The sequence below is a fragment of the Dendropsophus ebraccatus genome, chromosome 9 (genome assembly GCF_027789765.1).
Source record: "Dendropsophus ebraccatus isolate aDenEbr1 chromosome 9, aDenEbr1.pat, whole genome shotgun sequence".
Classification (NCBI taxonomy): Eukaryota; Metazoa; Chordata; class Amphibia; order Anura; family Hylidae; genus Dendropsophus; species Dendropsophus ebraccatus.
Genome location: NC_091462.1, coordinates 93,227,597 through 93,299,685, shown reverse-complemented (window position 1 = coordinate 93,299,685; position 72,089 = coordinate 93,227,597). Strand labels below are relative to the sequence as shown.

General features: G+C 42.8%; 2 protein-coding genes and 1 pseudogene across 5 annotated transcripts in view; 1 reads left to right on the top strand and 2 right to left on the bottom strand.

The window, feature by feature from the left end:
* The window catches only part of C9H7orf50 (chromosome 9 C7orf50 homolog), a 225,749-nt gene extending 208,271 nt beyond the window's left edge, over positions 1-17,478 (top strand). For 2 of the 4 annotated variants that reach the window (XM_069983882.1, XM_069983881.1), the window contains exons 5-6: positions 9,595-9,676; positions 16,352-17,476. In XM_069983882.1, the coding sequence (XP_069839983.1) occupies positions 9,595-9,676; positions 16,352-16,534 (265 nt within the window). In that variant the 3' untranslated portion in view covers positions 16,535-17,476. Of the gene's footprint in view, positions 1-9,594; positions 9,677-16,351 lie in introns of all 4 variants that reach the window. The other 2 variants (XM_069983880.1, XM_069983883.1) reach the window with 2 other exon arrangements.
* Positions 17,479-24,493: 7,015 nt separating this feature from the next.
* Positions 24,494-69,670, bottom strand: LOC138801258 (cytochrome P450 2W1-like). The gene is made up of 17 exons (XM_069983870.1): positions 69,450-69,670; positions 66,656-66,818; positions 64,048-64,197; positions 63,402-63,559; positions 62,515-62,688; positions 61,316-61,463; positions 60,851-61,035; positions 53,295-53,436; positions 45,882-46,057; positions 42,389-42,551; positions 35,174-35,323; positions 30,365-30,522; positions 29,661-29,834; positions 26,244-26,385; positions 25,873-26,057; positions 25,208-25,349; positions 24,494-25,076 (listed from the first exon to the last, which is right to left on the bottom strand). Exons 1-17 carry the CDS (start codon positions 69,627-69,629, stop codon positions 24,889-24,891), a joined length of 2,778 nt encoding a protein of 925 aa, XP_069839971.1. The 5' UTR covers positions 69,630-69,670; the 3' UTR covers positions 24,494-24,888.
* Positions 29,487-29,589, bottom strand: LOC138802254 (U2 spliceosomal RNA; annotated as a pseudogene).
* Positions 69,671-72,089: the final 2,419 nt, after the last annotated feature.

The following is a 72,089-nucleotide window of genomic DNA, read 5'->3' as shown; positions in this document are numbered from 1 at the left end:
ATGTTGGGAAGTCCCATAGATAAATGAAGCAGTGGTCAAGCATGCTTGCTGAGTAGACAGTTGACCTCCATTCTCATGATCATCGGGTGTCCCAGTGGTCAGACCCCCTCACGATCAGCTAGTTTTCTAGTTTAAGTAAACGTTTATAATGGTTTTTTCTAATATCAAATGATATCTAAGTGTAGAACTTTAGTTTATAATGTAACTCAATATTTACAGGGGAGTATCAGAAGTATCAACTTATTAGTATCAGGTACCCCCACAGATAACAAGAACTAGGGGGTCCCCTCACTCATTGTTCCTCAAACCAGTTCTTGTACTTCTTTATAGACATTCTTTTCTTTCCCCTGCACCAAATTAGACTAATCCTCAAGGAGGTTGTCATTTTAGGCTGTACACATTCATCCCCTGTGCTTTAGTCTAACTGTAGTGTTGTGACACCTTTAACAAAAGTAATCCTATACATTAAGTCCATTTAATAGAGTAAGATGGTAGGACGGTGGATATGGTCCACCTTACAGAAGAATAGACACTCCCTTTTTATGACAAGTGTGTGGGGTTGTATTTTAGAGGGATTTGTGCCTTGTGTTAAGTGGTGGGAGGAATGTTTTGGCTGCTCTTCAGACATCTTGGCGATAGGTAGAGATTAGCTAACCCTTAAGCATGCTCGGGTTTGTCCAGCATTTACCAGTTGCTGAACAAGTTGGACCCTAGGACTGCATCCAATTTTTCAACCACTGGTACTCAAATACTGCACACTAGAGGTTCGCCAATCTCTCGTGATAGGGTCTTGGCCACCCTGACTAGACCTGTTGTGTGGTGCCTTACAACATCTACTGGCAGAGCTTGTAACAAACTACGTGTAAGCTGTCTTTTCGGGATGGAGAATGGTGGTGAGCAGCAACTGGAGAGTGATAAAAGTGTGCGCCAAGTGGCCATTGCAACCCAAAATAAGATGAAACCCAGGTCCGACTTGTAAGCCCTCAACCTCCAGCTGTTCATAATGTGTAAGGTACCTGTTCAATCGGCAGGTGCCTTTGTGAGGTGTCTGCTGGTGCAACTAAAGCGAAGGCTTGTGGTCTGTCACCTTCTTTCTTTCGGGGGTACCTTTCCTTTATGGTAGTAACAGCTCAGGAGTTGCCTATCATCTCCCCATAATAGCATATATCTATTTTCCCTTCTTGTTTTTTTTTTTTTCCTCCTATAACTGCTTACAGTCTGTCTGGTATAATCTTGTTAGCTTCTGCAATGAGATATTGAGTAATAACGGGGAGGAGACTGGAAGTCCTCATACATTCCTGATCACATTCTTGGCTTTTAGTTGATATCTAGGGAGGCTTGTAATCTTATCCCCGGAGATGACATTTAATCAAACTGTCCTCTAAAATGTCATTATGGATTTTTTTTTTTTCCGAGCAGTTTAACAGAACTGCATTGAGAAGAATGGTCAGGATGTGAAATTAATCTGCAGTTCCTCTCTTATCCGGTGATGAAAAAGGAAAAGAGGGATTTATGTGTTAAACTCCGCAGGTGCCTTTTCTCATCTGCAAAACCGATCAGAATGCCTTCCATGCACGTTCCATCCAGTGTGCTATCACTGGTATAAGCCAGTCCATTTCTGGCTTCTGTGGAGAATGTATCTGAGATCTGACCCTCACAGCGGGGGAGCAAAACTCTGGTCATTTCCGGTTACCTCTCTTCCTCCTGATTGGAGAACATTGAGGCTTTTCTCCAAGGCCGATGACCGAGATTTGGTTTTTGGCCAAGCTCCAGTTTCTAAAGTTAGTTCATAGAGACAAACTGACCACATCAACCCCAGCTGTGTTAATAGAAGACTACAAGGAGCTAGAAGACTACAAGGAGCTAGAATGAGATCATAAAATCTGGACCCAAGAGGCAAAATGTGTAAAGCTGAATGAAAATGTAACATGATGAGCTACTAGAAGGAACGGTGGGAAAGTCACTTTCTTGCGCATAGTAAATTTGCAAATCAGGACATTTGGACCCAAGAGGCAAAATGTGTAAAGTTACGGAAAAAAAATGTAACATGACAAGCTCGGAGGAGGAACGGTGGGGACTTTGCTTGCTGGTGCATAGTAATTTTTCTAGCCTGGGACCTATGTTGTACTGTAGAGGCACTGCGGGTATGTGGCCATGATGAGAAGGGTCACTGCCTCTTATGTCAGATTCTATCCACACTCTAATCACATGCAGGAACATGCTTCTCAATGTACATCTCACCAGTATTATACGACCATGTTCTAGAATAATATTTGACAATAAATATGGCTAACACTCATGCATAAGCTTCATGACAAACAAGATAACGCTGGCTTATTTTACTGCATAACCGTTGTGCAGTAGTCAACAGCAATAACTTTATATTTGCTGCTGCTTCTTTCTGTAGCTGAGCTTCACTGAACACGTATACGTTTTGGGGCACGTGTATCCAACAACTCCGGCAATTTGCTTTATTAGCTTATTTAACACACATTACAAAGTTATAACTTTGTAATGTGTGTTAATAAGCTATCTGGCCCAATTCTCACCACCCACCTCCCACCCCCGACCACCCCATCCGGAAGTGAAATAAAGCATACATACCCAATAACTGTCAACCACGTCCACTTCTCCCGGGTGCCTTCTTGTGTTGATGTCGTCAGAGCTGGGGGCGGACCTGGTCTTTTTCCGCCTCGGCATCTTCTAGATGCTGGAGCGCATCACATGGCTTCCAGCTTGCTCAGTCATGTTTGGCTGAGCTTGCTGGAAGCCATGTGATGGTCCCCATTGCACCGGCAGTCTTTTCTCACTCATTCACTTTACTGGAAACCAGAAGTGAGGAAGTTCCGAAGACGCCAGCCGGAGGTGACTGGAGATTCAAACGGCAATCGTCACTGGAGGGATGGTGAGTATGAACTGTGTGTGTTTCTGTGTTTTTTTATTTTTATTGTCTTTGTATCCCGCTGGAGTTGTCCTTTAATGAAGAAGTAATTTGGTTAGACCGTCCTAATATCTTATATCACACACATTAGGTGATGTCTGGGGAAAGAAGGATCTACATACAGAATTTCAATGCCCGATAAACTAACACCAAAGAAAAAGGGGAGGAGTAGCTGTTGTCTCATAGCTATTGAAGGTGTATGACTACGTATAAGGTGCTTAAGTTGGCCAAACCTGCTGTCCTCTAAAGTGTAGGCGGCCTCCTGACTTTTCCCTGACAGATGGTAGATGGAGCGAAGGGTGGGGGTTTTTGCATTATTGCATTGTTCTAGGAGAGTTAAGCTGAAGCTGTCCCGTCCCCATAGAGGAAACATGAACAACATTTATGGGTAGAGAATGTTCAGCCAACATTTACCGAAAGTGTCTACCGACTAAACTCATGATAATACATGGTGTTTCCTTCACAGAATAAGAAATGCAGATGATACAGCTATGGGCCCTTTAAATTGGGTCTCTGCTCTCTTCATGTATAGGACAACAGCTGATATTGTAGTTTGATAGTCGTATACTAAAATAAGTTTATATAATAAGACACACAAGTATTATAACGCCTCTGCTGTATGGTTTAGTGCCAGTACCTCTGACGTCTTGGCCACATAAGAAGTATAGAAATAGGAAGGACAGATTTAGGATCTTAGTCTTTCTATGTGTAGCGGCTCTATGCTATTTTTATAAGCCGGATTATGTTTTTCTTCTGCAGAGACATACATTTACTTGACAGGGAGACTTTGCCTTCTGCAAAAACGTGTTGAAGATACTAGGGAATGTTGCCTGACAAGTGGATGTTCCAAGTGCATTTCAGGGTCAGGGCAGTCCGAAAACTCTCTGTATACATATTGCTTGTAAAGTACTCGAGGCTTTGATTTATTCTTCACTTATTTTCCATCAGCTTTCAAGCAAGAAAAAAAAAAATTCCCAGTAAGTCTATGAGACGCCTTCTTCCGCCAAGTGGTTAAAAATACTTTTCAATCACTACTTTGAGTGTTTTTCAGGAAGTTGGCTGTCACCCAGATTTGTCCAATATAGTGTCAGGAGGTGTATCACTCACCACGTTACGGACAAAGCTAGGTGACAACGTTTGTGGGAGTTGTAATGGCAATCATCTTGGTTGTCAACAAGCCAGAAATAGTTAAACTAAACTGAATTTATATTTATGGTATTGTACGTAGCAATAACAATATAACATACTAGCCTATAGTCCCATTTTTCATGGGACATCAGAGGGGGTGGGATTATGGAAATATTCAATGGGTTCTGGTCGATTTGGAGACGGAGCATTTTGGTGCTAACCTAATGTCCCATTATGGGATACAAATGTTAATAAATATATTGTATTCCTAAGCAAGAGCAAATTATACCATTTTATACCATGCAGGTAGTTTTAATGTTCTAAAAATATAGTGAGTAAAGAGGTGCACCACTTGTATGTCTGCCGCGAAGCAGCTCTCCCCTTTTTGTGCTATTTCTGAAGTGGCGAGACATGTCTGGTTGCCATAGAGAGACTGCCTAACAACCATTCTTTTTAATTGGGTTATGACAGCTGCAAATACCTAGGCTAGTGTATATCCACCCTAAAATTCATTGCCTATCCACGCTATAAGTGACACATAGCTGATTGGTGGGGCTCCAATGGCTGGAACCACCACTGTTCATGAGAATAGAGGTAAGGGCCCTATTACATGAAACAATTATGAGCCTTACTTGGCCATTCAGGCCAATAATCACTTCATGTAAAAGGACTAGGGATGGTCCGAACCGAGTTCGGTTCGGGTTCGTACGAACCCGAAACCTCGGTAAAGATCCCCGCTGTCTGCCCGCTCCGTGGAGCGGGCGGATCCAGCGGGAGGACCGCCTGGAAAACTGGGATATAGCCATAGGCTGTATCCCAGTTTTCCAGGCGTTCCTCCCGTTGTATCCGCCCGCTCCACGGAGCGGGCAGACAGCGGGAATCTGCTGCCGCGTGTTCGGGCTCATACGAACCCGAACCTTGGCAGGTTCAGACCATCCCTAAATAGGACATATAAAAAGGCCATGATTTGCCAACTTGCACAATGTAGGCTGATTTGTGCAATGACGGTCTGGGTCTGCTATGTGTTGCTCTATGTAATAGGAGCAGTGGCAGCAGACCACCGCTGACTTAAATGATCTGAGGATCGTTTGAGCAGCTCCTTCTACGACTCCTTCCACTGTTCCCCACTCGCTGTCTGTGCATGTAATAGCACAAGCAGCGAGCAGAGAAGTAGGGGGAAGCGAGCACTCAACTGACCAGCGCTGTGGAGTCGGTAAGCCGAAGCTCCGACTCCGACTCCTGAATTTTATCAGGACCGACTCAGACTCCAACTTCTGCTCCTTCATAAAAGGTCGGTCATATACCAGGGGAGTTATTTATCAGACTGGCTCAGCAGCTTCTCCCTAATGTCCTACATGATCCTGGGGCGACTTCTGAGTGAATAAAGGATAACTGTATATAAAGCAGCTTCTCCTGTGTGTGCAGTGGATGCAGCCAGTCTCCAGCCTCCATGTCCTGAACTACTCACAACTAGACTAGATGGAGCAGGTGGTCTTTTCCTGCTGACAGTCTTCTATGTTTCTAACTAAATATTCACCATACTTAAAGAAACACTGCTAACAATGCCAGATACCTGTAATATAGAGGTCAGCCATAGTGATATACAGGGGGTCACACATAGTGATATAGAGAGGGGTCACACAGTGATATAGAAGGTCACTGTGGGGGCACGCAATAGCACGCACGCACACATACACACACACAGCCTGCTGCAGCCATAGCATACACACACACACACAGCCTGCTGCAGCCATAGTGCGCACACACACACACACACACAGCCTGCTGCAGCCATAGCACACACACACAGCCTGTTGCAGCTATAGCATACACACACAGCCTGCTTCAGTCATAGCACATACACACAGTCTGCTGCAGCCATAGCACACACACACACAGTCTGCTGCAGCCATAGCACACACACACACAGCCTGCTGCAGCTATAGCATACACACACAGCCTGCTGCAGTCATAGCACACACACACACAGTCTGCTGCAGCCATAGCACACGCACGCACAGCCTGCTGCAGCTATAGCATACACGCACAGCCTGCTGCAGCTATAGCATACACACACAGCCTGCTGCAGCTATAGCATACACACACAGCCTGCTGCAGTCATAGCACACACACACAGCCTGCTGCAGCCATAGCACACACACACACACAGCCTGCTGCAGCTATAGCATACACACACAGCCTGTTGCAGTCATAGCACACACACAGCTTACTGCATAGCATAGCGCACGCACACACACACACACACACACACACACAGCTGCAGCCATAGAACACTGAAGAAAAACACACAATCTTCTCCCAGAGAGAAAACACTACACTGAGGACAGAGGTTACAGCTACACTACTTATGTCTTCTCCTTCTCCTCCTCTATATTACACAGGATATCTTCATATTACACTGCTGCTCATATACAGTCATCCAGCATCCAGGAAGAGAACAGCACAGATCTCCCCCCACACAATGGAATCTTCCAGCTCAGAAACAAACTGCCAAATAGTGACCGACAACTTTTCCATAACCACCCTTATCTAATAGGGCCAGTGTCCTATTACTGACATATTCCCCAACCACCCTTATGTAATAGGGCCAGTGTCCTATTAGAATGTTGCTCATAATATATATTCATGAGTAAAACTTGTAAAATTCATATCAAAATTCAATTGTACATTTTTTAAAGGTTTTTTTAAAGCTTGAGTCGACTCCGACTCCAGCCAAAGCTATCTCCAACTCCGACTCCAGCCAAAACTAGCTCCGACTCCACGACTCCGTCTCCACAGCCCTGCAACTGTCAGGTCGGTGCTTGCTTCCCCCTTATTATCATGCCATGTAATACAACCTTTAGTTGTCCCCCATATGAATGGAGGGACAGTTTACATGCTTGGCCGATGCTGTATTCAAAATGGGACTAAAGAGCATTGTCAAATGCTGAACTCAGCCATGTTTAGAATTTTCAAAGTGAATTAGCCATGGCCGAGCGTGTGTACTTCCACTCGATTCACTCTGGGGACAGCTGATCTCCATTGTTGTGATTGGTAGGGGTCCCAGCAGTTGGACTCCTACCGATAAGCTAGGTATCCTGTGTTCTGTAGATAGAGGATAACTTGTAATCTTAGAAAAATAAGTATAATCAAATGTTCTCTTGTTTCTTCCATATCCATCCTACTTTTGACGTAATACATTTAGGTGGCTTAAAGTGGTATTTTTGTGCATTGTGCTCAGAACACTGTTTAAGACCCTTAAGGTGAATTCTCCCTCCCCTACCATCCATACTAAATCTGCATTGTCCTGTGTATACATTCCTCGCTATCCCGGGCATATGGAAGCGTTACATGGAGCACCTGAAGCACATGACATCTCGCACGCTCCATTTCCAGTTTATGGAGAAGTAACTGTTTGCAATAGACAGAGTCTGGAACTCATAAAGGAGACACATGTTCTGCTCTCAGTCAGGCTCTTTGGATAGAGCCGGGCTTTGTATAGCCACTTTTCCAGACAATTTGACACAGTTTAAAAGCTTTCCTTGGCAAAGTGCTTGAAAAAAGGGAAACAGAGGAAGGCTTACTTTCAAACGCCATTGATGTTCACAGACCTGTCTCCATTACTGACCCGAAGCTCCAGCAGATTTACCATTGTGTATCCGTTCAGGAATAAAAGGTTCCAGGATGTGGAATTGAAAAGAGGGTGAAAGCTGATGGTTCATGTGCTTATAGACGTATCAGAAGGCTGTATCCAATCCAGAAGACACAGCAAAACATGGGCAATGGTTCAGCCATGCTCAGCCTTTCTCAAGGAAGGTTGTTCCCACTGAATAAGGCATAAGGTCCAAATACTGGTGCCTCGTGACATGGATTACCATGCTTTAAAGGGGCTTTTCAGTTTAGGAAACTAATTTTTACACACCCTGTAAGGATGCTAATCTCTTTCCCAGAGGGCATATCGGCTGCAAGAACATGTCTTAAAGCCACATTACATTGTGGAGGAAGCTTCCTCCCTGTTTCCCGCTCACTGCCTATTCTATTACACGCACAGACAGCAAGCGGGAGTGGCTGCAGGAGGCTACGGAATGTGCTGCCCGAAGGATCCTTAGATCGGCCTGGCCATTGAAGTCAGTGGTGGGCTGCTGTTGGTGCTCCTATTACATAGAACGGCTAGGAGCACATTGTCCTTGTCATGATCGGACCTTTTCAACATGTTAAAGACCACGATCAGCTGACATTGTGCCTGTTGGCTAACCACAGTTTTTTAACATGCGCTATTGCATCAAACGAGGATCGGCCAAACACTGCAGGATCTATCCTTTCCTGCATTAGGGTGTCCAGATCTTGCAGCAAAATCAGCCAAACCTGCCGCCAACGGTTGAGTCAACTCTCGTGTATGGCGACCTCCTGACTTTCCACCAATAGACAATGTTGGTAGAGGGGAAGGCACAGGCTTGATTGATTTTCAATGCCCGATAAGCTGGCTGGGGCCTACCCATCCCCATAGACAACACATATATACAGGGAGGTTAGAGGCAATAACTGTTAGCAGAGAGTTATTGAAAATTTATGACCTCCTCTATGCACGCAACCCACTGATATGAAAGGACATATCTCCTCTGTGGAGGCACTATAAGGGAAACTGAATACTTAAAGTGAATCTGTCATCTGCAATTAATTAGGTCAAGGAGACATATGGTACCTTTCACCTATCCATCTTTGCTTCCACAACATAGAAAAATGCTTTTATTATCTGGTGCAAATAGTCAAAGAGGCTTTCCCAAGCTCCTGAAAAGCTTCAAGCTGAATATCTCCTCACTTCCCCTCTCATCCCTTTCTGGGACCCATCAGCACTTTAGGAGCTTGAAAAATCCTCTTGACACTTTGCCCAGGAGAATAAAAGCATGTTTCTATGTTCTGGAAGCACAGCTGGATATATGAAAGGTACCATGTGTCTCCTTGATCTAACAGCATCTAAACAGTGTCAGCAGTTTGGAATGTGAATTACAGCTGTCAGATTCACTTTACCGCCAGGTTTCTCTACAGATTGAATTACTGAGGATCCTAGCAGGGGAACACTGAAGGCCATGTTACACGTCCTGAGCTTTGCTGTAAATCCCTATTACACGGCTCAATGATGCAGCCTGGGCTGGATTGTTCATGCAGCCCTTTGTTTGTCTGCAGTGGGAAGCACGTTGACCACCACTTTCTGGCACCTAAATACACTCTTCTAAAGATTGGCATGTGAGTTCTCTCCCAACATCTTTCACCAATAAAAAAAATGGATCGGGATGGAGTTTTTCCTTCCAGAAGTGTCTGATATCCCTCCTTACTAGATGCTCCTATAACTTTGTAGGTTCTGTCCATGTTTTCATTGCACAACACCACCTCCCATGTATTACAATACCATGTATCACTCCATAACTCTATTTTATATGGATATTTAATGGTTCCCACCTATTTATTCTTACTTTTCTTATTAATATATAGTGTATTATTATAATCCTGTTTTGCTTTCATTTCAGCTGGTCCAACAAGAGCCCAGAATGGAAGTTCCAGAAGGCAAGGCAAACCTGGCTCCTCATGAACATGTATGACGCAGAGAAGGTATGTCATGGCTTTTTTATCCTGCATTTGGGAATTACTGTGCTGTTATTTTACAGCTATGATAATATTTTTGTCAGTGAATCTCAGTCAAAGGTTCTTAGACCTTTTTGTATCAGAAGAGATAAGCCGCAGCGAGAGCTCCCTGGCTGCGGCTTACCCCTTTCCATAGAGAGCACGGGAACTATCGGCCGTGCCGAACGTTTTTGCTTATGAGGAGTTGGGGGGCTGGTTAGGAGAGATGACTGATGGCTGAATGATCATTTGGGCCTCAGTTATTAAAGGTGTATACCATTGACCATACCATTTGACCAACTTTCTCCAGCTCTCGGCCACATTATGTAGATATTTGTATTAATACAAGATGGCGAATCCCTTTATGTTGTAAGATCAGGGGACAAGCTGGAGTTCTAGTCTGATAAGAGAAGTTTAGTATGACACATGGGTCTTTCATCTACCATATATCCTATTACCTTCCATCACTCGGTGGATTCTATTTGCTCAGCTGCTTTGCCAGCCTCTGACCACAGTTTACACAGGGCGTACAGTAGCCACCTCCATACTGTATGTACAAGCTCTAAGCATATAACCTGTACACAGAGATGTGAGAGGTCATATAACTGTGTACATGGCTGGTTTTTTTTTTATCTTTCTTTATTGTAGATGACAGATCTTGCCTCAAGAAGCTTTGTTATGGCAGTGCATAGTCATACTTATAGGATATGTGTCATAAGGACAGACTCCATTAGATGCCTTCTAGTGGTTTTATAATAATTACAGCTTTAGGCTGGGTTCACACACTGTATACTTCAGGCTGTATTTGGTCCTCAAGTCAGGTCCTCATAGCAACCAAAACCAGGAGTGGATTGAAAACACAGAAAGGCTCTGTTCACACAATGTTGAAATTGAGTGGATGGCCGTCATATAACAGTAAATAACGGCCATTATTTCAATATAACAGCCGTTGTTTTAAAATAACAGCAAAAATTTGCCATTAAATGACGGCCATCCACTCAATTACAACATTATGTGAACATAGCCTTTCTGTGTTTTCAATCCACTCCTGGTTTTGGTTGCTATACAGCCTCACAAATACAGCCTCAAATATACATAGTGTGAACCCAGCCTTAATGTGGCTAAGCCACAAATCCCACCCACCCACCTTCATTCTACTGATCTTTAGGGGTCTCAGTGGTTGGATTTTCCCCAATCACAATGATGACTTATTATGAGCATCTCTCACTCTGGCAAATCCATCCTGCCCTGCATTACACAGACAGATGATTGCAAGGGGATTTCTAATGGGGGACACAAATCAGTTTATTGTATGGTGGTGGTCTTCTTATTGACAAGTTATGCCTTACCATAGTATCTAGTGGACAGTGTAACTAAGGGTCCTTTTACACACACACAGATATCTAACCAATTTATCTGACAGATTTTTGAAGCCAAAGCCAGGAACAGACTATAAACAGAGAACAGGTCGTAAAGGAAAGACTGAGATCTATCCTCTTTTCAAATCCATTCTTGGCTTTCACTTAAAAAATCTGTCAGATAAATTGGTCAGATATCTGTATGTGTAAAAGAATCCTATCACACCAAGAAATTATCAGTCGTATTTGGTTGATTATCGGCCTTTATGGCCGATAATCGCTTGGTGTAATAGCTAATGTTAAGAGGCAACAATCAGCCGACATGCACAATGTCGGCTGATCCTTGTCTTTCAACTTGTTGAAAAATTTGGGAACAATAAGGACGGTCTGCTGACCCTCGCTCCGTGTAACAGACCGCCGTTATGTACTATGGGCTCCCCGGACAATCTAAAGATCGTCTGGAGAGCCCTTCCCACAACCACCCGCGGCCCCCTCCCCACACTTACTTGCTTGCTGTTGGTGTGTGTTGTAGCGCCAACAGTGATCGGAGAACGAGGAGCAAGCAAGCACTGATGTGACAGTCCGGCGCTTGCCTCCTCCTCCTTATCGGTACGTGTATTGCCAGGTCCTACCTCTTCTGCTCTCCGGCGCTCCATTTCCTCTCCTGCCTGTCTGTTCTGATAACTTCCACAGTGATCAATAGCTGTTCCATGTTACAAATGCCGCAGCAAAATTAGACAGCTATTTGAAATTGCATACTGATGCGGTTTTGCCTGTACGCAGTGCCCACAGCGCCCACGACATGCTCCCACCCCCTCACGTCTATGGAAGTTTTAAGCACAGATGGGCAAAGAGAGAAAGTGGAGCGCTGGAGAGCAGAAGAGGTAACCCCTTTAAGCCTTATCCTGGGGATACTGTGGATAAAAGTTGTTGAAATGGTAAAAAAAAAAAAAAAAAAAATGGTAAAATCCCTTTAAAGGACCCTTCTAACAAATTATAGTTGTCTATGGTAGAGAATCCCTTTAATGAAGACAAGGTAGCACTGTGGGCAAATGGCTGTACTGTAAGGGTTCTTTTGTCCTAGAACCTAAGTAAGAAAGAAATCTTATGGTTTCTATGGGTATTGGGTTCTTCCCAGACAGTCAGTCCAGAAGGCCGTGCCAATCGCTTATACTGTGCTCCGTGTTTTCATACACAGAATTTGCATTTAGGATTCTTAATTTGGTCATCTAATAATTGAAGTGATCTGTCCCCTTTAAGGCCTTATGCTCATAGTCATAATATGGCACTTGCAGAAGTCTATGGAAGTCCATATGAGTCCCATTGTATAGGAGTTTTATTTCTATTGGATTCTGTATAAATCTGACAAACTCATCAGATGCCATATTACAGATGTATTCTTCCCTAGAAGCATTGCTCCAAACTATGTCACAGTATGACACACATATGACGGCACACAGAGTGCCGCTGGATTCGGAGCTGCCGGGGACTCTATGTTCTCCAGTGCAGCCTCATGAGACCATTAGAATTTACATTAATGACATTTATTGAACCTAGTGCTGAAACCTTAGAAACTTTGTAATTTACTCATAAATATTCTGTTCACAGTTTGAGATCATAGGGACCCCGCTGGCTTACACTTACAACAGCCTGTATGTAGCTGCAGTATATAGCGTTCATTCCTAATTCTAAACCCCCCCCCCCCCCCCCCCCCCAATGACTATAGAGTCATGATGCCTTGTGGGATGAGGTTGGTTTCCCTAGAAGTCATTTTGAGTTCACCATGACTAATATAGTATGAATCACAAAAAGGAGGTTATTGCTGGATGCGGAGAACATGGGAGGCAGAATGTGTTTTGGAAAACGATTCTAGTGAAAGTTTTTAATAACAAGATGATTGGAATCCACGTGAGATGGTCTCATAACATGTGTAATCTGCACCGCCAGTAATGTAAGAGGAGCTCTATACTGCCACCTCCTGCTCAGCTCCGCAACAGCACATGGATCCAGGGAAATAGGACAAAATTTTAACACAGTGTTTGCCAACTTTTTCCACATGGCGGCACCCCTGCCAAATAATGTTGTACAAAAAAACATCATTAATTGACTCATAGGTAGTTGTAGTAATTCCACAGTTTAATGTCATGCTCAGTACAGTGAGTAGGTATGTGGTTTGACTCCTGTATTTACAATCCCCTGCCCCCCATATACTGTACAGTAATAGAGTACCCCCTGCTGTGTTTATATATATATATATATATATAGAGAGAGAGAGAGATAGTAATAATGCCCCATACTGTGCCCCCATATATAGTGATAATGCCTCCTGCTGTTGTGTACCCCCATATAGTAATAATGTCCTCTGCTTTGCCCCATATAGTAATAATGCCCCCTGCTGTGCCCTCCATATATAGTAATCATGCCCCCTTCTGTGCTTCCCTAATCGTAATAATACCCCCTGCTTGGCCCACCTTACCACAGGACAGCTCTGACTCCTGCTGTATCATGGCATAGTGCTGGAGAAAACTGTGGACTGGACAGGCTGGCACTGTGCTGGAGGACAGCTCTATAGATGGCAGGCAGGTCTTTAAAGTTGTTGTCCAACCAATTTTCTTAATTCCTTTTAAAGGGGTTATCGAGCTCTACAAAACATGGCCATTTTCTTGCAGAGACAGCACCACTTTTGTCTCCAGTTTGGGTGCAAGTTTTGTAACTCAGTTCCATTGAAGTGAATGGAGCTTAATTGCAAACGACACCTGAACTGGAGACAAGAGTGGTGCTGTCTCTGAAAGAACGTGGCCATGTTTTTGAAGCGCTAGATAACCCCTTTAAGAGAGGGACCTTTTGTTCAGAATCCTCATCCTCACAGTGATGAATTGCTGCAAAGATCGTCCCTCGAGCTGGAGGACTGAGTCTGCCCTGCATTACTCCATCTTAAGGGTATGTGCACACTGAGGAAAAGGCGAGGAATTCAGCTTGAAATTCAGCTTGAAATTCCTCCCGTAAAAAATGTGCAGAGCAAAGTCCCATTGTGTTCAATGGGTTTTCTGCTCTGTTGTTCACACTGCAGAATTTCCGAGCAGAATTTTCTGCCGCAGATCTGCTAGAGGAATCCTATAGAAGTCAATGGGGGGGCTTAAATTCTGCTTGAATTCTGCCTGAAAACTTTCTGCTTCAATTCCTCGAGAATTGCTCAGTGTGCATATACCCTTAGATTGGAATGAGATCTGTGTAATACTTAGTTTGCCCTGTGGTGGCGCTGCTATCATTCACGGATGGGTTTCCAACTGATTTCTGGAGAAATCTTATAATCTTATTCTAACAAGAAGGGATTGTCTAAAGTGAACGCCCCCTTTATTTTTTCATGATCCTATTGGGATTCCTCTTTTAGTAATAGGAATATCCATGTAATAGAGCAGAACGCCGTAGACTTAGATTTCTGTCAGCAGACTACAGGCCGCCATAAACTGCAGCTTATATAGGACGTTTTTGTATGTGAGTGATGAAGCAGAGCTGTAGTTGTAACTTGCACACGCGCAGTTCTGCACCATTTAACCTGTCGGGATGGCTCTTGCTCCCCCCTGAGCGGACATGTACATGGCTGATCTCATCGTACACTTGACTCCGATTCCCGAATATCTCAGCCGTACAAGTTAATGTCTTGGGACGGCCGTCCAACTGTTTTGCTTTTCATTAGCACAAGCTACCGTAACATCCCACACAATGGAGCAGATGTTTTCTGCTGCTGAATGAAGTCAGAGAGGCAGCGAGCCTTCCCCGCACCTGGCTCTTATAACAGGGGATAGTGGGGGTCCATCATACCTTCTGCCAACAATGGTCAGATACAGCAGAGAAGGGGGTTTCCTCTGGGTAGGAAAGAAGAGGAGGATGGTAGAAACATCAGGGTGCAAAGTAGGGGGGAGTTGGGAACAATAACCGAGGAAATCACCTGGATTAAAATTCTGTTCAGAGATAGAAAGTGAAGGAGGCGGAAGAGAAACAATGGCATCCCCTCGGGCGGAACAGTCACATGGTTATATCTATGTGGGAGACAATCTTCAAGCACATTTTTTTCCTGTGAACAAGTGGTGTTATCGGCCCACATCAAGAGCTTAGTGGGACTATCAAAGTCAACAGTCGCAATAAAAATTAAAGGAGAAATGCGGCCATTTTTAAAATCTGGCAGGGGGAAAATTGATTACAAGTAGGTACTCGTCTTTCCCTGTGCCCACTGTGAGTGGCAGGACTGGCTGCGGGACCCCTGCTGAGAGTCATCTTCCCCCAAGTTGTGATGACGTCAGGAAAAGGCCTGTCCTGGCTGATGGACCGCCCCAGTCACTGGCTGAGCAGTCAGTCGATTAGCCGGGTTGTGATGTGTCAGTGCCGGAGACCCCGTGGCCGGTTCCGCTGCTCACCGCAGGAACGGGGAAAGGTAAATTCCTACTGCCCCCTACGGTGGCAGGATTTTAAAAATGGACTGAGCTGGACTTCTCCTTTAAGAATCAGCTGCATTGTAAAGCATGGCTGAAGGATAACAGCTGTGCATTAAATCTGGACAAGATGTTAGTGTAAATGCAGACGGGTCAAATTTGCTGCAGATAATTTCTTTAAAAAGTTTATTAAACTTTATAATTTAAAAAGAATTGTACTAGAAAACTTTGGTGCACAGAGATACAGATGCCAGTGTTATCATATTATAGTGTGTCGTCTTAGGGAGTTGTATATTATGTTTTTAATGATGTTAGTGACATATTTCATATCCCAGTATTGCACCACTAAAAGAGACGTGTGTATATGTGCGGTAGTGGACTACAATGCTGACAGCTGTATCTTGGCCCCCTCTGCTGGCAGTGAAGGGAAATGCAACAATTTACTCTATTTCCAGAAACTGCCTTAGGGCTAGTTCACACGGAATAAAAGTGGCGGAATTCTGCAACTGAACTCTCCGCTGCGGAATCCTGTCTGCCTCCGTGTCACACAGGCTGTCTATGGGAGGGCTTGCGCCTCTCTGCTCTTGTCAATTCTTTGAGCGGAGAGCTGAGGCACGCGGTCCCTCCCATAGACAGACTGTATGACACGGAGGCAGACGGGATACCGTGGTGGAGAGTTTAGTCACGGAATTCCACCACTTTTATTCCGTGTGAACTGGACCTTAAAAAAGTAAAAAATAAAGTTTAATAATGTGTACAGAAGATACAGCACCAGTGATCTGACACTTAAGTGTTGTAGCTCTGAATACCCCTTTAAGTAAATAAAATCTGTAATGTTTTGATGTAGAATTTAAAATGGTTTTCCCTTGTGATAGGTCCCTGCCGAGCACTTTAAGAAACTCCTGCCTTACTTGGTGGGTCTGAAAGGCAGCGCTCGTGAGACCACCATAAAGAAAGCAGAGGAGTACATGAAGGAGTACGACAACCGAGAGACAGAGGAGGAGTCTGATGAACAAAGGACGGAAAGAATCCGAGAAGTTTTACAGCTTTTGTGTTAGAGGCAGTGACATTTCTGCATAACACATAACTCAGTTTACCAATGGCCGATTCTAAAATACTTTGGTCCTTTTTGACCCCAAAGTAATAACCATCACACAAGCAGTAATAGGCTTATATCAGTGTTTTATCAGCAAAGCAATAAAATGTTCATTAGAACTGTACATAATTTACCCACTAAGCAGGTATCATGGCGGCAGGTCCACCCGACAGTCCACAAGGTTTCCTTCTTCCAGGAAGCAGAAGAAAACCCAAGGATTAGTACATAGGAGTGTATTTCCAGAATGGTGATCAGTGTGTCCTTTATACAAGTTTTGAGAGTTTGTCATGCAGGAAACCCATTGATGGCAGGTAAAGACTACAGTCACTGAACTAAGATGTCCATCGAGGGCAAAAAAATTGTACATTGTCCCAATGCTTCTCAGCGTGTCTGGACAATTGAGCCCTCTCTGTGCCTCTTACTGGTGCATCATACACAGAACTTAAAGGGAACTTGTCACGTTGAAAAATACAATAAAATCTGCAGACAGCCTATTATAGAGCTGGAGGAGCCGAACAGATTGATATATGTATTTGTGGGATAAGAATCAGTAATATTTTGATTTAAACCTCTTTATATTCTGGGCTTAAGAGTCCAGTGGGCGGTCCTACTCTTTGATTGGCAGTTAAGTCTGTATGCAAACCTACACTGGGAAAGCTGTCAGCCAGTGTTAAGATTGCATATGGGTAGGGTTACATTAAAAATAAAAAACTACTATGGCAACTACTCCGTTCCCTTATATCTACTGTCTGGTAAGACTTGCCCTTTAAGTTATATACATTATACGACTTTGTGTATCACTGACACTATGTATTCGATTGTGTATGGATTTTTAATATGTACTCATGTGACTTATGAATATGGAATTTTTCCTTTATAATAAAAATGTGAATAAATTCCTCCTGTGTCTCAGTCAACTGGAGATCAAACCTGAGGGTTAAAGTTCCCATACATTCCAGCAGGGGGCAGTATTAACCACCACTAGGCAGGAGTCCATTTATATGGCCCTGTACACCCAAAATGTGAAAATAATTTGTGCCGCTCTGATAATCTCCAAGAATAATATGTAGCTCTTAACATAATTGTTGTGCCAAAAGAAATAGCTGTTCTTCTATGTGTGGTTTGGCGGCCATCATAGGGCTGTGTAGGAAATGTTCCTGCAGCTGCTTTTGTTGAAACCACAGGTAAAATGTGCCATCTTTTCTGAATGGAGCTTCTTCAAAGGTTTTCACAGTAGCAGGTAATAGAATGACAGGAAACATGTAAGAAGAATACAGTAATGGTGGACGCACCAAATATGAAGACCATCTAAATCAGGGATGGGGATCCGTCGGCCCTCCAGCAAAACCGCAATTCCCATCATGCCTGGACAGCCAAAGCTAAAGGATCTACATCCGTGATCTAGAGGGTCCTGGTTTATACAGAGGTACAAGTTTTTTAATAGATGAAAAAGTTTAAATCACCCCCTTTTCAGGTGAATCCCCATTTTACCCATATATATATATATATATATATATATATATATATATATATATATATATATATATACTAAAAGGGCAGACTAATACTAAAAGGGCAGACTAGATGGACTCAGTGGTCTTTTTCTGCCGACAATCTTCTATGTTTCTATACCGTTAACAGCATGAGCACAAAAACCCACCAAAGTGAAAAATTGCTAATTTTTGGCCATATTACATCCAGAAAAAAAAAAATAAAGAGAGATCACAAAGTTGCATATACACAAGTGAGGTACCACTATAAAGTGTAGATCATGGTGCCAAAAATAACCCCTCAGCCTCATAGATAAAAAAATAAATAAAAGCGTTATAAAGATTAGAATTAGAACAATTCTAAAAACATTTATTAATAAAGTTTAAATTTTTTAAAAGCAGCCAAATAAAATAAAAGTGATATAAATTGTCTATTATTTTATTCATACTGAGGAACATAGATAACATGTCTGATTTTACCACAGACCGAACGGCGGAAAGACCAACCCTCTCATAATATATATTTTTTTTTATTTCACCATGCAAAAAGTAACAAAAATTAGTCTTGCAGCATATTTTATAAAAAAAAAAAAAAAAAAAGAAGATTGTAATTAACAAGTAGAATTGATGTAAATATATTTGGGTTTGTAGGTGAAAAAATGAAAGCAGAGAGCACTATGCATCAACCACGGTTGCCTTTGCTGGTGGTGTTACAGTGTGTGTCTAGTTTCTCCACTAGCAGCACAGCAAGGGGTTCTTTACTGTAAGAACTGTGAGACTACAGAACTATCTGACATGGGAAGTGGTCATAATACTGGTTTCACACATGGCAGTTTTTTAACCAAACACACAAAAACTGCAATAGCTCACCGCTGATGGCAAGACACAGACCAATACAGATGTATAAATTGCAAAAAGCAGCCCCCCAACTGCTCAAAAAAATAAATAAATAACAAGACCCTTGGCATACCATTTGCAAATAGTGTGAACCATGCCACCACGATGAGGTGGCCTCATGCCCGGGATGGACCCTACACTGTACTTTGTCCTCTCCATGGCTAATAATAAGCCAATGCTCTGGGCATGCAGGATCCAACTAATACGGCAAGAATAATCACCACCTGGGTGGGATGGGTGGAGTGCACGACCAAGTAAAGGCAGACACTCCCCCCCATCTAGAACACAGGCAAAAAGACAAATTTGTCTCCTGCATTCCCAGAGCATGCCCATATTAACCCAGGAGAGGCCAGAGTTTAGTGTAGGTCCATCCTGGGCATGAGGCCACCTTATCGTGGTGGGATGGTGCACACTATTTGCAAATGGTAACCAAGAGCCTCATTATTATTATGAAGATTTTTTTTTTTAGCAGTTGAAAGTGGGGGTGCTTTAAGTGATATTGATATCTGTATGGGCTCTGTATCTTGCCATTAGCGGTAAACAGTTGCATTTTTTGTGTGTGTCTGCAATTTCAGCCATATGTGCTCTTGCCTAGTGTGAAAAGTGTTGTAGGAAAGCTGAACAAATTTTTTTTTACCAAAGCCAGGAGCAAATCCAACAGGGAGGAGACATAAAAGTGCCTCCTGTAGTTTACCCATTACTTTGAATCCACTTCTGGTTTTGGTTCAAAAACTGCAATAGCAATTTTCAAAAGAAAAAGCCATGTGTGAGTCCACCATAAAGAACTCAATACAAGAGCTCAGGTTCTGGAGTATAACAGTCATCTGATTCTGGAGAAGGGTCATTGATCCGGGGATTTATTCTAATCCAGATTTGAAATTCTGAAAGGATTTTTTTTCCATACAATTGGCTTCTACCTGGAGATTTTGTCTATTGCAAGATACTGGGCTGAACTGAATGAACTATGTAATATGAAAAAAAAACTCAGGAACTGCTGGGGTGATCACAGCGTCACTTTAAGGAAGTAGAAGGTTGTTGGTATTGAATGCCCCCATGTTTCTGGATGTCGTGTTTGTGTAGTTATTTTCTCAGTAACAGAGCAGTAGACTGTTTTGCAATAACTGTATATGAGGATTTACAAGTGTGGAGTCATAAGCCGTATAATAATCATCTCCATAAAAACAGAACAAAGTAACACTGAGTTCTGGTTTCTAGGTCAGTTTCAGCAGTTCAATGGAAATTATAAGTGATATACACTTCGGAAGATTTACTACTTTAGGCTGGGTTCACACTACGTATATTTCAGTCAGTATTGTGGTCCTCATATTGCAACCAAAACCAGGAGTGGATTGAAAACACAGAAAGGCTCTGTTCACACAATGTTGAAATTGAGTGGATGGCCGCCATTTAATGGCAAATATTTGCTGTTATTTTAGAACAAGGGCTGTTATATTGAAATAATGGCCGTTATTTACTGTTATATGGCGGCCATCCACTCAGTTTCCACATTGTGTGAACAGAGCCTTTCTGTGTTTTTAATCCACTCCTGGTTTTGGTTGCAATATGAGGACCACAATACTGACTGAAATATACGTAGTGTGAACCCAGCCTTAAAGAGGTACTGCAGTGAGGAAACAAAAATCAGATCTAGTGCTTTCAGAATGTTATACAGATTTGTAAATTACTTCTATTTTAAAATCTCCGGTCTTTCAGTACTTATCAGCTGCTGGATGTCCTGCAGGAACTGGTATTTTCTTTCCATTCTGACACAGTGCTTTCTGCTGCCACCTCTGTCCATGTCAGGAACTGTGCAGAGCAAGAGATGTTTTCTATGGGGATTTGCTACTACTTTGGACAGTTCCTGCCATAGACAGAGATGGCAGCAGAGAGCACTGTGTCAGACTCGAAAGAATACCACTTCATGCATGACATACAGCAGCTGATAAGTACAGGAGGACTTGAGATTTCTAAGTAATGTACAAATCTGTATACCTTTTTGACACCAGTAGATCTATTTTAGAACATTTTATTTCCCCTGTGGAGTCTGTGCATGATACGTGTCTGCAGCTTATTGCAGCTATAAAATAAAAAGGAAAGCTGAAATCTAGTTGCTGTGGGTCATTACTCCACTTGTTTTCCAAAAAGTTTTATTCAATTTTTAGTTTTTCCGCAAACACTTGCACATATAAGAACATTGAATGTACAAAGTTGCCCATAATCGGCAATGTATAAACAAACATCAAATAAAACATGGAACAGATCAGAATGGTGTCTGTCATTACTTCTATATAAGGCGAACCATACATGACTTATTTCCAGTCCATAGTCAAGTGGCCACCATAATGGGCAGACTCAACCAATGTCTGCCAACTTCAACTGGACAGAGACCCCGGAGACCAACATCCGGTGGGACCGGGGCCAGAGTAACAAGAGAAGAGAAACAGAAAAGAATAAGGGTGCCTTCACACCTACCGTATCGCAGTAGAAAATCCGCTGCGGATCCGCAGCAGATTTAACTAAATGAATGAACACAGCATTAAATACGCACTGTCAAATCCGCAGCAGGTTTGTAAGTGCGGATTTAGTGCTGTGTTCATTCATTTAGTTAAATCCGCTGCGGATCCGCAGCGGATTTTCTACTGCGATACGGTAGGTGTGAAGGCACCCTAAGAGAGAAAAGACGGAGAATGGGAGTGAGGAAAAGAGACTAGGGGAGAGAGGGGTAAGGAGGTAGTATAAAGCCCTCGCACCGCCCAGGCCCGTACATCAGCAGGGGCGTCCAAGGCCGACAACTCTACATAGAGGATGATACATAAGAAATCCAGGGCTGCCAAACCCTTTGAAATTTTTCTTCCCTATCATGGAGAAGAGCATGCAGCCGATCATTGACCATAATCCAGTTAAGTTTAACTTTCACCAACTCCAGGGGAACAGCCCCTTTTTTCCAGGAGGTGGCAATCGCTATCTTAGCCGCTAGAAACAGGAACGAGGCAAACTGTTGTACAGCCTTGGAGCCCCCCGGAATCTTCACATTCAGCAGGGCATAAGTAAGAGACATGCGCACATTACACTGCGTCAGTGGGAATAATAAATTGAAGATTCTCCTCCAAAACCTTTTAACCTTTGGACAATCCCACCAAATATGGCTCATGGTCCCTGTGCCACCACACTGTCTAAAACAGAGCGGAGAGTAGTTAGGAACCATTTTAGCAATACGAGCCGGGACCAAGTACCAATGGAGCAGGACTTTATAATTGGCCTCCACCAGAGCCACATTAATGGAGACTTTAGCCGTATTGGATGCTATATCTTGCCATTCCCGAGTGGAATAGGAAAGAGCCAAATCCCTTTCCCACTGCACTATGTAACTTAATTTATCTGGAGGTGTGGTGAAATGAGCATACAACAGTGACAGCACATGTTTCCCCAACGGGGAATTAATGCATAAACCTTCAAAAAACGTAGTCACAGTAACATCCGTACATCTATCTTTCCAGGCATTTAGAAAGTGAACAATCTGATTATATCTAAAATATTCAGCTTTAGGCAGTTTGTGAATCGTTACAAAGAAATCTCTAGGGCGAATGCCCAGCCTATAAAAAAAGTTGCCAATCCTGTATAGGCCTTTATCAGACCACCATTTAAAGACAGAGGAGCGTGAGCCTGGGGCAAATTCAGGGTTGGCAAAAAGTGGAGCGGCCGGAGTGTGGTCCGATCCCAAAGCAAAAGAGCGATTAAGCCGATCCCACAGGGCCAGCATAGAAGAGAGGAGTGGGCACAAAATCGGTGGGCGTTTCTTCATAGAAAGCCAAGGTAATAAATCCAGCGGAAAGGCCGGGCAAGCAAATTGTTCTATGGGAACCCAACCGGGACAGGCAGAGGTACGATGTAAAGAAACGATTGGGGCCAGGCGGGCAGCGTAGTAGTATTTAGTTATGTTAGGCAGACCTAGGTCTCCATTAGTCCGGCTAGAGTACAGTGTGCGTTGAGGCACACGACAACGGCGGGGACCCCATATAAAAGCCCAAATCTCCTTTTGCAGACCCCGGAGAAAGGAAAGAGGGACATCAACGGGGACTATACGGAAAAAGTATAGTAATTTGGGGAGCAGGGTCATCTTTACGGCCGCAATGCGGCCTAACCACGAGAGATTAAGAGTGGACCAAAGTTTCAAGTCATCATTCAGTTTCCTCCGTAGAGGGACAAAGTTAGATGAAAAGAGGGAAGGAAGAGAGGGGGTAAGAGCACATTACTCCACTTGGTACTCAGTCTTCTTTTTATTGTGTTCTGAGTAGGTGATAGAGCCTTCTGCACAGCCAGAATGTCACTGTCTACCCTTTTTTTGTCAACCGATCTTAATGCAGGCTAAGACTATGTTCACACTACGTAAAAGTACGGCCGTTGTTGCCACCTATATGTCTCAGTGCTTACAGCGTGCAAACAGTCTCTTCCTGCAGACATATTGCCTTTTACCTGTCCCCTCTTTTTGGTTACTTACTATATGTACTCTATTCACCCGCAGCAGATTAAATGCCACTGCCCCATTCACCATACAACAGGCTCTGTCTATAGAAATCCATGCACATGATGCAGAAATATCCCGATTCACATGTAAGGGATATGTCTTTCAGTGGCAGATAGCTCTGCAACAAATTTGTTAAACAATTCAAGACTAAAAGAAAATTTGGTAGTATAAATGAAATTTTTAAAAAATCAGACTACACATAGTGTCTGTAGTCTGTAACCATGGAGACACATAGGAGATTTTTAAGTAAGACCATTTGCTATGTTAATTCTTTTTTTTTTTTTTTTTTTTAATTTCCAGATGGACCTGTGGGATTTGCAATCATTATTAATAGTAAAATGATCCCATTAAGAAAATAGGGAATTTCAGTTAAGGAGTGAACCAATTGATACAGGCTGATATAGACTGGACATTTAAAGGAGAAGTCCGGCCATTTTTATTTTTGGGCGGCTGGCAGGGGGAAACTTACTACAGAAAGCTAACTCTCCACGGGCCAGCACCACTCCACTATACTGGCTCCGGGACCCCCGCTGGAAGTAGTTTTCCTCAGAGTCCTGATGATCTCACAACAAGTGGGAAAATGCCTTCCTGGCTGATGGATTGCCCGCTCAGCCAATCAGTGACTGCAGCGCTGTCCCCCCAGTCACTGATTGGCTGAGCATGCAGTCAATCAACCGGGTTGTGACGTCAGCTGGGAGAAGATTGCGGAGCCGATCCGATCCTGGAGAAGCTCGGGGAGAGGTGAGTTAAGCTTGTTTTTTATGTTCCCCCCTGCCCCCTTTATTTTATTTTTTTAAGCCCCCTTGCTGGACTTCTCCTTTTAACATATCTATATTTGAAAACTTTGTTCCCTCTTTGTAACACTGTATGAAATGAATAGATAAAGGCAAGTGTACTCGACTTGCTGTAAGAAAACTTTTTGGTATTATTACATTTTCCGTTTCCGTTTTATTAATTGAGTGTATTGCATCACAAAATGAACCCTACAAATAAAGCACATGAAACACAGTTTCTTTTAGTGATGTTTTATTTATTATGTGATTATGTAAACTAAAAATGGAGTTTGCTTATGGCAAAGCATAGCGTCTATGTTGTGTTTATGGCTCCTGTAGGCGGCTATGAGCCCATACCCTATCTCCATGCACCTAATCTCATATAGAGGCATACAGTGCTTATCTTTATTACCTGCTGGCATATCCTCCCCCCTGAGTCATTGCTTCTATCAGGACTATGCAGCCACATTTTCTTCTCTTCTTGTAGTTATAGATCTAAAGAACAAGGGGCATGAACTGTCTGAACCCACGGGGTTATGTGTCATACGGTTTAGCAGGGGTCCTATAATTCGGGCCCCCACCAGATAATATATTCTCTCCAGGGATACAGTGCACTCCTCCTATAGACGGATTATTTCACCACAGCACAGCACTCCAGGTGAAGCTGCGGCCTTAGTGTGAAACATTGGACGGCATCAAGATCTAAGTCACACTCCGTCATACCATGTGGAGGGGTTAATGTGAACTTTTGAAGTAATCCTGTAATAAATATGAACAGTTCCATCTTCACAAGACTCTCCCCCACACAAAGTCTGCGCCCTATAGAGAAACACAAATATGTAAGAGAGGACTCATGATACAGCTGTAGGTATTGGGCAAAACCGTTCATTTTAGAGGGTTACTGTCTCCGGTTTATACTCTGCACATGCCACACTTTGACAGGGAGTTACCTGTGGAGAAGGGCATAAAAGCTTCGTTCTTTACAAATCTCCCATCTTTGTCTAAGAAGTGGTTGGGATTAAACTGAAATGGAGTTTCCCAGTGACGTTTGTCATACAGCACGGATGTAAGCAGCGGGATCACGGTTGTTCCCTAGAAATAGAATAAAAGAATAATCCACTTATTTTATGTTCCTCAGTTTAATTTACTGTATCCTTTATAAAAAGAGAAGCTAGGTCACAGCGCTATCTTGCTTCGTTTTATTGGAGATGATTGTCTTTTATGGTCTGTATATTGTTTTATTATGGTCTGGTTATGGTCCAGTGATCCGGGGTTTTTACGTGTAATTGACGTGTGCAATAGGTGTCTTACCTTGTCTTACAAAATTGACAGCCTGTCCTCCAAATAGGCCATCGATTTTAGATAAGCAATATTTTGACTGCTTGCACCCCCACCCATCAGCTGTTTGAAAGGATCCCAGTAACCTTTTCAAGGTCTGCGTATGCTCCTCCATGCACTCCATGCAGTGGTGCAAGGTACTAGAGCTTTGGACCATTCAGTTTCTTGAGGCTTGCACTGCCAGAGTATGCAGTGCCGTAAAGTTAAGCAGACGTTCCTCATGCTGCATTGCAGTGAGTTTGCAGTGAGCCATTCTTTGTTATAAGTATTGACTCACCTTGGGAATATGGTATCCTCTGAAGTTGGTGTCTGTAGCTGTGGCATGTGCAAGATGTGGGATGACATTGGCAAATCTCTGAATTTCATGTACCACAGCATGGGCATAGGGCATAGCATTTCTGTCCTCATACCTTGGGAGACGTCCAGATCCAAGAACCAAATTGATTTCTTTTTGAACTTTTTCTGTAAGTATATAAAACACAGATTACTGTGGTGGCTTATCTCCCTGAGAACGATAGGGTTGCTAAAACCCAACGTGCCCGACCATTCTCTCCTTTGACATCTGCCACCAGGGAAGAGCTGGGATATCTATTTTTATATTAAATTATAAAGTTGGTTTTGTTGTTTTTTTCAGGAAATAAAACTCACTCTGTACTTCAGGATATTTGGCTAGTAGCAGAATCCCCCAATGTAATGTTGTAGAGGTGGTCTCTGTACCGGCCATAACCAGGTCTAGTACTGTAGCCAGCATGTTATCATCATGAAAAAAAGAATCTTTATTTGTCCGTTCCTGGATCAAAAGAAAGTACAATAAGGTTGAAATTATTGATGGCTATTTTTCGAAAAATTTGTAGCCTCTTTTTCATTGATCAGGCTCATTTTTCTCTCCTCTTATCTTGATGAGGCCGACTATCATCTCACTGAAGGATCAGGTTACAGCGTAAAGTAGAGATCTTAGTGAGAGGGTATGTGAGAACATGAGTTTGCCGAGGACAGTAACAGAGAGATGCACTAGCTCTAGTAGGTGCTGGATTCACAGCTTATACTATTTAGTACTGCTTTTTTATGTCCTATGCTGGTGCTGCTTCTATGAGTATGTTATAGAGGTATAGTGGGCAGGATCCTCTCTTCTGTGTGTGTGCAGACACATCATAGCAGCTAGTCTCCACCTGTGAGCTCCCTAGACTTTTTCCTCAGCAGCAAGTTAGTACTAACTTGCTGCTGAGGAAAAAGTCTAGGGAGACTTTGAAAGGCGTCCAGCTTGATTTACACCTATATGACAAATTTTTGACTAATCTTTTCCTTTTGCCGTACAAGTGGACTTACCGCCAAAAATACCCAGAGGTCCGGCGGCCAACAAAGCACAATACGCATGCGCAGGTTTTTCTCAATTATAAAAGGAGCTTCTACTCATTGCCCTGAGCGCCTGAAGTACTGACAGCAACCAGAAACATCACTCACCGACAGCAGCTTATACCAGGATACTCCATCGGCCTGACACCGCAAGGAGATTCCAAAGTCGCCAGACGGGTGAGCGGTGCATACAGCACCACTAACTTACCACATCCAGTAAGATTTGATTGAACAATCGGGCCGAGCTACATTAAACAACTGTCTTAATTTTCCTCTAAGAAGCCGGCTATTATCCGATTAATGACTTTTTGCTGCACATTGCGAAGTTTACAACATCAAAAGACGCTCTCACCAACGGGCTCTATGTACTTTATATATATCACCTGCGCAGATTTATAACAATCCACTTTTACGGCCAAATTAAATATGCATAATTTTTATATATATTTTTATATATTTTTACATTTTTTATTTTCCAATACCTCGTAAGGCTGATCACCCCAAGGTTTATTGACTCTATAACCATTTATCCTACCCTTTTATGATTTTATACCTTTTTTTCTTGAAGTTTTTTCTGTCTATTTGCAACATACAAACTGCTTTCTCAATTTTTCTATGATGTATTAGTTTATCATGTATTTATTATAGACGATGATTTATATAGTAAATAAAGCTATATGTTTTATACCATTTTACACCTATACAGTCTTCCTTGAGGACCTGTCACCCTTCTTTTCCAATAGTTATTTTTCCCTCCTAGGGTATAGGAGAATCACAGGTTCACCTCATTAGACTTTCTATCAGTTGATCTCACACATAACCTTTCTTATTCCGCTATTATATAAGACTATTGGGAAAGGCTGGCTACTAAATGAGACTATGGGGAGGGCTGGCTACTATATATTAGACTATGGGGAGGGCTGACTACTATATATTAGACTATGGGGGAGGGATGGCTACTATATGAGACTATTGGGGAGGGCTGGCTACTATATAAGACTATGGGGAAGGGCTGGCTACTATATAAGACTATGGAGGAGGGCTGGCTACTATATAAGACTATTGGGGAGGGCTGGCTACTATATGAGACTATGTGGAGGGGCTGGCTACTATAGGAGAGTATGGGGAGGGCTGGCTTCTATATAAGACTATTGGGGAGGCTGGCTACTATGTAAGACTATTGGGGAGGGCTGGCTACTATGTGGAACTATTGGGGAGGGCTGGCTACTATATGAGACTATGGGGAAGGGCTGGCTACTATAGGAGACTATGGGGGAGGGGAGGGCTGGCTACTATATAAGACTATTGGAGAGGGCTGGCTACTACATAAGAGACTATTGGGGAGGGCTGGCTACTATATAAGAGACTATTGGGGAGGACTGGCTACTATATAAGACTATTGGGGAGGGCTGGCTACTATATAAGACTATTGGGGAGGGCTGGCTACTATATAAGACTATCGGCAAGGGCTGGCTACTATATAAGACTATTGGGGAGGGCTGGCTACTATATAAGACTATTAGGGAGGGCTGGCTACTATATAAGACTATTGGGGAGGGCTGGCTACTACATAAGAGACTATTGGGGAGGGCTGGCTACTATATAAGACTATTGGGGAGGGCTGGCTACTATATAAGAGACTATTGGGGAGGACTGGCTACTATATAAGACTATTAGGGAGGGCTGGCTACTATATAAGACTATTGGGGAGGGCTGGCTACTATATAAGACTATTGGGGAGGGCTGGCTACTATATGAGACTATCGGCAAGGGCTGGCTACTATATAAGACTATTGGGGAGGGCTGGCTACTATATAAGACTATTAGGGAGGGCTGGCTACTATATAAGACTATTGGGGAAGGCTGGCTACTATATAAGAGACTATTGGGGAGGGCTGGCTATTATATGGGGCACTGGGAAGCTGGCTACTATTTGGGCACTATTGGGAGGGCTAGCTAATATGTTGGGCAATTTTGGTTGGGTTGGCTACTACATGGGTTGTGGTTTAATTATATCATAGCAATTTATCATGTCATTCATCATAGTGCACAGTGCTTGGAGACGCACAAACACTGACAGTGCCAGGACCGCTGCATTCGCGCTTCAATAATTATCAAGGTTGGCCCGCGACTTTGTCCTATTTTTTAATTTTGGCCCACTGTGTATTTGAGTTTGACACCCATGCTGTAGATGGTATATACTGGGTTACTCTTTGGTAAGCTTCCTGTTAACTCCATGATATGCATGTGTTATGTGGGTATATATAGATGTACTCTCACTTTTTATGAGGGCACTACCCAACAGGTGCTTTTTATATGGTTATTGTCTGCCTGGCATAATTATAGAGATATGCCATGGGGGAGATTTATCAAACATGGTGTAAAGTGAAACTGCCTCAGTTGCCCCTAGCAACCAATCAGATTCCACTTTTCATTCCTCACAGACTCTTTGGAAAATGAAAGGTGGAATCTGATTGGTTGCTAGGGGCAACTGAGCCAGTTTCACTTTACACCATGTTTGATAAATCTCCCCCGTTTTTTTTGTGCACTGAACCTGGTCCCCAGATAGGGAACGTGTCTGATATCAAACTGATAAGAACAGATACTACACTTGATCTTAGCCAAAAGGCCGAGAAGCGATGATAGTGTCTGTTTCGGCAGATCTTTGAGAAGACGCTATAGACCACCTCACAGACTAGATATTGTAATGACCTCTTCTTGCTTGCAAACCAAAGCTTCGATGAATGAGCTCAGGCAGTTGACATCCATTTTCTTCCTTTTGGCCTGCATGTCACGTTTTATCATTTTGTTAATCTGATCAAGCTTCTCCAGTACGATCCTGGGAGTCTTCAGAAATATTGAAAGCATTGGGTACATGTTATAGAACTGAAAAAGAAAGTAATTTCCTGGTTAAGCACAGACTGGCAGAAATATGTTTTATGTAAACCAAAGCAAAAGAAACTGTGTAAATAAGGCTGGGTTCACAGTGCGTTTTTGAAATCCGTCTTTTTCATCCATTTTTTTGGAAATACGGATGCATTTGTGTGCATCCGTTTTGATCCGTTTTTCCATTGACCTCCATTATAAAAAAAAAAACGGATCAAAACGGATCAGTTTTTTTTTGACGGACACAAAAACGTTGCTGACGTTGTTTTTTTTTGTCTGTTAAAAAAAACGGATCCGTTAAACGTATGCTAAAAACGCAGTGTGAACCCAGCCTAACATAACAATGTATAAAGTGGTTGTGGTTTGACGAACATATAGTTGGGTGTCACAGTGTCCGATTTGGTTGGCAGCTTTTGTAATAAGGGTGGAGGTGAGGCCTAGCCAATACATCCTGTTCCAAAGAGCTAGCTCTAGTATTGTTCTTATATGGAAGATGATTTGCATTTAAAATAAAACAAAAAATCACATACCTGTATAGAGAGAGAGCCAAGCAAAATAAAAGTATGATGGATCAGATCCAGCAGCTGCATGTACATAGGATCCTTGTAGTCAAACCTGTTGCCAAACAACATGGCGAGGGTAATATTTGTGGGGCCACAGGTAAATTCTCTCAGTTTAAATGGCTGACCTGCAAGAGACAGTACATGGAATGTTTTCACTTTCATCTTATTTTTAGCCCATTTCAGTCCATTTATGTTTTCACCATGGATCATAGGGGCTGCTTTCCCTGTGCAGCTACCACTAAATCTGCATACAGCTTTATAAAACTTTCAATTAGCTTAAAGGGTTACTCCGGAGAAAAAGACTGTTTTCAAATGTGGCACCAAAAAGTTAAACAGATTCGCAAATTTTAAAATCTCTGTCTTCCAGTACTTATCAGCTGCTGTATGTCCTGCAGGAAGTGGTGTATTCTTTCCAGTCTGTCACTGTGCTCTCTGCTGCCATCTCTGTCTGTGTCAGGAACTGTCCAGAGCAGGAGAGATTTTCTGTGGGCATTTGCTCCTGCTCTGGAAGTTCCTGACATGGACAGAGGTGGCAGCAGGGGGCACTGTGTCAGACTGGTGTTAGGGTAAGACTTATGGTACTTTTACACGGAGCAATAATTCGGCCGATCGCAAGATTAACGATTCCGAATGAACGATGTGTTTTTCATAACGATCAGCACTTAGACGGAACGATATATTGTACGGAAAAATTGTTTTGCGATCGTTTAAGCCTATCTCACACATAGCTTAAATTTGTGAGACTGTTTACATCCTGCGAATTTTTTGCAAACGACCAACGATGATTTGAGAACTTTCTCACTCGTTGCTTGATCGTTCGCTGTGTTTACACGGAACGATTATCGCTCAAATGCGATCGTTATTGTGCAAATTCGAACGATAATCGTTCCGTCTAAAACCACCATTATAATAAAGTCTCCAGATATACCTGGGTGCTGTCTAATTGGTAGGGCAGCTGCAGCCTGCTGTGAGTTTCCAACAAAAACATGAGACCAAGCCAGTATTCAAGCTGATTAGGAAGAGGAAGACACCTCCTACATAAGAAGTCATGGTGTTATGGTCCTTTTACACCTAACAATAATTCGCCCGATCGCACGATTAACGATTTTGAATGAACTATGTTTTTTTTATAACGATCAGCGTTTACACGGAATGATACATCGTACGGAAAAATCGTTATGCGATCGTTTTGCGATTGTTTAAGCTTATCTCACACATAGGTGAAATCGTTGAAAGACTGTTTACACTGAACGATCTGCGAATTTTTTTGCGAACGACCAACGATAATTTGAGAACATGTTGAAAGATCAAAATGAACCATTTCTCGCTCGTCGTTTGATCGTTCGCTGCGTTTGCACGTTCGAATTCGATCGTTATCGTGCAAAAACGAACAATAAATCGTTCCGTGTAAAAGGACCATTAGTCTCCAACTGCCCTAGCTGTTATCAATTGGCGAAGGTGCATAGCCTTTCCCCTGCAGCTGCTCGCAAAGCGTTACACAAAGCAAGTATAAATTTTAAGAATATAACACAAATAAAATAGACTCTCAACTCCACGCTGGAAAGAATACACCACTTCCTGCAGGACATACAGCAGCTAATAAGTACTGGAAGGCTTGAGATTTTTTTTTTTTTTTTTAAAGAGATGTAAATCTGTATAACACTCTGGTGCCAGTTGAGATTAAAAAAAATGTTTCCCTTACGTCCCATTGGCATCACAACATATGGGATAAATTCGCCCCTGCGAGCCCCTGGGACGAAGGAATATTTAATGAAAAAATAACAATTAAATTTTAATCCCCTCCTCCATGAGGTATAAATAGGCTCCACCTCCCCCTAGACCTCAGTCTTTTTTTACTTCGTTGCTGTTAGCCCTAGGGGACTTTGTCCCTCCTCCGTTAACCTGTTGCATTCAGGTTTTCTCTCCAGGTAATGATTGCTGGGATGCCGCTGGAGCCGGTGTCCAGGTAGTATCCTGATATTTGCTTCTGCAGGTCTTAGCTTTTAAGTTTTTCTTACCTAGTGCGTCTTGGAACGCACTCTGCGTGTCACCCGAGCCGCTGGCTTTTCTTCCAGTCGCGTTCGACTGTGGAACGCATCAGCACTGCGTGCATCTCAGCACTGCGGCATCAGCATCATGTCACTTCCGGGGGCCGGCAGCGGCGTGCGCTCTCTGCACGCCGGATTAGCTGTGTGTCCAAGGCAGAAGGTAAGCTGTTGCTACCTCTAGGTCTGGCTGTCTTCCTCTGGAAGGATTTTCTGTGGCTCATTTGGATCTAATAGAAAACATCTGAGTGCAAAGTGCTGTGATCTCTCTTCTATATACTTAAAAGTAAGTGTTGCTGCCACCTAGTGTCTCTTTCCGATATCACTCTAGCCAGGCTAGTGGTTTATATGTATTGTAATACATTGATTATTTGCAGATGTCTGAAATGGAGACCAGTCCTGCTGCTGGTAAAAGACCTTCTAAGGAAGCACTTCATGTGCCGAGTGTGAGACTCCACTACCTGACGGCTATGGATACCGTAGGAGGATCATTTTTTCCAGATAAGATTCATCCACACTAGATCCACACTAGATAACCATCACGACAGATGCTTCAGGAACAGGTTGGGGAGCTCATCTGACAGTCATCACGACTGCAGGATCTTGGAGTCAACAGGAATCCGCTCTGCCCTCCAACGTGAGGGAGCTCAGAGCGATTTACCTAGCTCTTCTTCATTTTTCTCCTCCTTTTTTACAGAGAGCAGTCAGAATCCGGATGAACGACAGGACCTGTGTGGCGTACCTAAACAGGGAGGTACCAGATCCCCTTCTCTCCTCAGGGAAGTAGAGAAGATTTTTCTGTTGGGCAGAAACCAGAATAACCAGACTCTCTGCGATTCATATCAGGGGTGTCGACAATATATTGGCAGATTGACTGAGTTGAGGCCTGACATTACCGGGGGAATGGTCTCTCTCAAGGAGAGTGTTCATTCAGTTAACCCAGAGGTGGGGGCTTCCTCAGAGAGACCTCATGGCATCAGCAAGCAATGCCAAACTGAGGAATTTCTGTTCCCTTTACAGGGCAGACAATCCCACAGTAGTGGACTCAATGACAATACCATGGACATACCAGCTGGCGTATATCTTTCCTCCCATAGCCATGATTCCCAGAGTTTCACGAAGATCAGTCTAGATCAGTCGTCAGTAATAATAATAACTCCCTTCTGGCCGAAGGGGTCATGGTTCACCCTGCCCATGAATATGAGCAGAGGGGAATTTTGGAGGTTACCTCTGCATCCGGATCTAATATTCCAGGGTCAACATCTGTGCAGGAATCTTTCCAGCCTTAGCTTGACAGCTTGGAGACTGAGAGGACCGTATTAGACTCTAGTTTTTCTGAGAAGGTATAGTATACTCTTTTTCACGCTCGAAGTAGCACTACAAATAAATCTTATGCACGTATTTGGAAGATTTTTCAAGATTGGTGTGCAAGCAGGAGTATTGATGGACTTAAACCTTCTACTCCACAGTCATTGGAGTTTTTACAGGAAGGCTTCTATAAAGGATTAAAACCTAGTTCCATCAAGGTGCAGATAGCAGCCCTCTCTGCACACCTAAACTCACGTTTCTTTCAGATCTTGGAGGTAAAGAATTTTGTTAAGGCTAGACTAGGCCTAACCTGGTAAAGCAGGTAGACCCATGGGACTTATCCTTTGTGTTGAGACGCATGTGTCTTCCTCCCTTTAAGCCTTGGGAGGAAATAGACTTCAAGTTAACACTGAAAGTTTCTCTTTTACTAGCCATTACCTCTGCTAAGAGAGTTGGAGAACTTCAAGCCCTTGACTCCGCACCTCCATACGTGATTTTTTTCCCAAGACAAGGTTATCCTTGGGTTCCTTCCAGGATTCCTGCCTATGGTGGCTTCATTTGCCAACATCAACCAGCCAATAGTATTGCCTGTATTTTCTCCTACTGGATCATCTAAAGAAGACTTGGATCTTTCTTTATTGGACGTATCCAGAGCTATCAAGATCTATCTACATAGAGTAGGTGATTTTCGTAAAGACGAGAATTTCTTTATCCCTTTCGCAGGAAAGAACAAGGGGAGGAAGGCTTCAAAACCTTCAATATTCAGATGGATCTGTGACTCCATTGCCTTATGTTACTCCTCTGCTGATCTGGATCCACCAGAATTTACCAGGGCTCACTCTACTAGAGCTGTGGCCTCCACTTGGGCAGAGCGTGCCGCTGTGCCACTTGAGGACATATGCCAGGCAGCTACCTGGTCGTCTTTGACTACCTTTGTGAGATATTTCAGGCTGGATACTTCTTTCTTGTCAAGAACAACCTTTGCAAGATCTGTTCTTAATGCGGACGTAATAAATAACCCGCCCATTGGGGATAATGCTTGCTAATTCCCCATATGTTGTGATGCCAATGGGACGTAAGGGAAGCTAAAATTATTATGTTAATTTGTTTTCCCTAAGACCCATTGGCATCACAAGACTCCCTCCCTGTGTTTTATGTTTCTTTATAATTTAGTCTGAGGTCTAGGGGGAGGTGGAGCCTATTTATACCTCATGGAGGAGGGGATTAAAATTTAATAGTTAATTTTCATTAAATATTCCTTTGTCCCAGGGGCTCGCAGGGGCGAATTTACCCCATATGTTGTGATGCCAATGGGTCTTAGGGAAAACAAATTAACATAATAATTTTAGCTTGTATTAGTGGATAAAATATGCAATGAACGTGTAACAAACAGTGTGAATGTTGTCATATAGATGGATCTTACCAGCAAAAGACTCAATCTTGTCTGATAGAAACTGCAGTTCCTCTATGATTTTCTCTTCTATGTGCTTCTTGCCCATGCCCAGGTTCCTCAGACTGGATGCTGTAAAGCGTCTTGTTGTTCTCCATATTTCCCCAGATGAAAAAAACACACCTAAAAAAAAAAGCAACAAATTCTGTAAGCTGGAACTGTCTTTTGTACAATGATACATGTATATGTCTATGAATATGTCAGGATCAGGATCAGGAAATCAACGGCGGGCGTGGCTTGGCGCCGGAGGAAGATGGCCGCTTGAACTCAGAGCTCCTGCTCAGCTACTCATTTTAAAGCGACTGGGACCGTTCCTGCCTACAAAATTCGGCCGGAAAGACTCTCCTAAAGCTCAGGATGTCTTCTGGAGCACGCAAGAAGACCAGGAAATCCTCCAGGATCTCTAAACTGCCAGATTTCTTTGTAGCTGGTGTGTCGGGAGATTCACAAGATGGCGCCCGCTCCACATGGAGGCTCAGCAGGAAACAAGGTAAAGCTCCTTCAGAGATCCTCTCTCCTGTACAAATAGAGCAGCCACAGACGGGCAGAAGAAGTAGTTCTGTTCCTCCTCTTCAGACTAAAACTACTGGTACAAGGGAATGGGACACAGATGAGGACAGTAGAGAAAGCTTCAACATAGCTCCCTCCACATTAAAAAGACAGGCACAAAAACTCAGTGATGAAACTGAAACTCCTCCCTCATCTCCTGCAATAGAAAGCCCAGAGAAATCGAGACCAAGATTTCAGGATGTTTCCAAAGAGGCTTTAGTAAGGTCAGATTCAGAGGGGGAAGAAGAGGCAAATACTCTGATGGTAGAATTAGAATCTATGAAAACTACCAACGCTCTCTTATCAGAGAATAAAATGAAACATATGCTATTTGCCTTACAAAAATCTATTCGTGCTGATTTTATGACTATGTTGAAACCAGTTGAAAAAAACTGTCGCCAAAGCTGAAACAAGAATTCTACACACCGAAAACAAAATGTCGGATCTGACAACATCACATAACGAGTTAATCGATGCACATTATGAACTTGACACTGAAACAAAAAATCTTAAAATGAAAATAGCCGATCTAGAAGATAGATCGAAAAGGAATAACATCAAGTTCAGAGGCGTCCCAGAGAATATTTCCAACTCAGAGTTAAAGAACTACGTACAAGAATACGTAATGCTCGTCTTACCGGATTGCACATCTACGGATATGCTAATAGACAGAATACATCGTATTCCTAAACCAAACTTTCTTCCAGAAGAGACACCTAGAGACGTTCTCGCAAGGTTCCACTTCTTTCATATAAAAGAGGCCCTAATGTCATCAGCCAGAAACACTATTGACTTACCAGAGAGATTTAAAAAGCTTCAGTTGTTTACGGACTTATCTGCGGCAACTTTACAACAAAGAAGAAAATTATTGCCAATAACAGCTGCCCTTAGAGAAAACAAAATTATGTATCGATGGGGCTTCCCAGTAAAATTGCTGGTATCAAGAGACGGTAACACCCATACTATAAGAAACTTGGAAGAAGGAATCCATATCTTGAGTAAATTGAACATTTGGGTTAAAGAACCTGCACAACACTCCAAACCAACTCATGTCGACGTCGGTTGGAAAAAGGTCGGATGCTGAAAATGTTTTTGCAGGACACTTTGAGTTCCACCCCAACTTTTTACATCTTTTGCAGAAGCAGTCATGGTTATTAAGTTTGCTTCTTTGAATATCAATGGGTTAAACAGTCCGTATAAAAGATCACAAATGTGGAAAGAGATCCGTAAACTGAAATGTGATGTCATTGCCATTCAGGAAACGCATTTATTGGAAAAAGATAACATTAGAATTCAAAATAAAAATTTTAACCACATATTTCGCTCTAATTATAAAAACAAAACAAGAGGTGTATTAGTAGCTATCAAAAATCATTTAAACTAATTAAACACATTTCCGACCCAAATGGTAGATGTGTTCTCCTAATAGCGGAGTTAAATAATATAATCTACACCATACTTGCTGTATATGCACCATGTAAAGGCCCAAAAAAATTCCTTAATAAAATGATAAAACTTACGAAAAAACATAAACAAGGTTACCTCTTGATGTTGGGAGATTTTAATTTAGCCCCCGATAACGAATGGGATACTAATTTCCCAGATAGAAGGAAATCTACTGGTTTTACTGACATTTTATTTGAAAATGATATATATGACATATGGAGAGTGAACCATGGTTCAGAAAGGGATTTTGCATTTTATTCTGCAGCACATAACAGTTATTCTAGAATAGACTTGTTTTTATCTGACAAGTGGAAGCATCTAACATAGGATCCACTAGTTGGACAGATCATGCTCCTATAAGTCTATCTATAAAAGAAAAAATTAATATAGCTCCTACTTATCTATGGAGGACAAATAATTTTATACTGAACCATCCTACATATAGCAAAGAACTAGAAACACATCTTAAAGAATTTTTTACATTCAATGTGAGGGCAGATACACACATCAATGCTATATGGAACGCACATAAAGCCTTCATAAGAGGCGAATTCATCAAATTAGGTAGCAGAGTGAAGAAAGCTAAAAACAAAGAGATGAATTCATTATCAAAAGAAATTTACATCACAGAAACGCTAAACAAGAAAAATCCATCTGCAATACATAGCAGTAAAATTAAAACATTAAGAAATAAGTTGAGTACATTACTTTTCGCAGATTACGAAAAACAGTACAGGAAAACCGGAGCTAAATAATATACATATAACAATAAGGCTAGCAGGCTCTTAGCAAATAAATTTAAGCAACAGCATCTAAAAAGTTAAATTCCCTTTCTATGGAGTAAAGACAAATCTGGGAAATTGGTAGCTCCACAAGATATAGCGAAAAGATTCATGGAATATTATAAGGATTTATATAATCTGAAAAACGATCCTACCATAACACAACCCTCTATACCTTCTATTAACGAATATCTGAGTGGAATCTCCCTACCTCAGCTATCCAAAGAACAATTAGAAAATTTAAACCTCCCCATAACAGAATCAGAAATTAAAGAAACAATTTCTTCCTTACCATTAAACAAATCCCCAGGTCATGACTGCCTAACGAATGAATATTATATACGATTTAGCAATATTCTATCCCCTATTTTAACTCCTTTTTTCCACAACTGTGTGAACACTGGATCCTTCCCTGAAGAAAACCTCCAAGCGATTATAGTTACTCTTCCTAAACCGGGAAAGGACCCAGACGTCCCACAGAACTTTAGACCCATATCCCTAATACTCACTCTGTCTAACCCTTTCAACTCCCTAAAAAATACAATGCTAATTTTAAAGGAATTCGGTTTAGTCTCTTATTATTCTTTAAATCAATCAAAAACACAAGCTTTACCAATTAACATTCCAAAAGAAATGGATTTATATCGTACCAAATTTATACTAGACTGGCAACCCCAATCAATAAAATATCTTGGAATACAAATACCAAACTCATGCAAATTACTATATAAATTAAACTACATCCCCTTTATTAAAAACATGAAAGTAGAGTTAACTAAATTTGCCAAAATAGAAGCTTCATGGTTGGGAAAGATCGCCTCCTATAAGATGCTTCTCCTACCAAAATTATTATATCTATATAGCTATGTCCCCATCACTATACCTACAAAAAAAATTTTCTACAACTAGATCTCTTTTATCAAAATATATATGGAACAATAAACCTCCCAGAATCGCATATGACATCATAACTAAACATAAATCAATAGGAGGCCTAGGAGTTCCGGACACTAAAAGATATCATATAGCAACCTTAGTCTCCTTTATAAAAAAAATGGGACAACACATTGGATCCTCCACATTGGGTAAACATTGAAAAATATTTCATGAATGAAATAGAACCAGATTTGTATATTTACCTACAGTTTTGGAACATCCCAATACCTAAGCATTTATCTCCGACTACTTATGCGGCATTACACAACTGGAAATTGGCTCACAATTTCTCATATGTCAAATCTAACGGATATGTCCAATATTCTCCTATACAAATCTTGAGCTATGCTATTCAAGACTTGGACATATGTTCATGGTTGGAAAAGGGTATAGATACAGTGGATAAATTGCTTTCAGACTTTAAATTGATAGATTTTATGACCCTAAAAGATAATTTTCATTTAAGGAATGGAGATATTTTCGTGTATCTCCACATTAAAAATTTTTTTAGAAAACCACAATTTTGAACCTTCATTGTGTTGTCCGGAACTGTTTAAATATATAAAAGCCAACTCCTCTGGTTTAAGGCCCATATATAATACTATGGACAATTTTACAAAATTTCAAAATATGAAACCATTCTCTCTTTGGGAAAATGAACTAAATAAAAAACTAACTCCACAACAATGGACAAACGCAATTTCATACTCACTGAAATGTTTGAAAAGTACTACTCATGTGGAAGCAATCACAAAAACATGGCTATATTGGTATTACACAAAAACTACACAAAATATATCCTAACAGCTCCAATCTTTGTTGGAGGAATTGCAATTGCATAGGTAATCTATCACATTTATTATGGTATTGTCCTATCATTGGTAAATTTTGGAATGATGTCTTTGATTTACTATCTAAGATTGTTAATCGCAAAATATCCTACGATCCATTACTAGCTTTACTCATGATAGATATAAACCTGGTACCAACAGAGGAGAGATTTATAACTTGTAAATTATTGATTATAGCTAAATTGGTCCTCACAAGGTACTGGAGAACAGACACATGTCCTTCAATAGAAGAAGTTAAAAACACTCTAAAACAATCTCACTCATACGAGGAATATATAGCAATAGGTTCGAATACGACAACTAAATGTTATAAAAATTGGGATATATGGAGAAAATACTATGTGAGAGATGATAATTCTATGTTAGTACCTCCTTAATAACCAATGTGTAACCCTTGACTATACGAACAAGTTTACAATTTACAACTTAGTCATCAATACTTCCCATATTCCTTTAATAAATAGTACATTGATACTTCCAAACTAAACCTGCTGAGTTTCAGACCATGTTGGTCTCAGTTTTGTGACTTTTTTATATTTGTTTGTTGGGATCTATTTTATTTCCTTTGTATGTTTTCCTTGTCCACATATGTACATTGAATACAGAATAATGGAAAACACATTGTTTTCTACATATTTTATTGTTAATAATATCACGATGTACAAGTGCATTGTTACATTTTGTGTGAAAAATTATTCAAAAAATTCAATGTGTCAGGATCCTGATATTTTATCATTTGACCACTAGAGGCCGCCATTTGTAGTTTAGAAGAAATTGTGCTGCAGTTCTATACCTTACCACTGGATGCTGTTGTTTCGCCCTTGCCCTTTTCCAAAATGGTCACTATGGATGGTGTGGCAGCCATCTTGCTTCCTGTTTGGCCCTACTTCTGACCATGAGGCAATGCAAACATTGCTTGAGTTTTGTGACTTGTTCCAGTCCCTGCTCCATAGAACTATCTTCTCCAGACTGTTCTACATTCAAATTGGATTATCCTTATCTACATTCTAGTTGCACCCCTCCGGACATTCTCTTCAGTTTATCCGTGTACTTGGCTCACTTCATCTGGCCATTGGATTCCAGCTGCGTACACCAGTATCGTGACAGAATGGCTTTATATCAGGGGTATGATCAGGCGCGATGGACATACACAGTTATTTCCCCTATCAGATCAATAAATACCCCAAATACATATTTGAAGGTAAAGGCCATGTTCAGACATGTAACAACACTGATGTCTGAGTGATAGTAGTCTCTAGAGTCCCCTAGGAAATACCCAAATACAGTGCCAAACTGATGAGTTATCTTATATGTACAACAGATGGTACAAGAGGTGAAGGGTTAGCCTGTGATATGTCAGTCACTTGAGCTAGTTCCTGAGTTGTTAATGTTCCTGAGGTAATAGAGACATTTCACACAGATCGGTCCCTGCCAGTGGCGGAGCCACCAAAGAGGCAGACCATGCAACTGCTATGGGGCAGGTGCGGGACAGTGCCTTGGCATGGCAGTGACAGAATGAGGCCCCTGCCCCCCCCCCCGACAGTGACAGGGTGCCATCGGCCGCCTGCACCTCCCGTCCGCACCCCGCCATATATTATTAGTTTATATTCTTAAAGGGGTACTCCGGCGGGGGGGGGGCATTTTATTCCTGGGACCGTGGAGGAGGTGGCTGAGGGAAACGACGTCCACTCACCTCCCCGGTTCCAGCAGCGGGTCCCACATCGCGGGGCTCCGGTCCCCGGCCGCTTCCTGGTGTCTGACGCGGGCCCGAGACAATACGTCTCAGGTTCGCTCAGCCAGTCAGTGACAGAGGCAGGATCTGAGCGGACTTGAAACGGATCCCACCTCCGGCACTGACTAGCTGAGCGGACCTGACACGTCGTGTCTCGGGCCTGCGTCAGACACCAGGAAGCGGCTGGGAACCGGAGCGCCGCGATGCGGGACTCGCCGCTGGAACCGGGGAAGTGAGTGGACGTCGTTCCCCTCAGCCACCTGCTCCCCAGTGTCAGGAAAAAAAATGCCCCCCCCCCCGCCGACTACCCCTTTAAAGACAACACATGTCTTACATCTCATAAAAATCCCATCAGGAAATGTGCTACAGGATACTCTAGTCTAATCTCAGGAAGAAATAAACAGCAACAAACTGATGAAATTCATTGTGAGATTTTTAACATTGTTATAATATATTGTTTTAATAACGTTATATACTTTGTAATACAACATCATTATAAAAAATGTATACTTTTTCTGTAATACTCAACTTCTGTTGAACGGCAGCAGTAAGGGGCTCATCACTACAGAGTGTCAGATGAATATTTATTAGAAGGAGGGGGCAAACAGGGGCAGTTGGTAGCCCCGCCCCCAGTGCACTGAACCACCTCATTTGCATATGTAATCAACTACAAGGTTTACAAAAAAGTGGCACTCAGGGTGAAGATAAGAAAATTATCTTTATCCGCAGCCTCCTGTGCTCTATAGGGACATTTCAGCAGGTTAAATTCTTCTAGCGGTTTCCTCTAACTTATAAACTCTTTCAAGTTAGTAAGAGTTGGAGAATACTTTACATACAAATGTAGATACATCTATAAAGTTGTACAAAAAAAAGAATAAAAAACATTCTATACCATTTCCTTTTTGAATATCACGAAATATAGGGAAAAACCCTCTGTCCGAGAATATGTCTGCTCTCTCCACAAGGGCTTCCTTTATGGTCTCCAGTCCAGTGAGCACTATAGCTTTATTCATGCCCAGGTGAATGGTGAATATCGGGCCATATTTTTCTGAAAGCTGAAACACAATAAATAACAAAGAGCAAAACAGATACAACAAACTTAATAGGACATGTAAGAAGCATGGAATTGTATGGGCTTGTCAGCTGAGAACAGCACTAGATATTTAAAGGTATCGTTTTATTTCTTTAGTGACTATAATATACTTCACCATACTATGCTATAAAAACAGAAAACTCCTTAAAGTCTAACTTGAAATGTTTGTCTTAGTTTCACTGAGACTGCTGAACATGGTAGCAACAAATAATACCTAAAATGTACCCAAAACCCCAAAATGATTTTGGTGCAGAAACTCTGCACATTTACTGAATCTGCTGCTGATCTATACCCTATCATTTCTCTTTTGATACATGACAGTCTTAAGTCACGGAACTATCAATAAAAACATGTCCCCATTCTCTGTTCTTCTGCATCTTCTATTTACATAACTATAAAAACACAAGACGTCGAATAATGATAAAGTGGTGCTCCAGGGCATTCATATAAATATCTAGATATAGCTAAGGTTAGGGCTGGGCGATATGGCCAAAAAATAAAATCTAAATTTTTTAAATTTTTGGACGATTCTCGTTTTTTTTTTCTTTTTGCTTAATAAACAGAACATTTTTTCTCCCTGCAACATCAGATACTATTTTTATGACGTTTGAGACAACTGTATTGCTTACCAATGTAACAGTGCTCCCCTGTGCCCCCCTGTAGTATACAAGTCCATTGTGTGCCCCATATAAGTAGTTTTCCCAAATATGTGCCCTATGTACTCTGTGCCCCAATATAGTATAGGAGATCTTCTTTGTGCCTCCATCTAGGTAGGGTGTAGTAGTGGAGGTATAGTGGATAAAAGGGAAGAGCATGGGGCACACTGGGAGGGAGAGCATGGGGCACACTGGGCGGGAAGCCTTCTGTCCGGGCGCACAACTCCGGCCCTTGTGCTCTCCTCCCGCCCACTCATGGAGGTGCATACTCCTCGCTGCTGACCCACCCCCATAGTGGGAAAAATATCACCTTCCAGCCACACATGGAGTTACCTGGAGGAGGCTGCAGGGACTGAAGCATCAGGTGACAGTGTCACTGCGGTTACTGGAGCTGTACAGCAGGATCGGGGGGCGATTCTCAAATTCTGGGTGCATTAATCGAATTAATTTGATTAATCGTCCAGCCCTAGCTGAGGTTGCATAGAAAATAATAACCTATGCTCACCTACGTCACTCCCCGAGGGCTCGTCTTGTCACATCTTCAGGTCTCCCGCTGAACACTCTGGCTGGTACTTCTGAGATGGACTCCACAGCCAGTGATTGGCCAAGCGGGCTGTCAATGCTGAGACAAGTCCACCTCGGAAGTAGTGGACAGAGTACTCAGTAGATTATGTGGTGTCCCACTGTTAGGTGCCTTAGGCACCTGTTGCAATGTTATCATTCCTAGTTAAGTGTTGATGAAGGTATTTCTATAGTTTCACCACTAGGTGTCAGTGTTATTTATGAGACTAGTTATTTCATGCACAGCTGAGGTTAAGAATGGGTTAATGTTTTCTATGTACCATGTGTTCAGTACTCCTACTATATCTACTATGCAGTGCTAAACACTAAAGAGGTAACATCCTAGCCCACGCCGTGAACAAGTCTAAAAAGTGCAGAGACACAAGAGGAACTAGCTTGGATATTACAAAGCTACCAAGGAAGGTCTACGTATCCTATCTCGCAGTGCGGGTAACTGGGACACCCCTGGGAGCTTAGCTTCACCCAGATAACCACACCTGGGGCTTGTATCACCCTACTAGGACGGGTCACTCGACACTGTTAGTGGTCAGACTAAAGTCTATACATGGGTACAAGTAAACGTCTCACTGCAGTATATTTCTTCCAAGTTCTGGCAGAGTACATTGCTACATTGGGTTAGGATTCCCTCAACAAACTCTTCTCCTTCTACTCTACTTTTAACTCTTCAAGCACTGCTGCAACTACCTCTCTACTCTACTCAAGCACCTGCTCAAGCACAACCAAAAAGGCACTAAAGTCTATGTGGAGAGTTATCTATTTTAGTGCAGAGTATTGTACAACTAAGAGACTGTACAGTAAAGCTGTTCTATTTTTTATATCACTGGGACTCCGTCACCCTTTGTACACACCAACACCCATACACACTAACCGCACACCTTCAGTTATTTTTCCCCTTTCTGTGGGTAACGGTACAGATAGTCCAGGTGGGTCAATTACCACTCAGGACTACCATGACAAGACCCCAAGGGGCCCATCACAACCCAGCAGGTCACCTACCATTTTGGGGAGTACAGCCAGCCACAACACAAAGCAAGTACCAACATTACACCTGTGTGCTGTGTGCTGTGTGCACAACAAACCACCTTTAAACAACTAATTACATATAACAATCAGCTTGTGCTAAGCACCACAGATGACCCAAAGGTGAGACAGGAGGAGCCCCTGGGAAACATCGTAAGAGAAGTGATCTTTTTCTATGCAACCTCTAATAAACAAGGAATGCCCGGAGTACCCTTTAAAGGGAGCCTGTTAGGTTCAGTGTGCTGTACGACTTACCCCAAAATGCTGCAGAGTTCTAGAGAAAACACAGTTTGAAGATGAACCAGGAATGGGGAAAAAAGTCAGGGAGACGTCCCTAAGCCAGCTTTTCCCGCCTACTGGATTTGAATGACAGACTGATTTTTTGTGAAATGGAAGGTACCAGAGCAGCAGGGAGTAGCTGGTGGAGAGTCACCTTCTTGAATTTTTGCCCCATTTCTGTCTCGTTTATAAGCTCTGATTTTTCTTAACTAGTCATAAGGGAACCTGTCCTTGTTCAATGCTGCCTATGGTTCAGGCAGCATGAAGCTTCTGAGAAGTTCTGGTGGGAGTGGGAAGAAAATAAAAAAGACACTATGCTTACCGCTCCCAGTGCCCACGCTGCGCCCCATCACGGAGCCCCCAGACCCCACCGGCTGTCATCTTCTCTTTGGTTCTGGGTACGTCATGACTCGGGATCCACTTTATAGACTGGGGATTTAGCCCGCTCAGCCAATCAGTGACTGCAGCGGTGTCCTGCCCCAGTCACTGACTGGTTGAGCAGAGCATCTGTCAGCCGGGTCATGACACTGACGGTGGAGAGCTCAGAAGTCGGGGTCCAGGAGCAGGACGTGGCATTGCGAAGGCACCAGAACAGGCGACTATAACTTTTATATTTTTCCCCCACCCCCTGCCCGTAATTATTTTTTACTTCCTGGACTAACTTCTTATTTAATAAAATAAACATTTCAATGCACTAACACCACAGACTGCGTCACCTCTTAGCAAAGAAATAGCTTGAAATTGTTGGACGTTACCTTCAGCAGAGAGAGGTCCTGTCGTTTGAAGTCCAGTAAGTGCAGGTTTCCTATCAGCGGTAGTGGTGTAGGACCTGGAGGAAAGTTATATGGTGACTTCTTGCTTCTGGTAATAACATGTACCAGGAATATCAGTATAAGTAATGTACTTAATATCAGATTTATGGAGATAGAGTCTGTTAGGAAGGAGAACAGAATAGCCATTGTAAGTCATGAGTTTCCTTGGTCGGTTGGTGTTGGTCTCGGCAGCAATGTGTTTGGTGGCTTTATATAGTGAAAAGATGAAGGAAGGAGGAGATTTTTTGATAAATATACATGGCAAATGATAGTGTATGAGATTTTACAGAGTACAGAAGTTAATGAGTAACTCTCCTAGTATAGACACGGCAGCGGAATGCCCCACTTACTGCTGTTGTCTCTATTACTTGTCACTTTCACACAGATGTAACAGTAGGAGCTTGCACAGATGAAAGAAGATGTAAACTCATCCTTTTAAGCTTATCCTCCTGCTATGTTAACCCAAAGTAAATAAAAAAAAAATATCCTATAATACTACTGTCACAGTCTCCTACCTACTGTCACTCTCGTAGTGGTCCCATCTTCAGTGGGAAGCTTTTAAGGAACTTCATTCTGTCTCCCTGGTGATGTCAAGCTATGGGGGCAGGAGCTGTCTTAAAGTAGCGGTAAGTGATATCCCCCAAAGAAGAGCAGAACATCCATTATTTTGACAAGTGTTCTGCTTCTCCTAGGCGTTGAGGGGTAATGCATAGCATCCACACTCTTGCTTAGCGGCAGTACTGACCTTGGCCCACTCATGAGCACAAGGTCCCCAGGTCTCTGCACCCCCCCTGGATCCTACCTGCTCAATGTTGGTGTGTGTTATAACCGGGGGGGGGGGGGGGGGGGGAATGGGTTGAGGGTTGCGAGGAGCAAGTAATCTGCTCTGAAAAATTGAGCTGTGTAATAGGACCCTTACCCTACTCGCCTCATTGAAACACATATACGCTCAAGGTGGCCATAAACTTTCAATAACTGCCGGATGAACAATTGTTTAGCCAACACTTATCTCTCATGTCAACCCTGGCAGTGGCTTATCTCTCAGAGACAAAAAAGGCTCAGGCAGTGAAATTACATCACATCTGACCCATATTTCCACTGACATGCAATCTCAGTAGACTACACTTCATACTGACGGCCGACAGACATCATTATAAAGTATATAGGGGACATTCAGTCTGAGACTAAACCAGGATTATGATGGTTAACTCAAGTCAATGGTGGAGACGTTCATGTTTATCCCAAAGCAATAAAACTATAAAAACATAGAAGTAGCTTCAGTTTGACATTTTTATTGTATCAAAAAAGTTACGTTGTAAACCTATCAATCACTCGTAATTCTTAACGTACATCTTATCAAAATAGCCTATATACAGCTTTACACATGAATCAAAGCATAACAGTGAACAGACATATAGCTTTTACATATTATACATTGTCTTTCTTTATATACATACATACTCTTTTATTTTTTTATTTGTCCCAATTGATCTCCCCTCCCATTTCCCACTGGTTTCCATTTATACATTAACCATTCTGGGTTACTGCAACTCATTGACTTCAATGGGAGGTTAGCTACAGTAAACCAGCTTGGCCATTACATGATGTAAGGAGTCATCTTTGTGCTCCGTTTTACTGTGCATGATGCCGCCATAGCTCTAGCAAACAGCAGACAACAAGAGGTCCACGATTTTGGTCCCCCACCAATCTGATATTGACGGCCAATGCGGAGCTGCGGGGCATAAGGTATGTTTTCTTTTTTTTATTTTTAAGATACTCTGACCCAGGGGCGTAGCTAATGTCTCCTGGGCCCTGGTGCGAGAGGCCAACTTGGGCCCCCCCCCCCCCTCCTTTCACGACCAAGTGATGCTATTGTTGTGTGTGTGTGTGTGTATATATATATATATATATATATATATATATATATATATATATATATATATATATATATATATTATATATATACACAGTGGTGCCTTGGATTATGAGCATAATTCGTTCCAGGACCGTGCTTGTAATCCAAATCCACTCTTAAACCAAAGCAAATTTTCCTATAAGAAATCATGTAAATGCAGACAATTGGTTCCACACCCCAAATATATTTATTATTCTGTACTGTACAGTAATGAAGAGGATGGGAAACACAAGGGCTGACAGAGACTGCAGGGAGTATGAAGGAATGAGCAGGGCAGATGTGGGCACATACATGCAGCACTCTCTGTCCGGGGAGAGAGGGGTTACAGCTATGGAGAGATTACCCCCCCCCACACACAGTCCTGTCCCCTGATGTAAGCCCCAGCCTGAAGGGGATCTGCTATGATTTGGAAGGTGTTTAGAGTACAGTGCTGTAGACCCCGCTATGCAGGCCATGCCCCTTCTCCACTCGCGCTCCCACCCAATACAGGAAGTTCTTAAACCAAAGCAATGCTCTTAAACCAAGTCACAATTTTGAAAAACTGTGAGCTCTTCAACCAAAACGCTCTTAAACGAAGTTACTCTTAAACCAAGGTACCACTGTATATATATATATATACACATACACACACACACACACACCAAGACAGATATTACCTATTACTGCCATACTGTTACCGACCAAATCCTGTATACTGAGACCAATATTACCAGTAATACCAGTATATAGGGAGGAAACATTACCGCCACACCACAACCACTACCATCACCACCATATTGTTACTGACCAAATCCAGTACACTAAATCACCTCATCCAGTCATATAGAGGTGGCCCCAGCTCTACACAGGCTCTATACACCATATACATTACACTGCAGTTATATCAGGTGACTCACAGGAGACGTCTTTTCTGATCGGAGTTCTTTCCTTTTCATCATCTTCTCCATCCGTCCTGGGCCGTTATGAGAACTTCTCCGAGCCACGAATCCACAGAATCTGCCAGACAGACATATTAGTCTCCTCACTCTGACACCATCCTCATCTCTCTACACAATGCACATCTGTACTGTCCCCTTTACACCCTCATTTAGTGGGTAGCCCTGACTCTATGTGACCTCCTAATAATATATGCCCCCCTCTGTGTATTCCCTCTCCCCCTATGTTGCCCCCCCAAATAGATGGCCCCCTCTACCCCCTCCCTTATAGATGGCCCCCTCTACCCCCTCCCTTATAGATGGCCCCCTCTACCCCCTCCCTTATAGATGGCCCCCTCTCTCCTCACCCTCCCTTATGGATGGTCCCCTCTCCCCCCACCCTCCCTTATGAATGGCCCCCTCTCCCCCCACCCTCCCTTATAGATGGTCCCCTTCCCCCCCCCCCTCCCTTATAGATGGTCCCCTTTCCCCCCCCCTCCCTTATAGATGGTCCCCTTCCCCCCCCCCTCCCTTATAGATGGTCCCCTTTCCCCCCCTCCCTTATAGATGGTCCCCTTTATAGATGGTCCCCTTCCTCCCTCCCTTTATAGATGGTCCCCTTCCTCCCTCCCTTATAGATGGTCCCCTTCCTCCCTCCCTTATAGATGGTCCCCTTTCCCCCCCTTTATAGATGGTCCCCTTCCTCCCTCCCTTTATAGATGGTCCCCTTCCTCCCTCCCTTTATAGATGGTCCCCTTCCTCCCTTTATAGATGGTCCCCTTCCTCCCTCCCTTATAGATGGTCCCCTTTCCCCCCCCCCCCCACCCTCATAGATGGCCCCCTCCTTTCCCCCCACCCTCATAAATGCCCCCCTCCTTCCCCCCCACCCTCATAAATGCCCCCCTCCTTCCCCCCCACCCTCATAGATGCCCCCCTCCTTTCCCCCACCCTCATAGATGGCCCCCTCTTTTCCCCCCACCCGCATAGATGGCCCCCTCCTTTCCCCCCACCCTCATAGATGGCCCCCTCCTTTCCCCCCACCCTCATAGATGGCCCCCTCCTTTCCCCCCACCCTCATAGATGGCCCCCTCCTTTCCCCCCACCCTCATAGATGGCCCCCTCCTTTCCCCCCACCCTCATAGATGGCCCCCTCTTTCCCCCCACCCTCATAGATGCCCCCCTCCTTTCCCCCCACCCTCATAGATGGCCCCCTCCTTTCCCCCCACCCTCATAGATGCCCCCCTCCTTTCCCCCCACCCTCATAGATGTCCCCCTCCTTTCCCCCCACCCTCATAGATGGCCCCCTCCTTTCCCCCCACCCTCATAGATGTCCCCCTCTTTCCCCCCACCCGTACAGGCTGATAAAAAAACAAAACTTAACTCACCTGACATCGCGCTCCCACGTTGATCCTCACTCCTTCGCCTTCGGTCTGTCCCCGGCTGCTGCGCGGCTGCCGGGGGTGTCGCGTCTTATCCCCGGCAGCGCGCGCATCCCAGAACTCCCTGCGCGCCGGAAACCGGAAGTCAGGGCCCAAGGCGCGCAGGGAGTTCTGGGATGCGCGCGCTGCCGGGGGTAAGACGCGACACCCCCGGCAGCCGCGCAGAAGCCGGGGAAAGACGGAGCCAGTCTCTTGTGACCGCAAGCAAAACAATGCTTGCGGTCACAAGAGTGATTGATCGGGGGGCCCCGCGGGCCCCCCTTGTGGCGGGCCCGGTCGCGGCGGCGACCCCCGCGACCACGGTGGCTACGCCACTGCTCTGACCCCTTATGACCCCTTATACCTTTCAAAATCGAAATCAACATAAGACGTGATCAGAACAAGGCTAAAAATCTGCCTTCAGGAGACTGGACCTGCATTTCTGGTACGTTCAGCTTTGTTTTAAAGCATGATAAAAAATAAATAATAATAATGAATATAAAGTACAAACCTGCTTCATTTCACATCTACTGTTGATTTAGATTTGAAAAGTTATAATGACAGTTACACTTTAATGGGGGGAACCAATTAGCCCAATTGGGCTGATAGGGTTCTCTGGAGCACTGTATACAGCTCCTGAGCAGCCTGTGGCACGTACTGTCCGCAGCTGTAGCAGAAGCTGTATACCTGAGAAAAAGAGGTTTTTTTCTGGGCAGCTCCCCACCTGTGTCTTGTCACCGCTCTCTGCCTGTCAGCGCGCTCCGTGGGATAATTGACAGGGAGAGAGGCCAATAACGGGCATCTCTGCCTGTCAATCATCCCCTCCGAGTGGGCTGACAGGCAGAGAGCGATGACTAGACTCGGGTGGGGAGCTGCCCAGATGACTACCTCCCCTCCTCTGCCTGTCACGCACCCGGGTTTCTAAACCTATTTTTGTCGGGTCTACAGCTCCTGCTACCGCTGCGGACAGTATGTGCCACGTGCCAAAATACAAATGGACAAACTGTCTACTGTCTGGGTGTTGCACAAACTCCGTAACTCTTAGGTCTCATAGTAAAGGCCACTTCTGGAGTGAGGTCCAAGTCATCTGTACTCATCCCCGGAGGGGGGGTGAATGTGAATTTCTGTAGCATTCCAATGATGAAAAGAAACAGCTCCATTCTGGCCAGGCCCTCTCCGGCACACACCCTGCGTCCTGTGTAACCAAAAATATAGTACGTTTTTAGGGTTTGTAAAGTGATACTAAAGAAATACAACACAGCTTGTTCCAATACTAGAGGGAGCTTTCTGCACCTTGACTTCAATGTATAAACGGTATGTAGTAAGCGTAGAAGTTCACCCACATAGTAGCTGCAGGCAGCCAAAATTATATCATTCAACTCAATATCTATGTAGACAATGTGGAGCTATGCATCAGTCTATAGAGACAATTTTAGGGAAGAAAGGATATGCAAATAGCTCTAACAGTGGTGTCCCTTCAAGTCAGTGTTTCACTCCATCTAAAAACATTGTCTGGCGATATTATGCCAAAAATCTCTCCAAATGGAAAGACTTGTGTTAGGGTGAGACTAAGAATAAAGTCTCTCAGCTATACCTGGGTGCTGCCTTATGCTGCAGCAAGACTCCAAATTATTAGCAGGGTATTTTTACAAGCTTGGGAGACATGACACAGGCACAGGATTCTGTGAATCAAGCTCATCATTTATTGGCCAAAAATACATATTTATACATAACAAAGAAAGTTGGCATCCAACCAAGAAGGACATGGGCAGTGACCAAGTTCCTATTGGTTAGATGTTACATACATATTAATTCTTGTTCTGATTGGAGTGAGTGTCAATTATGTATTCTATTTATCTGAACCCTGGGTGTTTACATAGCTTGCAAGAGCTGCCATGATATTTGTTCTCAGCTGTCCTTGCCCTTATCTATAGTTAACGATCCTCAGACCCTAAAGTAAAGAACAAATTCTCCTAGCCATAAGCATAGCAAATAGACAGAGCGGGGGCCTCTTTCCCAATAGCCGCTTACTCAGCATTACACACATTTTAAGAATGTAGAATGGAGGAACAGATATAAAATAAATTCTCAACTCCACAATAACACATATAAAATAGACTCTCAACTCCACATTTTCCATCTACAGACAACTGTTTTTGGGTTATTGTCCCCCTTTATCGGAGAGCAGGGTGTTGGCCTCTCTAGTTTACAGAGGTTGTCCAAAAAAAAAAAAAATGGATAGGGGAAAAGTAACAGGTAATTGAGTAGGGTCCGACCTCTGTACCTCCCACCGGCTCTGTTATGAATTGAACCGCGGGTCTGGCACGCGACCCACCGCTCTATTCATTCCAATGGAGCCGATGGAAAGAGCCGAATACAGCACTCTTCTGACGTACTTGGCTCTTTTCATTGCTCCATAGGAATGAATAGAATATTTATTACAGAGCCGTTGGGGCCCGTTACAGAGATCGGCGTGGGGTACAGTGTACAGAGGTCCGACCCTCCTCAATCACCTCCTCATTTTTTCCTGGACAACCTATTTAAGAAATGTATCTCGTTAGAATTTTGTACCCAAAAATGACATGTCATAAAGTAGAGATTCCCTTCAAGAGAAAACAATAGACTGAACAGCACAAGTATATACAGTATCCTTAAGGTTGAGTTGACTTTACTATAGAAATGAAAGCTGGAAAGAGTCCTCAATAGGTAGCATGGTCTATGGTTTAATGCAGTGGCATAGTATGTTGACAAGTTAATGTTTGAAATCCAGTTTTTGAAGCCAAACCCAGGAACGGATCATACATGGAGGACATGTATAAAGTAGAGATGAGCGAACTTACAGTAAATTGGGCCATTGAATCCTGCTGCCTGGAAAACATGGATATGGCCTAACTTACTATAGATTCTCTCATCTCTAGTATAATGGAAAGATTGAGACGTTTCCTCTCTTTAAAGGGAACCTGTGATAACAAATTCCCTTTATATTCATTTGTGGCTTTTGTTCCCCAAACTGAATAAGAAAACCTAAATGTGGGAACACACCACTCAATAAATGGGAGCCCATACCCTGTAATTGATAATAATGGGTTACTGCAATGGATCTACTAACCTTTGGAGAATGGGTAGAATGCATCTTTCTTCATAAAGTTACCATCAGCATCCAGGAAATGATTGGGGTTAAACTCTTTAGGGGTCTCCCATTGGGTTTCATCGTAGTGAATAGATGAGAAGAGTGGAATCACTGTGGTTCCCTAATACAAATACAATACATGACAGATGTGTAAAACCAAAACTTTACAATATATTTCCAAATAGAGGCCGGCTAGCCGACATTGCTAGAGTACGGCTATTACCCAATACCAACCAAGTCTGTAACCACTGTAAGTAAAGCAGTCCCTATGCAGAACAATGCGGTAATAAATACCATAAACAAGAAACAGAGATTAAAGGGGTAGTGCGGCGCTAAAAAATTATTCACAGAATAACACACATTACAAAGTTATACAACTTTGTAATGTATGTTATGTCTATGAATCGCCCCCTTCCCGTGTCCCACCACCCCCGCCCGTGTACCCGGAAGTGTGTGGTGCATTATACATTACCTGATCCGTGTCAAGGGCCGTCCGCCATTTTGTGCCAAACGTCATCTTCGGACGCAAGGCCGAATCCCTGCCGCCGTCCCTCCTCCGCCGCGTCACAACTGTGCTCAGCCGCGATTGGCTGAGCACAGTTATGCTCAGCCAATCGCGGCTGAGCGGCAGATGACATTCACATTCACACAATGTATGGCCGTTCTCAGGGTCGTACATTATATAGACTTCAATGGTCAATTGGAGTGCAGGCACAGTCAAATGAGCCCGAATTACAATTAAAATAAAATGATGTTCCTGTGACCAAAATGATAATATTGGCCACAGAAACATGTCAAACAGCGGCCGTGGTTAATACACAGTGTGAACATAGCCTTAGAGTCAAAAGAGTCATCTTGATTAAGAATAAACTATTAAAATGCACAAAAAGTGCTTGGACAAGTCAGGACTAGAAATGAGTCTTGAGCATGCTCGAGTGCGATCATTCAGCATTTGAATAGCGGTGGCCGAAGAAGTTGCATGCAGCCCTTGGGAGTCCTGGAAAACAGTTGGACTCGTTTCTAGCGTGGACATGTTTAAAAGTATTTGCAAGTGGAAAATTACACGTATACTAAAAATCAAGACCTTTGCCTCACATAGACTTAGTTAAAGTATAGCAGATATTTTACAGCACACTATGAAGACGTCTAGGGAAATAGCCAGTAATAAAAGTATAGAGCATAATGTTGTCTTGGTTCAAGGACACTGTGAGCACATACAGTACATACTCCTCTTGTGTAGAGATGATCAAACAGCGGAAAATCTTAGGTTCTATAGAACTCGAACCTTGTCGAAACTTTCGGATTTGTTTTCCGATGCCTTCCCGGTCTGTTTGGAAGGAGGAGACAGCCCGAGTACCACCTGGAATTCCGGGATACAGCCTATTACCTAGGCTGGATCCCGGAATTCCAGACGGTACCCGGGCTGTCTCCTCCTTCCCCACGGACCAGGAAGGCATCAGGAATCAAATGCGGAAGGTTCGACAAGGTTCGAGTTCTATAGAACCTAAGAGTTTCCGCTGTTCGATCATCTCTACTCTTGTGCAGCCATGCATTGCCTGTAAAAGCATAAACTGAACAATATTGGCAGCTTGAAAGCAAAGCTGCCGAGATAGCAAGCAACCATATGTGAACTGGAAGCCCCATACCCAATGTACGTTTCGCTGCCATCGCAGCTTCTTCAGGGGTGAAGGTGCTTGACTGCAGTCCTCTTTTATAGTGATTCTATTAGCACAGAAGCTGATATAAGAAGCTGACAGTGCCGGGCTGATTTCAGTGATGGCGGTCTTTCATTGATCCCCCGCCCCATTCTCCTCCCATCAGTGTCATTACAATTTATGTGAGGCCGGACAGCAATAGGTGGAGATATCAGTGTCCGCCTCCAGTACCCTAGATCTGCTAATTTGTATAGAGAGAAAAAAGACTATATCTCGAGAACAGAGTGGCAGATCAATAAAGGATTGGTATCATTATCAATGGTGGCCATACTGACATAGTTACATAGTTAATATGGTTAAAAAAAAAAGACACATGTCCATCAAGTTTTTTACATCACAAGGACTTATGGAGATGCTATGCTTTAGAGATTTACCCATGTATTCATGTGTGGCTCTCCATCTGACATTAATACATGCAGGTAGATGGGATTGTATTAACCACTTAGTACGTGCAATCTCTATGTATATATAATTTTCAGAGCATGTGCAGCAGCCATTTTGGGGATGACCAAGTCCATTGATGTAATACTCACTACCTCTTGGATTGTATTTATATTTTGGTATGATTTTTCCATTCAGTACCATGGAAACTACATGGGGTCTCTCTACATTGCTACTCTGTATGATGTCATATACCACACACTATGCTACTTGTCTGCCTGACAATGGGTTTTCACTATTGGTATGTTATACTATGTATATACATTTAATCATTTCACAGTTTTTGGTTTTAGTACATGCTGGGTAGATGGGTTTGTACTAACTGCTTGATATGCAGCGACTTCTATATGCGACTTCTATCTATCTAGATACTACCCTCTGTGCATGTGTGGTGGCCATTTTGCTGGACCTACTACTCATTGGATTGTACTGATGGCGGCCATTTTTTTGTTGTGATTCTCTAGTATTTTTTTTTAGTATGGAAACTGCATTTGGTCTTTACCTTTATGTTTCTAGACTACTTTTTATGACGTCATATGCTAGATTCCATGTTACTTGTCTAGCCATGGGTCTGTACTGGATTGGACTGATGGCGGTCATTTTTGGTGTGATCCATACACCTATTGTTGGGCTACTTTTTATGACATCACACACTATACACCATTAGCTGCCTGATATATAGCCATTTCCATGTATTGGTACTATCTTCTGAGCATATACAGTGGCCATGACCATGTACTATATTTGAGCACCTACTGCTAATTGGATTGAATTTTTTTGCGTGATTCTCTCCATTCATTAGTATGGGAACTACATATGGTCTTTACCCCTATATTGTTGGGCTACTTTCTATGACATCACAGACTACATGCCATGATATTTGTCTGTCTGCCAATTGGTCTGTGCCACATTTAAGTATCTTGTGGTTGGGTCTTCTAAGTCTTTAAGGGGGGTGCTGTAGTCAAGCACCTTCACCCCAGAAGAAGCTGCACCTGCAGTGGAACATACGTTGGATATGGGGCTTCCAGTTCACATATCTTTACTTGCTGTCAGGATGGCTTTATTTGCTTTGCTTTCAACCTGGTATAAGTCGGTTTATGCTTTTGCAGATGTGCATTGCTGCACAAGTATTTGCTTACAGTGCTGTTGTACAGCCACAAAATTATGCACTATACTTTTACTACTGTCTATAAGCCTTGACCTGCATATTATCTACTGTGTCCTGTGAACCACAATGAAGCCAATTAAATGCAGCTTTGGGTTTTGACAGCATCATTTAAATGGTTAAATAACTCGCGTGGATGATCGGCCTATGTTGGCTATAAGCCGTGGTCACCCCAGAGAGGGGCCACGTCGTCATGGACCCTTAAGGAGTTAAATAGATATTTTTTTTTTTATTATTATTAAAAGGGGATTAGTCAGCTACAATTCACATTCCAAACTGCTGACACTGTTGGATAGTTGTTAGTACAAGGAGACACACGGTACCTTTCATATAACTGTCTGTGCTTCTACAACATAGAAAAACACTTTTCCTTAGTGGTTATGGTTTAGGTTATCTAAATGGTGTAACAATGCGGAACAGGTTAACAAGAACAAGAGCAATTTAGCTCACCACACCTGCAAAAACATTGCAATAAAACCTGACAAAAGCTGACGCATTTCGACCTATTAAGATCTTAGTCGTAGCATAAGTAAACTTATAATCACAGCCTTATATACATAGTACAAGCAATGCTACATCCATTACCCTAGTCACAACCCTGATAGGGGTGGACCTCTCAAAAACACATGACATGTACACAAAGAGTTAACATTAAAGTGCAGACAATTAAGAACATGCATATAAAAAGATGTTTCATAAGAGACAGACAAAGCGTCTACAATACATGAATACATCAATATTGCTACATTAATTGGGTATCGGGTGCCCAGGGTAAAGATCCAAAAAAACTCGTGGCTAAGGAGCATGTTGCGTCTGTCTCCGCTGCGTGGGGGCTGTGCTTTATACTGTACCTGTACAAGAAAAACTGCCTAAGTTACCTGAATACACAGAGGAAAAGTGATTTGACACTGCAGAAATGTTGACTGCATTCACATTGACGCTGTCAGACATATGTCTACGAATACAAATTTTTAAGGCACCAGTTGTGCAACCGACATAATAAATCTGACAGCTCGTACAGGTGATAAGGTGAACCAGGAGTCCTGCAATTCACATACAGTAGCTTTTGATGGGATAACTTAATTTCGTTACCAGTGAAATGAAGGTGGCATGGACTGTCATATACTGGCATGTTTTTCAGAAGTTGTGTCCACTTCTAAAATTGCCCCTTGTATGTAACCAAGCTGCACTTTGTTAAGCTTTACTGGTATAAAGACTAGGTGACTAGCTGTGCCGGGGTGACAGGCTCCCGACCCCCCATTAGATCCCCCTATACATACCTCACAGGAGAGTCAAATGCTCATAGAGAATGAATGGGGAGTCCGATGCTCCGTCATTCTCTATGGGCATCGCACTCTCCTGTGGTGAGGTGAGTATAGGGGGATCTAACGGGGTCAGGAGCCTGTAACCCCGGCACAGGGGGTGATAGGTTTCCTTTAATGATATTGTGTAACTCGGCATCTTGATTTAAAATGTGCAAATTGTGGGGAAAAAAAATACAAAGGGTCGAGTATGGGAGTTCGGTTCTCCCATTCTTATGCTATTATTTTTATGGCATGGTGGGTGAATATATATCTGTTTAATAATTCTTTCAAAAAATGCAATCGACACAGCACATCCAACAGCAATCCTTTACGGTTTTTTCACACACCAATGCGACGTTTCGGCAATTCCGTTTTTTGGAATTACTGAAACCAACCTGGTCCGGTTTGGTGAGGCATGCACCCACACTTATCACTTTCTCATTTGTGCTGCTCAGAGACTTTTTTTTGTTTAAAAAATCAGATTCTGACTCTGTGGTATGGGATGGTCACTTCATCGATGACCCTGTTTTCAGGAAAAACAACAGGTATTGGGAAGATTATCTGAACGTGGATACAGCAAATGGATGTTGGATCGAGCTGAGAAAAAAGTAGCCACAAATTCACATGACACCTTACTATCACAGACATCTAGGGGTCATCCTAAGGGTCCTATTCCACGGGCCAAGCAGGGCCCGATCAACAATGTAAACGATCGGCGATCTGCTAGATCCGATGATCGTTGAGCGAGGGCTGCAGGGACATTGTTACCAATGTCCTTGCAGCATCATACATTACCTGCAGGTCTTCTCCGCATGGTCTTCATCCCCGGGTCCCACGCGCTCTATCTTCAGAATGGCCGGTCAGCTCACTCAGCCAATCACAGGCCGCGGCGGTCCCGTCCTGTGATTGGCTGAGTGCTCCGTCAGCTGACCGGCCATTCAGAAGATAGAGCGCGCGGGACCCGGGGATGAAGACAGCGCAGAGAAGACCTGCAGGTAATGTATGATGCTACTGCTTCTGTCAAATCGTCAGTCGCCCACGGCACACCGCTATTCAACCGTAGCGATGCGCGGTGGGGGAACGATGATTTTAGGTCTGGCCCTAAATGAACGATCAGCCGATGACACGATCATCGGCTGATCGTTCTCTCTATTTCACTGAACGATAATCGGCCGAATCAGGCCAAATGGGACCGATTCGGCCGATTATCGTTACTGTGGAATAGGGCCCTAACGCCATTATACCCACTAATCGTCACCATACAAATATTAGGAACCATGCATGAACAGCATTAGTTACACCTTATGGCGTATTTTTTTTTACAACAATTTGCACATTTTAAATCAAGATGCCGAGTTATACAATATCATTAAATCTGGTGTAGCCATTATTCCTAGAAAAGGGAACAAAGTGCAGCTTGGTTACATACAAAGGGCAAATTTTAGATGTGGACAAAACATTTGCAAAACATGCCAGTATATGACCGTCCATGCCACCTTCATTTCATTGGTTACAATATTAAGTTATCCCATCAAAATCTATGTGAATTGCAGGACTCCTGGTTCACCTTATCACCTGTACGAGCTGTCAGATTTAATATGTCGTTTGCACAACAATTCGTATTCGTAGACATATGTCTGACAGCTCCAGTGTGAATGCGGTCAATATTTCTGCTGTGTCAAATCACTTTTTCTCTGTACATTTATGTAACAGGTATCAAGCACATTGTCCAGCCCCCACGCGGCAGAGACAGGCGCAACATGCTCCTTAGCCACAAGGCTTTTTGGATCTTTACACTGGGCACTCCATACCCAGATGGTCTCAACCATCGTTATGATTTAAAGGAGTAGTCCGGCGAAAATTTTTATTAAAGTATTTTATTGCCCCCAAAAGTTATACAAATCACCAATATACACTTCTTATGGGAAAAGCTTATTAAGTGTTTTTTTTTTTCCCCTGCACTTACTACTGCATCAAGGCTTCACTTCCTGGATAACATGGTGATGTCCCTTCCTGGATAACATGGTGATGTCACTTCCTGGATAGCATGGTGATGTCACTTCCTGGATAACATGGTGATGTCACTTCCTGGATAACAAGGTGATGTCACTTCCTGGATAACATGGTGATGTCACTTCCCGGATAACATGGTGATGTCACGGCCCAACTCCCAGCTGTGCGGCCTGTGGCTGCTGGAGAGGATGATGGCAGAGGGACACTGAGGGACACAGGGCACTGGAGGGACACTGAGCATCCCTCTGCCATCATCCTCTCCAGCAGGCACAGCCCGCACAGCTCTGGGAGTCAGGGCGTGACATCACCGTGTTATCCAGGAAGTGACATCACCATGTTATCCTGGAAGTGACATTACCATGTTATCCAGAAAGTGACATCACCATGTTATTCAGGAAGTGAAGCCTTGATGCAGTAGTAAGTGCAGGGAAAAAAGCACTTTATAAGCATTTCACATAATAAGTTTATATTGGGGATTTGTATAACTTTTGGGGGGCAATATAATACTTTAATAAACAATTTCGCCAGACGTCTCCTTTAATGTACCTATATTGATGTATTCATGTATTGTAGATGCTTTGTCTGTCTCTTATGACACATCTTTTTTATGCATGTTCTTAATTGTCTGCATTTTAATGTTAACTCTTTATGTACATGTCATGTGTTTTTTAGAGGTCCACCCCTATCAGGAGTGTGACCAGGATAACGGGTGTAGCATTGCAATGTAAGGCTGTGATTCTACGATCTTCATAGATCGAAACGTGTCAGCTGTTGTCAGGTTTTATTGTTTTGCTATGCTTCAATAAAGAATTAGTTATGGACGTGTAACGTGTTGGAATTTCCTTGCCACAGGTTTTTATGATGATTTGCAATAGTTCCTAGCCGATGAAGAATTACCTTTGGTATAAAATAATCATGGAAATGGACATCAGCGGATGTGGAATGAGGTAAATACTGGAGGATGTTACCAAAGCGCTGAACTTCATGGACTACGGCCAAGCAGTAAGGAAGAACTTTCTGGTCCTCCCAGCTAGGAGGTCGCTCCAGCCCGATCACATTTTCAATTTCATCTTGGACTTTTTCTGGAAAAAACACATTAAATGTGATGTTTCTTTTATCCTTTCACAGCTGGAGGGACAAAGCTTCTCCATCCCTCTCAATCGCACCCCATCTTCGCAATATAATTTAAATGAGTTGCCAGGAGGGAGTTTCGCTGCCTTTCTACTTATGCCCTCTAATGGGGCACTATTATTGGGTCATTGGCGCCACCACAACACTACAACATAAGGGGTTGTTACCTGACTAAGCTCCTAATCTCCAGCTCACTATTACACCTATGTGTATACAACATTCTCTACTTACTCTGTATATGGGGATATTTCATCATGAGCAGCATAGCCCACTGTATGGTTGTAGACGTGGTCTCTGTCCCACCAAGCATTAGGTCAAATGTAGAAGCCAAGAAGTTCTTTTCTGTAAAGATTTTCTCTTCTTCATCTGTTACTATTTCCTACAGGACAAAGACATATGATAGTGATGTTATATACATGACACAAATCTATAGTACAAAGGGTGGGGCGGTAAGATGTCCTACTTGTACTGAATAGTAAGGCTAACATAAGGGTAGGTCCACATGTATGGATAATAGAAGGTAAAAGAAATACCATTCTATTTACATCCATCACCACAGAATTCAATTTAAAAAATGTGAACATAAGTTCACTCTCCATTTTTCCCCCCCATTGAAAAATCAGAAGGGGATTGATGACAGATTTCAAAAGGGACGCATTAAAATCAATAGGACACCTTTTTTGTATGATTTATGATCATATGATGCGTTAATGCACCATGGAAAGTCAGGGGGCAGATAGAATTGCAGACATGAACCCAGCCTTATTATACACAAGCACTTTAGAGACCTCACCCACATTGGGGGATGATCACCAGTGGGGGTTTGTCTCTAATAAGAATAATAATTTTTGCTAGCACAAATATTCTCTACTGTAATCGCTGCAAGCAAACTTTTTTTTTCCTTAGTGGGTAAATATTAATGTCAGCTACCAGTTGTTGTAGTGCCCCATACACATTAATAGAAGTAAATTTAGGATATTTGCCTAATTTGAAGTAAGAAGTGGACAGAGGCAACAAGAGTAACTTTTACATACGAATTCTGAGCTTGTCTGCCATCTAGTGTCCCAAAGCTATAATTACATTTTTTCTACAATGATGAATATACAGTACAGCTGTGCTTCTCAATTCCAGTCTTCATGGCCCAACAACAGGTCATGTTTTAAGTATTTCCTTAGTATTTCACAGGTGATATAATTATGCTTATGGCATTAGGTATAACCACAGTTGTTCTTTGTATGGGATATCCTCAAAACATGACCAGTTGGTGGGCTATGAGGACTGGGATTGAGAAGCACTGCAGTACCACAATGTTTCTTAACCTGTGGTTTGTCAGATGTTGCAAAACTCTAACTTTAATCATAGTTTTGCTACAGCTGGAGAGCCGCAGGTTGGGGATCACTGCATTACATATCACTCCCTGTATTCCTTACCCTGTCATCTTTCTGCAAGAAGGCCTCAGTGAACGTCCTGAAGGAATCTTGTGATTTAACTTCTTTCGCTTCCTTGAAAAGACCCTTCAGAATTTTATTTAGTTCTTCCACCCTGTCCATAACTAGTCCAGGTTCTTTCACAAAATGTTTAAATATTGGGAAGATATTATATACCTACAATAGGTAAACATACAAGAAATCAGATATATAATGAGCCGGTACATGTAATCCATGTGACAACATAAAACAATGATAGATGGGACCCTGGTATATATGTGTGCTGTTGACTGACTATCATAAAGCTGCTCCTAGGATCTGGCGGCACTTGGTGCCTTTGGTTGGGTGTTATTTGTCCCCATTTCAGATATACATTAGATAGTTATAGGTGGAAATTTATCAAACATGGTATAAAGTGAAACTGGCTCAGTTGCCCCTAGCAACCAACCAGATTCCACTTCATTCCTCACAGACTCTTTGGAAAATGAAAGGCGGAATCTGATTGGTTGCCGGGGGCGACTGAGCCAGTTTCACTTTACACCATGTTTAATAAATGTCCCTATAATGTTTAGTGTTTTTGGCTGGCTTGCATTTTAAAAAAATTTTTTTTTAGGGTATGTGCACACTGATAAAACACATAGAGGACTTGCAGCGGATTCCGCCGCTCGTCCCCACATGCTCCCGCTTCACTCACTGCCTGTGCCATAGACTCCATTCTATGGTCAGGCAGATCCCGCCTTCCTCCTTAAGACTCAAAGACAAGTATACAAATAAAATAAAATTATAACCTGTGTCTACTTGTTCCTAAACCCACCACCCCATCCCCTGACTTTCCTGTATATCGGTCTATAAATCACTCTTTTTATATATAAATTACAAGGATACTGTACCTTGGCAGCTGTCGTGCTAGTATTGACAACAACATCATCCATGATGGTAATAATCTTCTGGAACGTTGGGTTATCATAGTTAAAACGTCTCCCGAATATAATCCCATATATTATATTAGGGGCAGGAAGATAGAACACTTTCTTATCGAAAGGTTTACCTGTAGTGTATGACGAGAAGTTGTGTTAGTCACTGTGTAGGGTGTAATCTACAAAGAGAACTAAATTAACCCAGCCCTACATATAGTAAGAGCCCTATTGCACGGGGCAATTATTGTGTGGAAAATCGATTTAACGTTCAAATTCAAATGATTATCGTTCCATGTAATTGCAGGCAACGATCGAAAAATCGCTCGTGTGTCGTTGATCTGAGGGCGGCAACACCTCTTCCTCACTCATCCCTATCCCTGCTGTCAGCTGACTGTCAGTCAAGCAGGGTCAGGTTTGGAAGGGATATTTAGGAGAAATTCTAGCTTGCAGGAGATCAGGTCTCTCTGAAGCTCAGACAGATATATAAAAGGTACCATGTGTCTCCTTGACCCAACAGCTATATACCAGTGTCAGCAGTTTGGAAAGTGAATTATAGCTGACAGATTAACTTTATTGTAACTTGACACCAACAAAAACAAGTGACATTGACGCCACTCACCATTATAGGAACGGATTTCTGCGTTTAGGAACTGTAGCTCCTCAATAATTCTGCCTTCAATGGGTTTCTTCCCCATCCCAAAATCTCTTAATATGGAAAGCATAAATCTTCGTAATACCTTCCATGACTCTCCATTGGCGAGGAAAACTCCTAGAAGTGACGAAGGAATGATAACATATATTACTCACATTACATCTTTATTCACCTCCATGATTTTCTCATGCATGCCCTGGCTCCCTAGGATACTAATTCTATGGTAAATGATACTGATGCTACTTAGCCTTTGCAACATCTACAACCCAATATTACATACAAGGGCACAGAAATTACAGAACTGAGTTCCCTAAGAACTCTTGGGTGTAATCCATCAGACCCTTTAATGTAGACCATATCTCCCACATTACTCTGTCGATTTTTGTTTTTCTTTCAAATCAACTGGTGTCAGAAAATGATATAGATTTGTAAATTACTTCTATTTAAAAATCTCCAGTCTTTCAGTATCAGCTGCTGTATATACTGCAGGAGGCGCTGTATTCTTCCCAGTCTGACACAGTGCTCTCTGCCGCCACCTCTGTCCGTGTCAGGAACTGTCCAGAGCAGGGGAGGTTTTCTATGGGGATTTGATACTGCTCTGGACAGTTCCTGACATGGACAGAAGTGGCAGCAGAGAGCACTGTGTCAGCCTAGAAAAAACAAACAAACACTTCCTGCAGGACATACAGCAGCTGATAAGTTCTGGAAGACTTGAGAACTCTCTGAAACAAGTTGATCTGAAAGGAAAAAAACATTATCGCTGGAGTACCCCTTTAAAGGGGAACAGAAGATTACATAAGCCCTCTGCTCTACAGAGCTCCCTTCCTGTATATCCATGTCTCGGGCTGATATATATTACGATCATTGCACTGGTGAAACCATGCCTGCCTGCAGTGCCCTATAGCTGACTGGAAACACAGGAAGTGCCAGAGAGCAGAAGGCTTGGGTCATCTCATTGTCTATTCTTTTAAGCCAGATCAGTACGTTACATGATGTATTAACAGCCCTGGTGCATCTACATCAGCTCCTTCTTCTTTTTTTTGTAAATGTAGAGTTAAAGAGCCCATTCAGAATCTCCCCCATTACCATTATTTAGGGGTCCTACATGCTCTGGCCTTGCTTTTTATGTATTTAAATACATTTTGGGGATTTGTTTTGCTTTTTTTAGACTCCTATCTTTTACTGTGATTTTTAATTCCGCTCTTTCTAGAAGTGCGGCGAATTATAAAAACCAGCAGCCAGCAGGTGGGGAAATTGATTACAAGTACTAACTTATGTCTTCGGAATCTCCTCACCACTCACCGTGGGCATGGGGAGAGGTAAGTTAGTACTTGTAATCAATTTCCCCCTTGCCGGCAGAAAGCAGAGGCGCGCAAGCCCTCCCATTCAAAGACATAGAAGGGATTTTGGAGTCTGCAGACGGAGGTTTTTCGACTGAATCTCTGCGCCGAATCCATAGTGTGAACGAGCCCTTAAGGGAAATTGGTCTTTAAAAAAAAAAAAATATATATATATATATATATATTTATTTTTTTTAATTTTTTTTGCTATCCTACCATGTCTGTTTTGTACACTATAAGGCTATGTTCACACTGCGTATATGTCCGGACATATACGAGGTAAACTCCGGCCGGAGATTTACGCTACTTGCGTCCAGCTACGTACGGGCCACGAATTTACGCCCGAAGTCTACTTACGCTTCCCGAGCGCCCTACATAGCGATCTGACAGCGGTCTTTTACTTGGAAATCTTTGCCTAGCCCCGGACACCCTACAGAACCTTTTGGATCGGCACAAAAAGCTGCAAAAATGAAGAAATCACCACTACGTACGGGACCGCATGTAACGCTACGGGCGTAAGTTCCGGCATTTTCGTCCGCAAACAATGGTCTGGTTCATTTTTTTTACGCCGCCGCGTACGATCCGGGCGTAAGTTCGTACGTAGTGTGAACTGTGCAGCCGTACTTCGTATACTTTCCATTATACGCAAACTACGTAAGTCTCCGGCCGCTTATTCACGGAACGCGCTACGACCGGAAACTTACGTAGTGTGAACATAGCCTTAGGGTATGTTCACACTGAGTAAAAGCGGTAGAATTCCGCTCCGCTCTCCACTCAGAGAATTGACATATCAGTTCTTTGAATGGAGAGCCGCAGAGGGAGGAGGCGCGCGCAGCATCCCATTGACACACTGAGGCAGGCAGGATTCTACGACAGGACCTCCGCCCCTTTTACTCAGTGTGAACATTCTCAAAAGTCTCTATATTGTGATCTCTATTACCAGGGTTTTCACTGGCAGTTGACATCCCCAACTAGCTCTGCTTTCTTTTATTATAAATGACCAGATCCAACAAAGCATCACTTCTTATTGGCTCCTCGACAAACTGGCCTAGAAAATGGTCCTAACTCTAATTCTTTTCCGTTGTAGCCAAAGCATAACCTGTATCTGTATAGGAAAAAATCTCATATTATCCCTATTGTACGCTCCTGGACAGCCCTCTCTATTTGTATAAGCAGCTGACCATCTACCTCCCCAGAGACATTTGGGGTTACAATACATTGATGGGGTTATTTACCATGATTCTGCTGAAAGTCATCAACAATGCGGTATGCACCCCGATTTCCAAATTCATATTTGGCTGTGGTCAGAATTTCTTTATTGGCTTCATACCCAACCAGAACCACTGCTTTTGCAGAGCCAAAATGGAAGGTGAACATGGGACCATACTTCTTTGCAAGCTGTAAAACAATAATAACATTTTATCTCAGTAAGGCTGGGTTCACACTGCGTTTTTGCAGTCCATTTATCATATCGGTTTTTAAATGGTTCATTAGTAGAAAAAGCAATCAGCACTACTGTCCAGAACTCAGTACAAGATAGTCCATAGTATAATAAACTGAGAGTATTGCACAAAAATACATGTGGTGCTCACTTATAGGAAAGATATGGAATTAAAAAGGGTTAGTGCGGCGTTTAACATTTATTCACTAAATAACACACATTACAAAGCTATACAACTTTGTAATTTGTGTTATTTAAGTGAATGGCCCCCTTCCCCGTGTTTCCTCCACCCCAGAAGTGTGGTGCATTATACTCACCGACCCCGGCCGCCATCTTTGGTTGACAACGTCATCTTTGGGAGGCCGACTGGACCGTTGTAATGTGTGTTATTTAGTGAATAAATGTTACACTCACCATAAAAACATTAACTTTATTGTACCATAATCTTTAAAAACTCCATCCAGGGAGTAGCAGGCAGCGGGGATGCCAGTTACTCAAGGCAGCCTGATAGCTGTTTTGCGCATGTCATTGCGCATCTCCAGACCCATCTGGAGATGCACACTGACGTGCGTGAAACAGCTGTCCCAGCAATTGTACACTTATCTCCTCTCTGGTGGATACAGGAGAAGTTCAAATGGGGTTAAAGTGGCCTAGGGAAGATTATACCCTGTGTATACCTCTGTAAATCAGCAGCATTGAGTTATATACAAAAAATGTTTTTTTACATTTAATTGGGGATTCAGCTTTGTCTCGTAAGTTAAGTGAGAAAGGTAAGGGTCCATTTACACAGAAAGATTATCTGACAGATTATCTGCAAAAGATTTGAAGCCAAAGCCAGTAACAGACTATAAACAGAGATCAGGTCATAAAGGAAAGCCTGAGATTTTTCCTCTTTTGAAATCCATTCCTGGCTTTGGCTTCAAATCTTTGGCAGATAATCTGTCAGATAATCTTTCTGTGTAAATAGATCCTTATGGACCCAAATCATGAAACTCTAAACACATGGGGAGGGGGGGGGGGCGATATCATTCTGTCTAATGACTGTCATTATAAAAGCAAAATTGACCCAGGAATATAGAAATCAGAAACTGCCTATATCAAATTTCTGCAGGACAATGAAATACACATGGATAGAAAATTTGGGAACTTAGAAGTAAATTTTACGCCTGGTCAGGAGGTGGCAGTTTTTACATTTTTGAGCAACAATAAATTAGTCCAATACAACTGTACAGTCTAAAAAATCTGCTACTTATTCAGTTAGGTGAATAACTAAAAAAAAAATCACAGACAAATTAAATTTCACCACTTCCATTTATGGGTCACCTGATCATGACGTGTCACACATGGTCACCCGAAAGGACGGCACAAAATTCAAAAGCTGCAGCCAGAGAAGCCAGAAATGGCGGCTGTCAGAGACAGAGAGGAAGGATGGGGGAAGGAAAGGACATGCTGGGCGAGAATGTAAATTTTTAATTTCCTCAGCAATTTCACTTATTGCTCAAGGCAAGGGACAACTGTGTGGAAGGACAAAATATATATAATAAGCAATTAAAAATAAAATGTGATGGTCTAAAGCCTCTCAAAGAGTCTTTTATTATTTTATAGAAAAGTACTAAATAAAGGATAGACAAAATTGGGATGAAAATTTTTTTCAAGGGTGCCCTCACACATCCTTTTTGTTTGGCATTTTTTTTGCCATTTTTTCTTGTGCTTTTGACTTTATGTCTGAACGATCTTTTTTGTGGTTGAGGCATTTTTGTGTGCTGAACTTTTAAACTTCTGCCATGACATGACCTAGCCTGCTGGACCACAAAAGGTAACAAAAAGGCCTGACAAAAACCCCATAGGCTATGTTCACACATTGTTTTTTTTCTTTTAGTAAAGAACGGACGCTGATTGCAAAGGCATCAGCCTCCGTTCTGTACTGCAGGGGCGGCATTGCATTGAAGTCAATGCAATGCCGCCTGCTGTGTTCACATAGCATTATTCTAACGCCTGTTCTTTAGAACGGGCGTTAGAATAATGTACCTGACAATTATTTCCGGACACAATGTAATGGCAGCGGCGGCCGCATATTACATTAAAGTGAGTGGCTAACTGATTTGCGGGCACACCCGACGGTGCCCTCAAATCAATAATAATAAAAAGAACATTCCTGCAACCGATACAGAGGTATCGGCCGCAGGAACGGGCTCAGCACAGCCCGGCCACCGGCTGTTTAACAGCGTCCATTGTTTGCAACTGATGCTGCTAAACGCTGCGTGAACTTAGCCATACACACAGCAATGACGTTTTTGAGACGACCGGAACAATCCCATTAGTCTGTGGGAGAAAAAAACACCACGGTGAGCTGAAAAAAACGCCACAACCTCTGCATGCTGCATTTTATCAAAACTGCCACAGAGAATCAAAAACACTAGAAAGGAGAGAAAAACACTAAACAAAAAAAAAAGCCAGTCATAAAATAAATAAATTTTTAAAAAGCCTCCAATATCTCCCCTTTCTATCTATGTCCTGTATATGAACGACCATATTAGAAAAATAACTCCTACCCATCCTAACCATTTGCACTGAAATAATTATTTTACCTCCATGAAAGTGAAGTCTTGTCTGTTTATATCCAGTATATGCAGGTTGCCAATAATGGGCAGTGGGGTCGGGCCTGGTGGGAAGTTATAAATCTTTCTTCTTGAAAAGCTCATAAGGATCTTCATGGTCATCATGATGAGGGTGCATAGAAGGAAGAGAGTCACCAATTCTGCAGCCATGGTGGATCTTTTGGCGTATAGCAGTCACTGTCAGGTCATTAGGAGAGGTTCACTTTATATATAGTAACTAACAGGTGACTACAGCGAGGTAAAACAAGGACGCTCAATTGGTTGGCAAAAGATACCAACACCTGGTAAATAAATGCTATTTCTCAATAAGTTCATCCACTGAAATCGTTGTCAAAGATCCAGTAATTCAGAACTTGTTGTATTTGTTCCACGTTATTTACAGGACTGTGAGATCTTTCCTGATAACTCCAATAAGGATCAGTATTAAAGAGGTTGGCAACTTTATAGTAAAATAGTTCAGTTTACAGTATTAGTAAGTGTACTCACTGCATACACTGACAGCAGTTTACTGTGTACCTCATAGAGCTAATATCAGACTCCCCTCCTCCGGGCTGGGCTGTCCTGCTCTGTGGTGATTCTGTTAATAAGATGGCTGACATGGAGAGGCATGTGATCATACCCCACAACCAGTGTGCTCCATAGGCATATACAGGCTCAGTGGAAAACACTTGGGGGCAGGGCATGGTCACATGATACTCCATGTCGGCCATCTTATGGATAGTATCACCAAAGAGCAGGGCAGCACAGCCTGGAGTCTGATGTTAGCTGTATGAGGTGCACAGGGAGCTGCTGTCAGTAAGTGCTGTGAGTAAAGTTACTACTATTTTATACTGAACAATTTAACTATAAAGTGGCCAACCCCTTTAATTGTACTGCAGTGTAAGTTATGACACATCCCTAATTCCTGTAGAGACAAAAGGATTAAAAAGAATAATTGTCACTTGTACCTCTAGTGTCCCGATAGTTGTGTGTTCTTGGATAAACCCTCACTAGGATCTCATACATTATTTGTGAATGGTCCCACAAAGTGGTAATCTGGGACATTAATATGGTGTTCCTGATTGTCCTACGGCAGCACAATAACAAATGGATTAAATACCCCCCTTACTATCGTACAGGAGAGGGAAATATTTGAGGGATAGTTTGGTGAAAACAGATATCTGCATTGTTATGGATGACACACAAAGGTATCTAAGCACTCCTAAATTAGGCTCATACCCATGCTTAGGATGTGTTATGTGCAAGTATATGGTCAAGGGCACACACTTTAAACATCCACATACATGAAATGAGAAATCCAGCCATTTTTATTGTCTAGCAGATGGCAGGGTCAGGGGGAAATTATTAGAGAATGCAAATTTACCTCACCATGTGCCTGTGCCACTATACCAGCTCTGGAACCCCCACTGGAAGGCATTTTCCCCTGAGTCCTGATGATGTCACAACGAGGGGAAATAAGCCTGTCCAGGCTGATGGATTGCCCACTTAGCCAATCAGTAACTGCAGCGGTGTCCCGCCCCAGTCGCTGATTGGCTCAGCGGGCAGTCAATCCACCGGGTCATAAAGTCGTCTGGGAGAAGATCCCTGAGCCTGACGGGGGTCCTGGAGCGGTGAACCAACACTGGACAGGCACAGGGAGAAGTGTAGTGTCCCACCACTGGTGTTGCTATTGGTTACACCCTTCGCAAAAGCCTGTGCTTGTAAGTGTAAGTGGTGATGTAGCAGTACCAGAGTTTCGCCACTAGATGTCATTGTTGCTAGTATGTATGTCTAGATATTGCACAGCTGTAGGAATGAAAGGGTTATTGTTTTGTTTATGCACCACATGGATCTGTACACCAATGAGAGTTCTTTCCTTTTCTAGCCTATCATCTTTCTCTTTACTTCATACACACGCACTCCTCACAGCACAGTTTACACATTCTGTAGGAAGGAAGTCATATGGGTAGAGGAAGTGTGAGGTCTTTTGCCCTAGACTCGGTAGAGATAGGACGCTCCCTACAGTTTCTCTTCAAGCAACCTTACTAGACACTATGCAGTGTTAAGTTGCTACTAGAGAGGACAAGTCAGGGATCGCCCCAACCCATGCCGTGGACCAGAGGAACATAGGACAGTATCCACACAAAGTAAAGGAACTGATCCGGATAGAGCAAAGTTGCTAGAAGCCTATGCACTTTATCTCGCAGTGTGGGTGTCATCAGAGAACTCTGACCACTCTGCTCATCCCAGGTAACAAGGTCTGGGGCTTGTGTCACCCTTTAGGACCGGTCATCCAACACTGGTGGGCAATAGGTGGTGCAAAGACCAAAGAGTCAAAACAAGTATTCTCTCTTCTCTCAAGTATATTACTTATTCTACCTCTGAAGTTCCGGCAGAACACAGTACTACATTGGGTTGGGACTCTCTTGACATCCTCCTCTCTACTCTCCTGAACTTTCTACCTCTCAGCACGCAACCCAGCCAGCTCGGCTGTATCTTCTGCTCCACTCTCACTACAGATCTAGCCTATCAAGTATAAAGTACCATATCAAAGCAAAGTTCTATTACCTGCTTCCTGTATCAAGTATCTTTACAGTAAACAAGATTATATTTATTCTAACGAGACTGTGT

Bases quoted from the DNA above. Each gene is read 5' to 3' on its own strand.
- LOC138801258 (XM_069983870.1), bottom strand. From the start codon at position 69,629: ATGGCTGCAGAATTGGTGACTCTCTTCCTTCTATGCACCCTCATCATG. The intron at 64,198-66,655 runs GTAAATAACCCC...CGTCACTTCTAG, and splicing joins TGACTTTCAGCAGAATCATG to GAGTTTTCCTCGCCAATGGA. The intron at 53,437-60,850 runs GTAATTCTTCAT...TATTTGTATTAG, and splicing joins ATGATTATTTTATACCAAAG to GGAACCACAGTGATTCCACT.